The sequence below is a fragment of the Eschrichtius robustus genome, chromosome 5, assembly GCF_028021215.1.
Source record: "Eschrichtius robustus isolate mEscRob2 chromosome 5, mEscRob2.pri, whole genome shotgun sequence".
Lineage (NCBI taxonomy): Eukaryota > Metazoa > Chordata > Mammalia > Artiodactyla > Eschrichtiidae > Eschrichtius > Eschrichtius robustus.
This window is the reverse complement of record NC_090828.1, coordinates 91123221-91195309: the sequence shown is the minus strand read 5'-3', so window position 1 is coordinate 91195309 and position 72089 is coordinate 91123221.

The following is a 72089-nucleotide window of genomic DNA, read 5'->3' as shown; positions in this document are numbered from 1 at the left end:
GCAGCTGATTTGCTTACCATTGTCCCAGCTATAAACCTAGAAACAGCTCTGTACCCCTGGGCGACCCAGCTACAGCCTCATTTGGCTTTGGTTCTGTCATCAGCACCATACACCTCACCTCTGTGGTGGGTAATAGGCATGCACATCTAATTTTCCAGGAGCTGTGAGGTGGAGAAAATGGGGGAGATGTTGGTCAAAAAGTACAAACTTCCAGTTAAAAGAGGAATATATTCTGAGGATCTAATGTACACCATGGTGTCTATAGTTAACAACACTGTATTATATACTTGAAAGTTGTTAACAGAGTATATCTTAAATGTTCTCATTACAAAAAAAGAGGTAATTATGTAAGGTGATGGAGGTGTTAACTAACCCTGTTGCAGTAATCCTTTTGCAAAATATACGTATATCACATCATTATTATACAACTTAGACTTACACAAAAATAATAAAGTGAGTCTCTTGTAGAGAGTAAAAAAAATTACATTGATATTTTAGATTTATAATTTCCTTTTTAAATGGCTATTAATAGTACCATATGGGCTAAACCTTAGTAGTTACTTTGATAGCTTTCTTGCAAAAAAGCACTTTTTAAAAAATTTAATCTAGGCATTGAAATTCAATAGGGTTTCCATAGGTCAAAATGAAAATTGTGGTAGTGGGCAAGGCAGAGTCTAAAGTTTAGCTGACATGGTGAAAGTCATGGAATAGAAGAAAAATGTAAAAACCCTTTTAGGTGAGAATTAGGCCAACCTGATATATCACTAAATAAAAAAAGTATTGTATTAAAGGTTTATCCTACTTTCCTAGCAATGAAATACTTTGAAGATTTAAGTAAATGAGTCAAATTCAATATAATTACAATATAAATGTTTAGAGTATATTAACATTCTATAGATGCTATAGTTCCTGGAAATACAATAGTAAACACTATTGAATTTTTAATCACAGAACTTACCGCGTGGAAGAATACTTGGCTCATGTTAGTATTAACAGGCTAGCCAATCAGTTTTCAGCTATTATTGGTTAATTTGAAGATGTTCCCAGTCAGCATTTTAAAAAAATATGTATGGTTGGTATATCTATTTAGCTAATTTTTGTATTATATTTTAGAGAGAAAATGCTCTGTATCATGTTTTAAATGTATCATTTTCAGGTTGGTGAGAAGAGGGATTTCTGTATAGGTTGTCCAATTAGAGGAAGCTGTAAACGTTCTAGGGTTTACAGACACTATAAAATCTTTAAATCATACAGATTCTTTTGCCCCTGGCAATTGGCTTTGGCAATTGTAATATTGATTTTGGGTGGGGCTCCTGAATCTGATCCAGCATCCCAGCTAATTGGAAAACCATACTTGTGATATAGCATGTCTTTAAAATGGTTAAGATTGCCGATGGTCTCTAAAGCGAATTAAAAGCTAACAAGCCCAGTTCAGGCATGTTTGACAGCAGCACTTAAAATGCAAAGGGAAAAGGAACAAAGTTGTATTACTCTGACGATGGCGGTGTATTACATATACCTATTTCCATTTTGAAGGAAACCTGAGGCATATGCGTCTCAGCTAGTAGGCTTTCATTAAAGCGAAGCCTCCTTCTTCTAGTACCTTGATTAAATCTCCTGTACATGCCTTTGTGTAGGGTTTATATATGCAGTCTTTCAATTTGAAAGTGTTTTTATGATCCTGTAGGGCACTTAGGTCATAATAATTTTCTTTGTCCTCCCCAGTCAAAACCATAATTTCCTGGCATCTCTTGTCCTCTGGTTATCTCTACAGCACACCCTGGTGTCTAACGAAGTAGGGTATTATTAAACTGAGGAGAGGAAGCTCTCGCACCTGTGACTCAGTCTCACTGCTCTAGATGGATAAATCTAATCACACAGACATGGCAGCAGGAGTCTGAGCTTTGTTACTTGTGTCAGAGACACCAAGGGCAGTTTCCCTTCATTTGCTTACTCAGCATCTAGATGAGACATGATAGGCAGCTGGCAGATCAGAATTATCTTCCCCTCAAGCAGATATCATGAGGTTTTCATTGGGAAGGATGCTTCCATTAATTTAACAAAGAAATTGTGACAAGGTCATAGGAACTTTTTGTGCCTATTTTGTGGGAAAATAATACTAATAATAAAGTTGAGGGTCAGGTTTAGTTGGCCACCAAATTTCCTGCCTTGGCTTGAATAAGGGAGCTAGCTCTGTTTGCTTGCATTTGTCACATAATCAAAATTACTGGTTCTTTAGGTTTTTCTTTAGTATCACAGGAAACATGCTATACACTTCTTTGTCCTCTAGAGCTTATATATTTTGTTAGCAAGAATTAATATTATATTCATTTGATATTTCATCTCATGTACTAGGCATGTAGTAGACGCTTGGAAAATATTGATTGACCAACTGGTTATTTGACAGACCCAAGACACTGTTGGTTTTATTAAATGGTCAGGAGTGTTGCATTGTTACCACTTATCCAGCGTGTGAAATATTTTGGGATGTTTTTGGCAGTTCATTCGATTTTTTTTTTTTAAATGCATGAAACCATGGGACATTTTAAATCTTTTTGTAACATTTTAAATTTATTTATTTATTTATTTATTTTTGCTGTGTTGGGTCTTCGTTTCTGTGCGAGGGCTTTCTCCAGTTGCGGCAAGCGGGGGCCACTCTTCATCGCGGTGCGCGGGCCTCTCACTATCGCGGCCTCTCTTGTTGCGGAGCACAGGCTCCAGACGCACAGGCTCAGTAGTTGTGGCTCACGGGCCTAGTAGCTCCGCAGCATGTGGGATCTTCCCAGACCAGGGCTCGAACCCGTGTCCTCTGCATTGGCAGGCAGATTCTCAACCACTGCACCACCAGGGAAGCCCAGTTCATTTGATTTTTATATATTCTTCAGTGTACTTCCACCCTCCAAATAGCTGCAAAATTTGAATATTTTCAATAGTTTTATTCAGAGATCAAATGTCATTTAAGGAAAGTCTAAATGATGAAGTTTTCATTACTCGTCTGGATACATTATATTATTATGAAGATACAACTTCTTTGGGGGAGTTTATCAGTTCGAGGAGATAGCATTTTAGTTCAGTAGAGTTTTCCATTGTTTTACTCAAAGCCTAGGAGAGAAACGCCTATCACCAGCCATGTGGATAGAAATATTGATTTGCCAAGAAAAGCTTAAGAACAACAAAAAATGCCCAATTTCATCTGTTGTAGAACGCATGCACTTCTTTGCAACTAAGCAGCTTGATTTGGTGTAACTTGTATGTGTATTAAAATGAAGAAATACAGAGGTTTTCTGCTTAGTACACTTTCTTGCTTTCTTGTCCTTTATATTTCATGAGGAAGTACCAATCATAATATCCTTTATAATTTGTAGTTTGTATTAACAGGTAGGAACATGGTGTCTCTGCGTTTTACAGCTGAGGAAACTGACACTTCAATTTTTAATTTGTTTGGCTAAGGTCATTTAGCTGGTGAAGCTGGGAAGTGGACCACTTTTCTACTAGACTCTGATTTTTATAATGTTCTCTAAGTTTACCCAGAAACATTATTTCTTGGGTAATTAGTTCTTGGGTGTTGGATTTTTTAATGTTTTTGGAATTTCTTTGAGACATGAATGAAGTAGTCATCTGAGCCTTGCTGAAAGAGAAAGACATGTAACTCTCCTACTCTACGCAGGCATCATGGCCACACAATCGGGTTTTCTATGGGTCACTCTGCAGTGCTGGTTAGTGCTGAAGAGGGCTAGGGCCTCTTATTGAGAGGTGGTGATGGAATTATTTTAATAACCTTTTACTCAACTATGGACAGCTTGTTTCAGAGGCAGCCTCCATGGAAAGAACTCCAAGAGGTGGTTGCTTTTACTCTCCTGCTTTGTGTTTTGTACAAACAGTTTGGCAACTGGAAAATACACACAAGATGAAAACTCAGTAACTCCAGAGAGAGAAGGAGAATCTTAAGGAGAAACATGTTTCCCTTCCTCCCTCCCAGGTGCTATTGATCTCTCTTAAATCAAGACATTGATACTTGAGTTTGATCTCAAAACTAAGGGTGAGAGCATTGTCTCTGACAAGGCAGACTTCTGCCCCTGGGCTGGTTATCAATCAGAATTGTGTTGCCAGGCGTTTAACCTCTCCGTCTTTGCTGCAGCAAAACATGGAATGCAGCAAAGATGTAACAGTGAGGAAAAATGTGAAAGACTCCTCATTTTCCGGCACTGGAATATTGTGGAATCTTGGGTTGTAAAGGAAAATTGTAAAGTTTTCTAAGCAATTCTCCACCGTTTAATTTCTAATACAGACCCTCCTAATTAACTGAGAATATACCCTGTTTTCCTTTCAATCCCACATGGCTTATAGGAGGCCAAAGAGCCTGAGCTCTTCTTCGGAACTAGTTAATCCTTGATTTTTCTGGGATGTACAACTTTAGGGAATTACATGGTTGTAAATGCCATTTACTAAAAACCTACTGAACTAATTATTTTATTTTATTTTAATTTTTATTTATTTATTTGTATTGAAGTATACTTGACTGACAATACTATGTTAGTTCCAGGTACACAAGGCAGTGATTCAATATTTCTATACGTTACAAAATGTTCACCATAAAAAATCTAGTTATCTGTCACCATTCAAATCTCTTACAATATCATTGACTATATTCCCTATGATGTACATTTCATCCCCATGACTCATTTATTTTGTAACTGGAAGTTCGTACCTTTTAATCTTCTTCATCTATTTCACTCATTCCCTCACCACCCCCTTCCCTCTGACAACCCCCTGTCTGTTCTCTGTATCTAGGAGTCTATTTCTGTTTTGTTATGTTTATTCATTTGTTTTGTTTTTTAGGTTCCACATATAAGTGAATCATATGATATTTTTCTTTCTCTGTTTGACTGTTTCACTTAGGATGATACCCTCTAGGTCCATCCATGTTGTCGCAAATGGCAATACTTCATTCTTTTTTATGGCTGAGTAATATACCATATATATATATACATTTTTTTCCTTTTCTGTTCATTTATTGATGGTCGTTTTGGTTGCTCCCATATCTTGGCTATTGTAAGTAATGGTGCAATGAACATAAGGGTGCATATATCTTTTCAAATTAGTATTTTTGTTTTCTTTGGAAAAATACTCAGAAGTGGAATTGCTGAATTGTATGGTACTTCTACTTTAATTTTTTGAGGAAACTTCATACTGTTTTCCATAGTGGCTCTCCTTCACCACATTTAATGTTTTAGACTTTATATTTTGCATCTTTCTGTTTTTTAAATCTCTTAACTATTGTAGATGTATAGATAATTTTACTACTTTTGTCTTTTAACCTTCTTACCGGCTTCATATGTGGTTGATCTACTACTTTACTATATACATGCCTTTACCAATGAGATTTTTCTAATGTTCGTATTTCTTGTTATGGTCTTAACTTTTCCACTTAGACAAGTTCTTGTAACACTTCATATAAAGCCAGTTTAGTGGTGTCAAACTCTTTTAGGTTTTGCTTCTCTGAAAAAGTTTATCTCTCCTTTGAATTTGAATGATAGCCTTTCTGGGTTCTTGGTTGGTAGGTTTTTACTTCATCACAGTGGCATATGTCATGCCACTCCTTTCTGGCCTGAAGTGTTTTCACTCAAAAGTCAGCTGATTGTTTTTTGGGAGTTCCCTTTTATGTAACTACTTACTTTTCTCTTGCTGCTTCTAAGATTCTCTCTTCAATTTTTGCCATTTTAATTACAATGTGTCTTGTTGTGGATCTCTTTGGGTTGATCTTGTTTGGGGCTTTCTGTGTTTCCTAGCCTGGATGTCTATTTCCTTTCCCAGGTTAGGGAAGTTTTCAGCTATTATGTTTTCAAATAATTTCTCTGCACCTTTCTCTCTTTCACCTTTTGGAAAAGGTGCAGAAGTTAGTATGCTTGATGTTGTCCCAGAGGTATCTTAAGCTGTCCTCATTTTAAAAATTATTTTTTCTTTTTTCTGTTCCACTTGGGTGATTTTCACTACTCTGTCTTCCAGTTCACTGATCTGTTTCTCTGTACCATCTAATCTATTGTTGATGCCTTCTGTTGTTGATGTAAACTTTTTTCTCCAGTATGGTATTCTCCAGCTCTGTTTGGTTCTTCTTGTTAACTCTTTGTTAAACTTATCACTCTGTTCATTCATTCTTTTCCTGAATTTCTTGAGCATCTTTATTATCATTACTTGGCCTTTTTATAGGGTAGATTTGCTTATCTCCACTTCGCTTAGTTTTTCTTCTGGGGTTATCTTGTTCCTTCATTTGGAACATATTCTTCTGTTGTTTCATTTTGCCTAATTCTGTTTTTATTTTTATGTATTTGGTGTGTTGGTTATGTTTCCTGATCTTGAAGAAGTGGCCTTATGTAAGAGATGTCCTGTGGGTCCCCACAGCATACTCCTCTCTGGTCACTAGAACTATATGCTCTAGGGGTGCCCCCATGCAGGTTGCATGGGCTCTTCTATTGTATTGGGGCTGATACTGTGGGTGGGCTGGTTGTCAAGACTGGCCCCCACCCTAGTTGGCTGCCAGGCCCTGCCTTGTGGGAAGGCTGCCAGCTATTGGTGGGTGGGGCTCCCTGCATAACTGGCAGCAGGTCCCAGGAAGTCCCAGCACTGGTCATTGGTCCAGGGGCTGGTGTTGGCCTGCTGGTGGATCGGGCTGGTTCCTGAGTGTCTGGGGGCTGGTGCCAGCCTACTGGCATGTGGGGCTGCATTCCAGCATGGCTGACTGTGGGGTCTGGGGATCCTGGAGTTGGTGGCAGCCCACTGAGATGCAGGTTCTGGGGCAGCTGGCTGAGCAGCTCATGGCTGGGCCTATAGCTGCTGCTGACCCACTGGTGGGCAGGACTGGGTCCCTGCATGGCTGGCTTCTTGGATTGGCATGTCCCAGGAGTGCTGCCAACCAGCTGGTGTGTGGGTAATCCCTTTGTGCTCATTCACTAGAGGGAGTACTCCAAAATGGTGGTTACCATTACCAATGTTTTTATGGTAGAACAAGCTCCCCCAAATGGCTGCTGCCAGAGTCTATATCCTTAGGTGGAGTTCCAGTTGCCTCCTGCCTCTCTGGAGGGCTCTCCAAGATCAGCAAGTAGGTCTGACCCAGGTTCCTCTCAAATTATTGCCCTTGCACTGGGTCTTGAAGCATGTGAGATTTTCATGTGCCCTTTAAGGGTGGAATCTCTGTTTCCTATAGCCCTTCGGCTCTGCCATATGCAAGCCCTGTTGGCCTTCAAAGTCAGACATTCTGGGGGTTCATCTTCCTTGTTCAGGACCCCAGGTCCGGGGAGCCTGATGTGGAGCTTGGACCCCTGACTCTTTGGGGAAAACCTCTGTAATTGTGATGATCCTCCTGTTTGTTGGTCGCCTACTCAAGTGTGAGGGTCTTTGTTGTATCTTGTCTCTGCCCCTCCAACCCATCTCATTATGGTTCCTTCTTATATCTTCAGTTCTAGCAAATCTCTTCTGCTTGTCTTAAGATTGTTCTCATCAATAGGTGCTCTGTAACTAGTTGTAATCTTGGTGTGCCTGTGGGAGGAGGTGAGCTCAGGGTCTTCCTTCTCCGCCATCTTGGCCACATTGCCTGTGCTAATTATTTTATAAACACAATTCCGTTTAATTTGCACAACATGTTTATGAGATAGGTGTTTCTGCAGGTAAGGAAGGTGCAGAGAAACTAAGTATCATGCTTGTTGCTTATCACATTTATTAGTTGTAGATCTGGATTCCAGCCCAGGTTTACTCACTGTTAAGACCATACTATGCTATTTGAATATATTTACCTTCTAGAAAACTGTTTTGTTTCCTCCTAGAATTTTCTTTTTTTTCCAGCTGAAGCAATATGTAACTGTTTTCTACTGACAGTTTACTAACAAAGACCATATTTTATATCTTTGTTGACATTTTTGAAGTCTAAGTGGATATTTGTATTTAGTGCCTCAGTCTTGCATTCTCCTCCTGAGCTTAAGCTAATTTAATACCTCCAAATCAAATCCAGAAGCCCAGTGAAACCAAGAACCTGTGTACACTATTATTTTAAATTTTATATACTAATTGAGTCTTTTTACCAGTGCTGAGATTTCTTGAAGTACTATAATGCAGGATGACTTTCACTTAGAGAGTCAGTCTACTTGACTTTACTTATATCTACCCTGAGCTACCAGTGCTACTATGTGTGTTCTTAAGAGAAAGGAGAAATTTATCCTGAATATTTCTGAAAATATTTTTAAACCTTGTTTACTAAAATTTTGAATGGACTTGGATTTTGCAATTTGAAGATGTTAAACCAGCACACTTATGTCTATCCTCTGTATTCCCTGAGGACATCAGGTGCCCAGTTCCAGGGCTTGGTTCATCAGTTTTCTATGCCTGAAGGGATCTTCCTCTAGTTCATTCTGAAGAATATTTATTCGTTCTTCACAGCACAGTTCTGCATGGGCATTACTTTCATGATCCCTCTTCCACTTTCCTTATCTTATCTCCGTTTTCTATTATATCTTCATCTGACTGTGAGTCTTTGTATTTCTGATTATATGTATTCATAACTATAACAAATAATTAGGTTGGCACTTTTTGGTAAAAGCAGAAACCACTTCCTCTTCCTCTTTGAATTCAAGAACCTAGCACAGTGTCTAACACATAGTAATCACTAGATAGGTTTACCAATTAAAACTAAACACTCTAAATTTCAGAATTACATTACATTATGGAATAATTGGTTTAACAGATTCTGCTTGGTTTCACTAAAGAGAAAGGTGTACTTGTCAAGGAAGCAGATTACTAAACATCTGTGTTTTATTGAGATCGCTGGAACAGCCATTCTTTATTAAGGCAAAATCTAATTTTGTTGCCTGTTTCTTATCAAAAAATTATGTAGCTAATTATTTTCAGAACTTAAAAGGAAAGAATCACTAAAATAATGTAAAAATGATAAAATCATTATGACTGAATTGCAGTGTCCCTTGATATACACAATATTCTTATCCAGTCAGTTAACAAAATGTTTTAACTAATAAGAGACATGTTTTTGTTTTTTTCATGTACACGTGTCTTTGTATTTTAATGAGATGAAAAAATATTGGCTAGAGTACTAACAGAAGATACATTGTTTTTTTTGCAATACAGTGTTAAAGATTCTCAGGGAGACTCAGTGTCTTATGGCTCTAGACCAAGGGTTGGCAAGCTAGGGCCCATAGATCAAATTCAGCCCACCATCTATTTTTGTACAGCTTAGGAGTTGAGTGATTTTGAAATTTTTAAATGGTTGAAAAATCAAAAGAATAATAATGTTCATGGCATGTGGAAATTATATAAAATCTAAATTTCAGTGCCTATAAATGAAGTTATATTGACACACAACCATAGCCATTCATTTATATATTGTCTGTGGTTTCTATTGTGCTGCAGTGGCAGAGCTAAGTAGTTTTCACAGAAACAGTAGGTCCCATGACTCTAAAATATTCACTTTCTGAATTCTTACAGAAAATTTGCCAATCTTTCATCTAGAAAACATGCTTCTAGTGCTTCTTCCATTGTCAATTTATCTTGGGAGAAATACACAATCAGTCAACCTACATACTACACTGGTCAGTCTGTGCTCACAATCTTGCATGGTTATATGAGAAATCAATGTGATTCAGTTCTGGAGTTTCTGATAAGGCTAGCTCGTGTCATAAAAATAAAGTCTAAATGCAATCTCCATTCTTGTTTGTCTTGCACATTTCAGTTAATAAGGATGAATGGAAAATGTTCCTGCAAGACCCGTTAGTGTGTCACAGAGATAATAGGAATTTATTAAACCAAAGTATTTTCATTTTCAGTAATCCACTAATTACTCTGAGTTGTCATCCTGCTCTGTACCCATTAAACTAAAAATTTTTATGACTTCTGGAAAAGGATGACTACAGATAGGAATAAAAAATTCAATATTTAGCTCTGCCTTTCAAAATAGTCTTCCCAAATTTAAGCATATTTGTAGTCTGAAGCTTTCTGTTTGAAAAAATGAGGTTTTCCGAGAGAAAAAATTTTACAATCTCATATCTGAGCCTTAACAAGGTAAAAATAAAGAATCCAGCCTCATTTTGGGACCTTTTTGCTATCAGCCGTTCAAAAAGAAGGTTATGCTATAATCACAATTCCTATTAGAAAAGGAAGGAGAACTAGGAAGCCTCTACCAAAAGCTCCTGAAACTGGTAAGTGAGTTCAGCAAGGTCACAGATTACACAATTAATACATATACATTTCTGTATCCTAACAATAAACATGAAGAAACCAAAATTAAAAACACAATACAGATTTATAGTTTCTCCACAGAATGCAATACTTAGGTAATACACTTAACAAAACATATACAGAATCTGTTTTTTGAAAATTACAAGGTACTAATAAAAGATCATAAACGGAGAGATGTGTTTAATGGATTGAACACTGAACATAGTAAAGATGTCAATTCTCACCAAAGTCATCTATGGGTTTAAAACAATTCCTATCAAACTCCCTGCAAATATTTTTTAAAGACATAGACAAACTTATTCTAAAATGTGCATGGAAAGGCACAGGCCATAAGATAGTCAGAACAACAATCTTGGCAAAGAATAAAGTGAGAGCAATCACTTGCATTGCTAATTAAGGCTTCATATGTACTTGAAGTGATCAAAATGGTATAGCATTGGCAGGAGGCTAGACACACAGATCAGTGGAACAGAAGAGAGAAACTAGAAATTGACCACTGAAATATGCCCAACTGATTTTGATAAATTGCAAAAGCAATTAAGTGCCAGAAGGATCAACTTTTCAACCAATGGTTCTGGAGCAATTGGACATCTATGGTTCAAAAAGCCAAAATCTCACACCTTACACAAAAATTATGTCAAAATGGAATCTAGATTTAAAATGTAAAATGTAAACCTATAAAAATTTAGAAAAAACATTGGACATAACACCAAAACCATGAGCCATAAATAAAAAGTCAGTAAATTGGATCCTAACAAAATTAAAAACCTTGCTATGTGAAAGCCCATGTGAAGAGAATGAATGGCAACCACAGAGTAGGAGAACCACATCTCTGACAAAGGACTAGTATCTCGAATATAAAAAAAAATTTTCAAAACTCAACAGTAAAAATCAAACCATCCAACTATAAATGGAAAAAATACATGAACATATTTCACTGCAGAAGATACATAGATGGAAAATAAGCATGTGGAAAGATGTTCATTATCATTAATCATTAGGCAAATGTAAGTTAAAACCACAGTAAGCCATGTCTACATACCTTCCAAACGTCTAAAATGTAAAACAGCTACAACTCCAAGTGCTGGTGAGGATATGGGAAAATTGAATTACACACTGCTGTTGGGAATGTAAAATAGTACAGTTACTTTTGAAAATACTTAAGACAATTTCTTAAAAAAAACCTAAATATGAAAATACAATAACAGCCAGAAATTGTACTCCTTGTCATTAATCCCAGAAAAAATGAAAACTTATGTTGACACAAATACTTTGTATAAGTGTTAGTAATAATCAAAAACTGCGATTAGGCCAGATGTCCTGGTGTGGCTGGTTAAACAAACGATGGTATATATATATATGATGGTATACTACTCAGCAATGAAAAAGAATGAAATGCTGGTACACGTAACAATTTGAATTGCTCTCCAAGGAATGATGCTGGGCAAAAAAAAAGCAAAGAAACCAAAACAAAAAAATATATAAAAATAAAACAAAAAAGCACCCAAAATGTCACATAGTGTTTGATTTCATCTTTATAACATTTCTGAAATAATAAATTTTAGAAATGGAGGACAGATTTGAGGTCTCACAGTGCTAAAGATAGGGAGGTGTGGGTGAGAGGGAAATGGGTGTGGTACCTAAAGGGACAGCATAAGGGACCCTTATGATTTTGGAACTGTTCAGCATCTTGACTCTGGAGGTGGATACATGAACCTACACAGATGATAAAATTGTATAGAACTTAATGTTTACACACATGTGAATACAAGTAAAACTGGGGAACTCAATGAGATTGGTGGATTATATTCATAGCAATATACTGTTTATCATATTATACTATAGTTTTGCAAAAGTGTAGTATATTACTGAGGAAACTATGAAAAAATGTACAAATGATCCCTCTGAATGATTTCTTACAAGTGTATGTGAATCCTTGGATATTTCTCCAAATTTTCCATTAACAATAGTCTAAGATATTAACAGTCATTGGTGAGAAACTGTTTCCACAAAGAGGGAAATACAAAAAGCCTACAGAGTCTAGGGACCTCCCAAGACTGTAGACTTTGGCAGTCTCCTCTACCATCAGTAGTAAGTGTTAGTTAGCAGAATAACCCAAAGTGCAGGCAGGATTAGTTTTTGACTCAGCAGGTGCCAGGGCAGAGTGTTCAGTAAACTGGCTCAGCTCAGTCAGGAAGAGACACCTCAATGAGACCAGGAAGCACCTGATGTGTGCTCCTTCCCTGGAACGTGGGCAAACCCATTCTCTGCACACGTTCCTAAACTCAGATCTTTGCCAGAATGAAGGGCCAGGCTAGCAAGAAAGAGAAGAAACTCTGAGACACTATTCTCCAAGAAGTGATTAAACAGCCATATGGACACTCTCTAAAACAATACTACCTGAGTATGGCTACAACATAACTGGGTTGGACTGGGTAGACAAGAATGAAATAGTAGAAGTTAACCATTTTAGATGGATGGAAATTTGAGAGCAAAGTTTAATTCCGTTTTAAAAAGTAAAGCTGCATATTGCAGATATTGCATATCTGACTCACAATTTACATTTTAACCTTATTAAAATAATTTCATTGTATTGGATGTATGTGCATATGGAGCTCCCTGGTAAATCTTAGCAGATCAAGTTTCCTCAGGCATCCGGTTCAGAGCGTCCTTGGCAATCTGCTCCATCCCTTTAGAATGACCATGTCCTTAAAGGCAAGGAGACAAATGGTTAAAGTCCAGAAAATCTCCTGCCCACAAATTACTTTAGTTCAATTGAGGTAAATGCCTCCCTTTAGTCATAAATTCGAGTGACAATCTGTGTATTGCAAGTAACTGGTGTGGAACTACCAGCCGCTGACCGGTGCCTGGATAAGCAAAGTTGAATTTTGAGCTGTCTTGGGACATCTAACCTAAATACAAAGGGCATTTTCTGGATCTGTGTGACATAATTTTTGACTAAGTTTTCTTCTTCACTGTCTCAAGGGAACCAGAAGTCTTTATCAGCTTCTGTTAAATAATGTAATAAGAGCTTTACTCTTTTCCACATTTTTAATGGAAGACTGAATTTTTAGCTATTAGGAATAGTGTCTGGTCCAACGGTTCCTAATCTTTTATATTTTGACATTTCCCCCTTTGATCTCATATATTAAGCTATTTAATTCTCCATATATACATTTCAGGGCCACATATTACTGAACATGTGATAAAAGTGTTGACTAGCAATTGTCCAATTTTCATTAGGCTTTTAAAAGTCGCTGGGCCTGGTTTTTGGAGCTCTATTACCACATTTTATGGAGTCCTTGTATCCTAGAAATTACAGTATTAGAACCACTGTGGCACAGGATGCTTTTTTTTTCCCTAACAATTCCTGAGTCACCCTCATTTGCATGCCTAAAGTAACATGAAAGCTACATTCTACAGTTGTAGGATTTCTTCAGAGAAGACACACTTTATGAACAGGTATTCACTTATGCATGGCTTAAGCTTTTCAGGAAGTTTTCCTCCTAGTCAACTCTGATTTATCCAGAGTGAGACATGGGCCCAGATAGGATCCCTGTGTGCTAATGTGACATGGTGCTTTAGCCAGCTGGCCTGCAGAGGAGTCAACAGACGTCTTCTCGGAGCTGTAGAGTGGCCTGTGACTCAGATTTCTTTGTTCATTATTGCTCCTCTAGGCCTTTAGACAAATGCATACCAGTAAGCACCAGCTTTTGCAACACATGACCCATAGCTTTAAGGGGGCGTCTGGAACAATTGAAGTTAACAGTTACTTTTAAAATTCCAACTATGGGGGAGGAGGAGAGAAGATGGCGGAAGAGTAAGACGCGGAGATCACCTTCCTTCCCACAGATACAGTAGAAATACATCTACACGTGGAACTGCTCCTACAGAACACCCACTGAACGCTGGCAGAAAACGTCCGACCTCCAAAAAGGCAAGAAACTCCCCCCGTACTTGCGTAGGGCAAAAGAAAAAAGAAATAACAGAGACAAAAGAATAGGGACGGCACCTGCACCAGTGGGAGGGAGCTGTGAAGGAGGAAAGATTTCCACGCACTAGGAAGCCCCTTCGCGGGCAGAAACTGCGGGTGGCAGAGGGGGGAAGCTTCGGAGCCACGGAGGAGAGCGCAGCCACAGGGGTGCGGAGGGCAAAGCGGAGAGGCTCCCGCACGGAGGAGCGGTGCCGACCAGCACTCACCAGCCCGAGAGGCTTGTCTGCTCCCCCGCCGGGGCGGGCGAGGGCTGGGAGCTGAGGCTCGGGCTTCGGTCGGATCGCAGGGAGAGGACTGGGATTGGCGGCGTGAACACAGCCTGAAGGGGTTAGCGCACCACAGCTAGCCGGGAGGGAGTCCGAGAAAAAGTCTGCAGCTGCCGAAGAGGCAAGAGACTTTTTCTTCCCTTTGTTTCCTGGTGCGCGAAGAGAGGGGATTCAGAGCGCCGCCTAAACGAACTTCAGAGACGGGCGCGAGCCGCAGCTAACAGCGCGGATCCCACAGCAACAGGGGCGCAGAGGAAAAAGCGGAGAGACTCCCGCACAGAGGCTCGGCGCCGAGCAGCGCTCACCAGCCCGAGAGGCTTGTCTGCTCACCCGCCGGGGCGGGCAGGGCTGGGAGCTGAGGCTCGGCTTCGGTCGGATCGCAGGGAGAGGACTGGGGCTGGCGGCGTGAACACAGCCTGAAGGGGTTAGCGCACCACAGCTGGCTGGGAGGGAGACCGGGAAAAGGTCTGCAGCTGCCGAAGAGGCAAGAGGCTTTTTCTTGCCTCTTTGTTTCGCTGCGCGCAAGGAGAGGGGATTCAGAGCGCCGCCTAAAGGAACTCCAGAGAAAGGCGCGAGCCGCGGCGATCAGCGTGGACCCCAGAGACGGGCGTGAGACGCTGGGGCTGCTGCTGCCGCCTCCAAAAAGCCTGTGTGTGAGCACAGGTCACTCTCCACACCGCCCCTCCCGGGAGCCGGTGCAGCCCGCCACTGCCAGGGTCCCGTGATCCCCGGACAAATTCCCCGGGAGAACGCACTGCGCGCCTCAGGCTGGTGCAACGAACGTCACGCCGGCCTCTGCTGCCGCAGGCTCGCCCCGCCTCCTCCGTACCCCTCCCTCCCCGCGGCCTGAGTGAGCCAGCGCCCCCGAAGCAGCTGCTCCTTTAACCCCGTTCTGTCTGGGCGGGGAATAGACGCCCTCAGGTGACCTACACGCAGAGGCGGGTCCAAATCCAAAGCTGAACCCCAGGAGCTGTGTGAACAGGGAAGAGAAGGGGAAATCTCTCCCAGCAGCCTCAGAAGTAGCGGATTAAAACTCCACAAACAACTTGATGTGCCTGCATCTGTTGAATACCTGAATAGACAACGAATCATCCCAAATTCAGGAGGTGGACTTTGGGAGCAGGATATATTAATTTTTCCCCTGTTCCTTTTTTTTTGTGTGAGTGTATATGTATATGCTTCTGGGTGAGATTTTGTCTGTATAGTTTTGCTTTACAATAGCTTTATTTTGCTTCACTATATTATAGCCTCTTTCTTTCTTTCTTTCTTTCTTTCTATTTTTTCTCCCTTTTACTCTGAGCCGTGTGGACGAAAGGCTCTTGGTGCTCCAGCCAGGCATCAGGGCCGTGCCTCTGAGGTGGGAGAGCCAACTTCAGGACACTGGTCCACAAGAGACCTCCCAGCTCCATGTAATACCAAACGGTAAAAATCTCTCAGAGATCTCCATCTCAACATCAAGACCCAGCATCACTCAATGACCAGCAAGCTACAGTGCTGAACACCCTATGCCAAACAACTAGCAAGACAGGAACACAGCCCCATCCATTAGCAGAGAGGCTGCCTAAAATCATAATAAGGCCACAGACACCCCAAAATACACCACCAGACGTGGATGTGCCCACCAGAAAGACAAGATCCAGCCTCATCCACCAGAGCTCAGGCACTAGTTCCCTACACCAGGAAGCCTACACAACCCACTGAACCAACCTTAGCCACTGGGGACAGATACCAAAAACAACGGGAACTACAAACCTGCAGTCTGTGAAAAGGAGACCCCAAACACAGTAAGATAAGCAAAATGAGACGACAGAAAAACACACAGCAGATGAAGGAGCAGGGTCAACGCACACTAGACTTAACAAATGAAGAGGAAATAGGTAGTCTACCTGAAAAAGAATTCAGAATAATGATGTAAGGATGATCCAAAATCTTGGAAATAGAATAGACAAAATGCAAGAAACATTTAACAAGGACGTAGAAGAACTAAAGAGGAACCAAGCAATGATGAAAAACACAATAAATGAAATAAAAAATACTCTAGATGGGATCAATAGCAGAATAACTGAGGCAGAAGAAAGGATAAGTGACCTGGAAGATAAAATGGTGGAAATAACTACTACAGAGCAGGATAAAGAAAAAAGAATGAAAAGAACTGAGGACAGTCTCAGAGACCTCTGGGACAACATTAAACGCACCAACATTCGAATTATAGGGGTCCCAGAAGAAGAAGAGAAAAAGAAAGGGACTGAGAAAATATTTGAAGAGATTATAGTTGAAAACTTCCCTAATATGGGAAAGGAAATAGTTAATCAAGTCCTGGAAGCACAGAGAGTCCCATACAGGATAAACCCAAGGAGAAACACGCCAAGACACATATTAATCAAACTGTCAAAAATTAAATATAAGGAAAACATATTAAAGGCAGCAAGGGAAATAAAACAAATAACACACAAGGGAATCCCCATAAGGTTAACATCTGATCTTTCCGCAGAAACTCTGCAAGCCAGAAGGGAGTGGCAGGATATACTTAAAGTGATGAAGGAGAAAAACCTACAACCAAGATTACTCTACCCAGCAAGGATCTCATTCAGATTCGATGGAGAAATTAAAACCTTTACAGACAAGCAAAAGCTGAGAGAGTTCAGCACCACCAAACCAGCTTTCCAACAAATGCTAAAGGAACTTCTCTAGGCAAGAAACACAAGAGAAGGAAAACACCTACAATAACAAACCCAAAACATTTAAGAAAATGGGAATAGGAACATACATATCGATAATTACCTTGAATGTAAATGGATTAAATGTTCCCACCAAAAGACACAGGCTGGCTGAATGGATACAAAAACAAGACCCATATATATGCTGTCTACAAGAGACCCACTTCAGACCTAGAGACACATACAGACTGAAAGTGAGGGGATGGAAAAAGATATTCCATGCAAATGGAAATCAAAAGAAAGCTGGAGTAGCAATTCTCATATCAGACAAAATAGACTTTAAAATAAAGACTATTACAAGAGACAAAGAAGGACACTATATAATGATCAAGGGATCGATCCAAGAGGAAGCGATAACAATTGTAAATATTTATGCACCCAACATAGGAGCACCTCAATACATAAGGCAAATACTAACAGCCATAAAAGGGGAAATCGACAGCAACACAATCATAGTAGGGGACTTTAACACCCCACTTTCACCAATGGACAGATCATCCAAAATGAAAATAAATAAGGAAACACAAGCTTTAAATGATACATTAAACAAGATGGACTTAATTGATATTTATAGGACATTCTACCCAAAAACAACAGAATACACATTTTTCTCAAGTGCTCATGGAACATTCTCCAGGATAGATCATATCTTGGGTCATAAATCAAGCCTTGGTAAATTTAAGAAAATTGAAATCGTATCAAGTATCTTTTCCGACCACAACGCTATGAGACTAGATATCAATTACAGGAAAAGATCTGTAAAAAATACAAACACATGGAGGCTACACAATACACTACTTAATAACGAAGTGATTACTGAAGAAATCAAAGGGGAAATCAAAAAATACCTAGAAACAAATGACAATGGAGATACGACGACCCAAAACCTATGGGACGCAGCAAAAGCAGTGCTAAGAGGGAAGTTTATAGCAATACAAGCCTACCTCAAGAAACAGGAAACATCTCGAATAAACAACCTAACCTTGCACCTGAAGCAATTAGAGAAAGAAGAACAAAAAAACCCCAAAGCCAGCAGAAGGAAAGAAATTATAAAGATCAGGTCAGAAATAAATGAAAAAGAAATGAAGGAAACAATAGCAAAAATCAATGAAACTAAAAGCTGGTTCTTTGAGAAGATAAACAAAATTGATAAACCATTAGCCAGACTCATCAAGAGAAAAAGGGAGAAGACTCAGATCAATAGAATTAGAAATGAAAAAGGAGAAGTAACCACTGACACTGCAGAAATACAAAAGATCATGAGAGATTACTACAAGCAACTCTATGCCAATAAAATGGACAACCTGGAAGAAATGGACAGATTCTTAGAAATGCACAAACTGCCGAGACTGAACCAGGAAGAAATAGAAAATATGAACAGACCAATCACAAGCACTGAAATTGAAACTGTGATTAAAAACCTTCCAACAAACAAAAGCCCAGGACCAGATGGCTTCACAGGTGAATTCTATCAAACATTTAGAGACGAGCTAACACCTATCCTTCTCAAACTCTTCCAAAATATTGCAGAGGGAGGAACACTCCCAAACTCATTCTCCGAGGCCACCATCACCCTGATACCAAAACCAGACAAAGATGTCACAAAGAAAGAAAACTACAGGCCAATATCACTGATGAACATAGATGCAAAAATCCTCAACAAAATACTAGCAAACAGAATCCAACAGCACATTAAAAGGATCATACACCACGATCAAGTGGGGTTTATCCCAGGAATGCAAGGATTCTTCAATATACGCAAATCAATCAATGTGATACACCGTATTAACAAATTGAAGGAGAAAAACCATATGATCATCTCAATAGATGCAGAGAAAGCTTTCGACAAAATTCAACACCCATTTATGATAAAAGCCCTGCAGAAAGTAGGCATAGAGGGAACTTTCCTCAACATAATAAAGGCCATATATGACAAACCCACAGCCAACATTGTCCTCAATGGTGAAAAACTGAAACCATTTCCACTAAGATCAGGAACAAGACAAGGTTGCCCACTCTCACCACTATTATTCAACATAGTTTTGGAAGTGTTAGCCACAGCAATCAGAGAAGACAAAGAAATAAAAGGAATCCAAATCGGAAAAGAAGAAGTAAAGCTGTCACTATTTGCAGATGACATGATACTATACATAGAGAATCCTAAAGATGCTACCAGAAAACTCCTAGAGCTAATCAATGAATTTGGTAAAGTAGCAGGATACAAAATAAATGCACAGAAATCTCTTGCATTTCTATACACTAATGACGAAAAATCTGAAAGTGAAATTAAGAAAACACTCCCATTTACCATTGCAACAAAAAGAATAAAATATCTAGGAATAAACCTACCTAAGGAGACAAAAGACCTGTATGCAGAAAATTATAAGACACTGATGAAAGAAATTAAAGATGATACAAATAGATGGAGAGATATACCATGTTCCTGGATTGGAAGAATCAACATTGTGAAAATGACTCTACTACCCAAAGCAATCTACAGATTCAATGCAATCCCTATCAAACTACCACTGGCATTTTTCACAGAACTAGAACAAAAAATTTCACAATTTGTATGGAAACACAAAAGACCCCGAATAGCCAAAGCAATCTTGAGAACGAAAAATGGAGCTGGGGGAATCAGGCTCCCTGACTTCAGACTATATTACAAAGCTTCAGTAATCAAGACAGTTTGGTACTGGCACAAAAACAGAAATATAGATCAATGGAACAGGATAGAAAGCCCGGAGATAAACCCACACACATATGGTCACCTTATCTTTGATAAAGGAGGCAAGAATATACAGTGGAGAAAAGACAGCCTCTTCAATAAGTGGTGCTGGGAAAATTGGACAGGTACATGTAAAAGTATGAAATTAGAACACTCCCTCACACCATGCACAAAAATAAACTCAAAATGGATTAAAGACCTAAGTGTAAGGGCAGACACTATCAAACTTAGAGGAAAACATAGGCAGAACACTCTATGACATGCATCACAGCAAGATTCTTTTTGACCCAGCTCCCAGAGAAATGGAAATAAGAACACAAATAAACAAATGGGACCTAATGAAACTTAAAAGCTTTTGCACAGCAAAGGAAACCATAAACAAGACCAAAAGACAACCCTCAGAATGGGAGAAAATATTTGCAAATGAAGCAACTGACAAAGGATTAATCTCCAAGATTTACAAGCAGCTCATGCAGCTCAATAACAAAAAAACCAACAACCCAATCCAAAAATGGGCAGAAGACATAAATAGACATTTCTCCAAAGAAGATATACAGATGGCCTACAGACACATGAAAGAATGCTCAACATCATTAATCATTAGAGAAATGCAAATCAAAACTACAATGAGATATCATCTCACACCGGTCAGAATGGCCATCATCAAAAAATCTAGAAACAATAAATGCTGGAGAGGGTGTGGAGGAAAGGGAACACTCTTGCACTGTTGGTGGGAATGTAAATTGATACAGCCACTATGGAGAACAGTATGGAGGTTCCTGAAAAAACTACAAATAGAACTACCATACGACCCAGCAATCCCAATACTGGGCATATACCCTGAGAAAACCATAGGTCAAAAAGAGTCATGTACCAAAATGTTCATTGCAGCTCTATTTACAATAGCCAGGACATGGAAGCAACCTAAATGTCCATCGACAGATGAATGGATAAAGAAGATGTGGCACATATATACAATGGAATATTACTCAGCCATAAAAAGAAATGAAATGGAGGTATTTGTAATGAGGTGGATGGAGTTAGAGTCTGTCATACAGAGGGAAGTAAGTCAGAAAGAGAAAAACAAATACAGTATGCTAACACATATATACGGAATCTAAGGAAAAAAAAAAAAAAAAGGCCATGAAGAACCTAGTGGCAAGACGGGAATAAAGACACAGACCTACTAGAGAATGGACTTGAGGATATGGGGAGGGGGTGGGGTGAGATGTGACAGGGTAAGAGAGTGTCATGGACATATATACACTACCAAATGTAAAATAGATAACTAGTGGGAAGCAGCCGCATAGCACAGGGAGATCAGCTCGGTGCTTTGTGACCACCTAGAGGGGTGGGATGGGGAGGGTGGGAGGGAGGGAGATGCAAGAGGGAAGAGAAATGGGAACATATTGTATATGTATAACTGATTCACTTTGTTATAAAGCAGAAGCTAACACACCATTGTAAGGCAATTATACTTCAATGAAGATGTTTAAAAAAAATAAAAAAAATAAAAAATTCCAACTATGTGTAAGGCATTATAATAAGCATTGCAGAGGATTTAACAATGAGACAGGTAGATTCTCTTCTCTCTGATTGCCTACAGTCCAGTATATCCTTTTTAAGCCATATATTTGAGTTTACTTATTTTCATATTTATTTTGTCTTTTGATCACAAAATGATCATATGAGATTGTCAGTGAGTGCTAATGCTCCTATTTATAGATGAGAAAATTGAGGCTGGAGAGCTGTGACTTGCCTGAAACTATAGAACTAGCAAGTTGAGCAATGCTCATTCTCCAAATCCATCTCTCTGTTAACGTTGTTCAACAATTTGTCTGAATTTTTTAATTAAAGGTATTATAGTCTTTTTTGTCTTCTTTTGTTTTAGTATATTGTCTTTTATCAAAAGTGATGCATGCCTGATGTGAACAATATCTGAAAAATTCTGATGCCAAGATTATATATTCATATCAAAGCCTTCCAGTTGTTAGAACATTCTGTGCCTAAAGTGTTATGCCTGTTTTAGCTTTAAAGGAGTTAGTAGGTTTGAGTCCAGGTGCTATCGATGTTTCTCATAATTAATTGAATACTGGTAGCCTGCTGGAGAAACAAGCATTCGATTGAATCATCAAAAAGGATGAAATATTTATTATTTTAGTATGGAAGGATGTTCTTGATCTTTTTCCCATCATAGTCTCTCTCATTTTCTTCCCCAAATGTTTATCAGTTACCATACAGAAATGTGTTCTCACTGCCAAATGTTTCCATGAAAAAAATTAAGATATTTTGCACGTAGGTTAAACATCTGTAGCATTTAAATTTTCCCTTTGGAAAAATAGACTTTGGTGTATTACCTTTCTCTCCTGTTTTTATTTATGTAGGAAGGAAGGGTTTCCTTAACTAATGAAAATTCTATAGCACTTATCTGCCACCTAACTACATTTCATTGATGAAATGAAACTTTCATAGTTTTCCAGAGATAATGCTATGTTTTCTTTTGTTATTTTAAAGGTGTTTTTTATACTTGTTAATTGCAGTGGATACTGGTTTTTTTCCCTCAAAAGCAAGATGAATTTGCTATTCAACATAACTGTTTTCTTTCACTGAAAATAAAAAGAAAATAATTTTAGTTGATGATGAATATATTTGAACTATTATCTTGAGATTACTCACATCAAGATTTACATCTCAAAATCACTAACTAAGGCTAACAAACAAAAGATCTTCCTCTCCCCAACAAAGGAAGAAAACAACCTGTCATTTTTTCTTGGGTGACCCTGGGCACCTTAGCCTGAGTAACTTTTACATATGAATCAAGTTCTTTTACAATGAACTTGACACCACCAAGTTCATTGGTATTTGAACTTTGATCTTATTCTTTAATTTACTTCTAAATTGAACCTCAGTGGTTGCTATCTGCTTTGTAGAAGATTTAGAATTCAGGATAGGACATGTTGGCTCATAATACCATTCATTGATTTTCAAATACCTTTCAGATTCCATTATACAATGTCCTACTTTCACTAGCTAATAGAATACTCTGCTTTCACAGTTGTTTTAACTTTAATACTTATTTTGGTCTTCTTTTTCTCTCTCATTTATCTACGTTTCTTACTTTTCTTTTTAAAAATCTCCCAGCTGTTTTAAAGTCATCCCAGACATTATGTGCTGCATCTTTTTTAAGATGGCTTGGACTTATGGTATTTTTTGTTGGACTTTGCATTTTATCCCCATTCCATAAGAAGTTTTTCTTCTTAAAGTTAACACCATATTTTAAAAAAATTCTAATTTGTGTTAAATTTTAACAAGTGAATATTTTTAATATGTTCTTATCTATATAGAATTGTGACAACTAACCTTTGTTGGCTTGCAAATTGGTCCCTGTACATACAGGGCAAGGAGAGACTGAAGAAAGAGGGAGACCTTTTCACATTGATAGGTGGCAAGTTTAATAAGGAAGGAAACTTACACAGAGACATCTGCAAGACAAGTAGGTTTCTGGATCTACCTGCCAGAATCTTAAAAGTTGATATAGAGGCCTTACTTGGGTTCAGTCACTTATACCGTCCAGATGGTCTCAATGACACATTGCTTTCTCAAGGCTATGTCCTTGGAACAGCTCCCGTCATGGGAACGGTAGACAGAACTTACATTCCAAGAACAGGGGAGGGGGTGAGGAACTCCAATTGCCCTGGTCCAGACCAAAGGTCAACCAGTGGTCACATCCTCTAGATTACCTTCTCTAACAAATTTAGACACCCTTTTAAATAATTTGCTCATTAAGAATGCCATGTATAAAGTCTCAGCTTCTTTCGCTTTTGTGTTTTACTTGGTAGGAGGAAATTTTAAATAATTTCTGCAATGCATTGCACATTTAAATACATTGAATGATGTTGCAATTTTATCTTTTATGTCTAGTTTATCTTTAAGTAGAAGACAGTCCTTCAAAAATAGTACTTTAACCATTAAAGAGACAAAATTTAAAATGAATTTTTGATTGGCCCACTCATTTTCCTAGAAATAAATGATTATATGCTCTTACTATTTTTAAATTGCCTCCTTATTGCCACTCTAACCTAGCACTTTCTGTGATGAATCTGCCAATTTTATACCTTAATAATTTTTAACCTTTTCATGTATTATTTTACTCCTTTCCCATTTTTTTAAAAAAAATGCAAATACATTTTCTAGATTTTTATGGCAATAGGGAATACAGTCCTATTTTCCTAAATATTTAATAAGAATAATAATGAATAAAAGAGGAGTCAAAGGGCAAGTTCTTTCTAGATCTTTTTTTTCTCAGCATTTCAACAGTTTTATTTTTCCCTTTGATATGCAACAGTGTAAATCACCTGTTGTTTGTGGATAGTGTTCCCTCTAAAACTGTTTTGATCTTTTAGTATGTTTGTCGTTGCACACAATGGCTGTTTCTTCTCTAGTATTTGTGACAGTTCAGAGAAAGTCTTTGCCATAGATCTTGGACTCTCTACCTCTCAAGCCATTTCTAATACAAAATGCTTTTTAACAACTCATAGGCACTATTTCAAAGCCTCAAATCATTTTCCCTGACATGGACAACAGCTTCTTCCTCTAGGCCTTTGACTGGTAAATTTGCCACCTCTTCTTTCATCTTTGTAAATTACAAATAAATTCCTCTCCTTTCCTGACAAAAATCTTCCTATATAACTAAAATGTTGCTGTCTTAATACTCAAAATATTCCTGTTAAAGAGGCATGCAGTTCAATGCATCAGATTATCTTATTAATTTTTCTCATGGGATGAAGGGCAGCACAAAAAGCCTTCAGTCACTCAGGGAATAATAAGCCTGTGCTAATCTTTTTATTTTTATGTAGACATAATTAGAAGGGCAAATCATATTCCTATGAATACCATCCTTTGTTAATTTGGTTAATTTGACTTCTTCACTTTGTATCACACCCAAAATTTAAATGGGAACAACATTGCTGTCCAAATTCTGACAAATATGTAGATTGTAAATACACTTGTGTCCACCTGAGCCTGGATACTTTATTATAATGCTGTTCCTCTCTCCATGAAATAGTGAACCAGAAAATGCTAGTTGCTTACCAGTATCAATTTTCCTCTCCTTACTTATCCTGATTTTATTCAGGACAGCAGTATGCTCACCTAAAACACATTTCTCATCTCCTTTTAGCAATGTGAGTCTGTGTTCCTAGCTTATCAAATGAAATGAAAGTGAATATAATGGGTAGGGCTTTGGGAAGCATTTAAAAAGAAGCTGACTGAGGTCCTTGTGCTTCCTGGAATTCATACATGATGGCTGGAGTTCTAGCAGCTGTCTTGGACCATGAGGACCTTGAGGATTGATAGATCTGCAATAGATATGGAACCACAATACCATTCTGGGAGTAGATTTCTACTCCCAGACTTCCTTTATGTGAGGGATAAATATTTGAATAATGTTTAAGATGGATTCTAACTGATAAAAAGTCAAAAGAAAAGGAAAGTGTGATTAGGTTCTTTGACTTTCCATTTTTATTTGAGTTAAGATTTATACCATGATTTTATTATATAATTGTTGTTGTTAGGTTTTCATTTTACATATACAACTACTCATATTTGCATATAAATATAAAAATACGAATGCTCTTAGAATTATCATTTCAATTATTTTTATCTTCAGTAAGAATATGTATTTTGATTCCTGTGAAAATTTTTTTCACAGACATAATGACAATAATAGCTAACATTTGTATTGCACCCCACAGTTTATAAGGCACATAAGGACATGATAACTAATAGCTAATGATAATAGCCTAGAGCTAACCTTTCTAAATGGAACATTATACCAGTCATTATTTAGCAAAGGTGTTTCAGTTGGAGTCAAACAGACCTGGGTTCAATTCCTGTCTATGTTATTTATTAACTGTGTGGCCCTGAACAAGTTACTTAGCTTCTTTCAGCATCAAATGAGGCTGATAACACTTATCTTTCTCCTGTAATACTGTAATATTAAATAAGGTCATGCTTCTAAAGTATTTAGAACAATACCTATATATAAATATTATTAACATATAATATTCTTTCAATAAATAATGATTATTATAATTATCACTATGACCTGCCAATCATTTTACACACATTTCTGCTCCTTTGATTATGCTTCCTCTCTCAATCTCACCCTGAAATGTCTAACAGTAATCTTGAAAGATTGAATCTTGAATATGTCTTGAAAGACATATTGCATGTCAGTTGAATTTATATTTTTGATTAATGTAATATGAATGTTTAGCTCATATTATTATTCAGATGTTCATATATATATATTCTATGGTTCATTTCTATTTGAAGTTCCTTGAGGACCACCACTAAGTATTGTGCTTCTTTATAGCTCTCCTAGCAGTTAGACAATGCTATGCACAGAATGGACCCCCAAAATATGTTTGTATATAAATAAATGGGTGACCTGTGTCTATCAGTGTGCTTACTTATGGCACAATTTCCTTAGCTTAAATCTTGAACATCAGCCTTTTTTTTGTTGTTTTCATAAACTTGAGGTTCCCTATTACCCAAAGACTGGAGTTTTTATCTTTTACCCACAGGATTTTCTATCTTAGTTTGTTTTTCACTGTTTCATTCATGGTAATTTAGCTGTAAACATTTCTGACTTTCTCTGTTTCATCTTCTATCGTACAGTTCTCCTGTCAGGGTTATGGCTTGGAGGTTCTTGAGTACAGTGTCACTGAAAGTATGCTCCCCAACGAATGCTTATACACAAATTCTTTGTTACTTACTGAGATGAGATGACAGAAACTGAGATAAAGAATTTAGAAATTTTTCTAACAATTTGGCATTGCCTGGATATCCAAATGTATGATCCTCACACTTGTCTCATGGATCTGGGTGCAGATTACTTTGGGTATTGCATAGTGAGTTGCATCGATGCAAGCTATGAACAAGTCACGGACAGTTGAATAACATATAGGTCCATGTTGGATTAAGGATGAAATACACACACATATACATACACACAGAAAAAAAAAGATCCTTCACAATAGATAGTTTGGGATATACTACATTAATGGATCCCGAAATATGTAGGATCTCACATGCTGTTAGGTTCAGCACCTGCTGAAATTAAACATGTGTAGGTATCTATGGCTTTAGAAAAACAGCTTTTTTTTTTTTTTTTTTTTGCTCAAGACTCTTATAACATAGACTAAGTATTCCTCACCACCTCTCCTTCCAAATGAACTGCATGAACTGTGAGTTACCTGTTGTTTTTAGGTTGCAAAGTCTGGATGTTCAAGCGCTTTTGGTTCATTAGTATTGACTCTCATTAACATCATGGCATAGAGTAATGGGAATCCTGTGTTACTGACTCTAAGTTGAAGGAAGACACAGTTGCCACTGTACATTTCATCTTTCAGAGCTTGTCTTGTGCCCATTGCTCTCCTCAGTTCTGATGTTTTTTCTTCTCCCTCTGACTACCAAAGTGACCACGGATGCTAATTTCTAGTTAGCAGTAACCAGCTGATGGCTGCTCACTTTCTTTCCCTTCATACTTCCATCATTATGGCCACTGACGTTTAGTAGAGCTTCATTAGAACCAGATTCTTTTGATTACTTAATATAAACATGTTTTTAGATCTCTTTCATTTTCTAATATAGCTAAGTTAATTCTTATTAAGTCCAAATAGGGGTAGTTGTTTCAGAAGGTAAGTGAACCAGAATATATGGAAAACCTACCATGTGCCTAATATGGTGCTAGCTGCTGTTTAGGATAGTCAAAATGTTGTCTCTCTGATCACTTAACTTTAGATGCATGTTCTGGTTAAGGGGCTAAATAGGAAGTAAGTACTGAATATCTACTTATAAGGCACCATGCTACATGTGCAGAAAATATAGCAAAAATATATATCTCCTTGAGGAGAAAATACTCTAGGACATATGTGGGACAAAGAATAAGGCAAAATAATATCCGTGGTGTCAAATCCATACCTGGATCCCAATGTTTTCAGATAAATGAATCTTTGCTTTTTAACTTTTTCATGTTAAAAGTTCAGTTTAACTGATATATTCCTTTGTTTTCCGTGCGTACTGATGATCATAATATTATAATTAACATGGTTTGAGTGCTTACTATCTGCCAGTCAGTGATCTAAACGCTTCTACCTGTTTTAGCTTATTTAATAGTCAGAATCACAGAATCACTGTACGAAGTGGTGCTATCATTATCTTCTTTTTATAATATGTTTATTCATATTTAATCTAAATAAAAATATTTAGTATCTTATAAAGTGGGAAACTGAGACACAGAGAACTTAAATGCCTTAACCAAAATTTCATAACAGTAAAGTAATGAAAACAGACATTTAGGGAGTTGTTCCACGTGGTTTTGGTTTATCAGTGAATACATAATCCATTAGTTAGAGCAAACCCTAGTCTCCCAATTCAACAACAGGAATGCACTGGTATTTGGAAATCTTCACTAACCACAGGACAATCAGTGAAGGCGTGCACAGTTTTCAGACTAATTAATTAACAATTATTTAATAATTGTTTGGGTGTGTACTATGTGATAAGAACCATTCAAGGTATCGGCATTACAGAGATGAATGAGGTGGACAAAAGTCTTGTCCTCATATCTTGTGGGCTGTAGAGGAGGGCCTGGGTAACATTCACCTGTATTAATGTTTTTCTAAACAGGAGCCATCTCCACTGGTTATTCTAATAAAAATGTAAGGTTAAATAACGCTTCTTCCACCTTCCGAAAGATGGAGGGTTTTTCTCTCTTTAAAAAATTATCTCAGACCATTTTCTCTTAGTCTCTCCAAAGTTCATCCTTTATTTTGTGTGATTGGCCAGTCATAAAACTCAACCATTCAGTGTAAAAATCAATTAGACTACTATAATGCAATAAATTCCAGGGGACATTTGAAAGACAGAACAAATGATAGGTTCTGTGTTTAGTCACACATCTGCCTTGTCTTGCATGTCAGTCTGTCTCTTCTGATCTATTTCCCACTCAGGCTGATTCCCTTTGAAGAAGCCAAGAGTTTTTCCTGTTAGGAAGCAGGTGAAGCCTCAGCAGACGTTTGAACATGAGGCTGTGAGGCCAGGGATGTCATTTTGTAGGGTCAGAAGACTTCGATTCTGCCACTTTTGAACTAGGTTAGCAGGGAAAGTATTTAATTTAACTGAGTCTCAATTTATCTATAAGATGTGGGAAAATATAATAATTAATAAAACGTCTTAAAAATTAAGTGAGACACATAATGGAATACTTGGGCAAGTGAAAGCAGTATACCAATACAAGGCAATGGAATAGGGTGAAAAGAATAGGGCTTTTGACCTCAGGCAGATGGAACTCAGTGGTTAGTGTAGAGGATTCTGACTTAGACTGTAGGGGTTTAAATCCTGGCTAACCACTTGCCAGTGGTACAATCTTGGGCTGTTTACATGATCTCTCTAACTCTTTTTTTTCATCTCTAAAATGTTAATAATGATTGTACCTGCCTTGAAGTGTTTTTGTAATTTTTAAATGAGAAAAATAAATGCCCTTAGTATAATATCCTAGAATAAGCTTGTATTTTATTACTTATTTAGTAAATACTAGTGTTCTGTATTCATTAGTACTGTCTTGTTTTACCTTTAGTATAATCAGTACAAAAGGTCCTGTTATTATCTGCATTTCGTAGGTGAGGACACCAAACCATAGAGAGTTAAGTATGTTGCCCAGATTTATAAAGATAACAAATACTGGAAAAAAAATTGAGACCCCTGCATTGTGAGTCCAGAGTTCATGCTCTTAATATTTTGCTTTACTGCCTACAATGATGAGGGAGAGGGAGAAAGAAGGAGAGAATTCTATTACCCCAAATTCCAATTTACTACCTGTGACCATAGGGAACTTTAAACACTCTGGGTCTCAGTTTCCTTACACAGGGATGAAAAAGTGTCTTGTAGGCATTGAATGTAAGAACATATGGAAAAGTATAGCACATTGCTCATATATGCATATAGAGAAGGCTAATTATGTAACAATTAATTATTAATTACTTGATGATTATTAATTTTTCCATGCTGAAAGCTAATTCCTTAACTAGCATAACTAAGAAAATAGATGTCATCTGGGCAGAATTGTTTTTTTTGATTCTTACAATGTGCTGGTCCCAGCTGTCTACACTGATCCAGCAGCTTCTTATACTAAACTTTTGTCCAGATATATGTTCTCAAAATGTAATGTGTGATGCTCAATGATGCTGTATGTCTAAACTGAGGCTTCCAGGTATGTGTTATTTTTTTGGAGTGCTGTTGAGTGCTGTAGTCACAAGAAATGCTATTAAGCACTATTGGGAAAAAATCAAGACCAAAGAACCCTAAAAGTTTTTCTTAGATGTAGAGGTGAAATCAGTTCTCCCATTTGTTCTATGCCAGGGCACTTCCGGTGATATCTACCAAACCTATTCCCCCAGTTCCACCCCTAGCAAAGATGTTTCAGCTGCTACTGCTGAACACTTCTCAACATCACTGTAGTATGATTTTTTAAAATCTCTTAGTATTTTGTAAAAAGTATTTTGTTAACATATTGATATTCCCAATGTCGAGGAGGTTATGGAATAATAAGCCCTCTCACCCACAGGTGGTATGGTGCTCTTAAACCATCTGAAAACAATGAAAGATGGAACAGTCTATAAAATAAAACAGCAGAACTACTAAAGATAAATTAGCGCCTCCCAGAGTCTGAGACACAAAGTAAAAATTTTTTGAACTCTAAATATTATTTTCAAGGTTTTATGTATTTTTTCTGAAAGTATAAGTAGACATAAGACATACACATTATGTAGCATTTGGAAAGTACAAGTACATGAAAAGAAGAAAATCACCAGTATTCCATGCAGAAGTGATCACTGGATTGCCAGAACAGATACAATTAAGGAATTTAAAGATATTTTCCTCCTTTTTTTAAGATTTCTTTCCTTTTTCTTTCTTTCAACACTTAAGTAAAAAGGAGAACAAAATTTTATGGTCACCTTTAAATTATATTAACATAGCCAGGAGCTAAGGACTTTAGTTGTATTAAGCACAACCTAAAGCAAATTCAAAACACGCACCCCTCACCTTCTTTAGATACACCTGCCAGTTCAGAGAGCTTGCTGCCTGCCCTGTTTGTTCTGGGTTATTGTGATTTCGTGGCTGCCTAGCTTCTTTAAGCGCTCCCAAAGTCTTCTGCCTTCTATTATGTCTCCGTGTAATACCCTCAGCTTGTGTGCATTTGGACCCACTGACTCACTTCTGATTAATAAAATCCAACAAAAGTGAAGGGCTGTCCCTTCTGACATCTTGGCAGCATGAGGCAAAGCCTTTGTCAGAATGGGGCCAGCACCAAAAAAAGCAACAAAAGAAAGGAAAAGAAAAAAAAAAAGAGAGAAAGAAAGAAAAATAGAAAAAGAAAAAAGAAGCCCAGAACACACAGAAGGAGAAACATTATCAAAAATATTGTTTGAAAAAAAACTTGTTTGAAACCAAATCAAGCCTCTTAAAGCTAGCCCTGTTCTTTGGCTTAAGGCTTCTCCTTTGCCAAAGTTTTCTATCATCTAAAATCAAGAGTGATAAATGATATATTAGTGCCAGTTTTTAAACTCATAACCAAACATCACACCCCAAAATGTCTTCATCCATTAATAAGCAAGTATTCATTCAGTGACTCTAATGTACGTGCACAGCATATGTTCAAACCTCCAGCTAGCTATTTGCTTTAGCAAAACAGGATGCAAGCAAATGAAATATTACCCATTCAATGTTCACATGCCATTTAAGGTGAGGAAAATTCCTTAAAACATGATTTTATATGGTACACTTTTCAAAATAGTCTCTCCCAAAGTAAGTTAAATAGTTGCAGTTTAGTGATTTGTTATATATTTTGGTCACTTAAAACTATTACTGGGTTAGGATTTTATCCCTTTTTTGGGTGTTCAGAGGAAAATTATAAAAGGACATTGGCAACCCTTTATCCATTTTGAAGTCAGGCAGTCATAGTAACCCGTCTGCATTCTAGGATATCGTAAGAGATTTAGAAAAGGCTTTTACTGAGAAAATGAGACATTTATCAAACATCGATTTGAATTTGCTTTAGGTTGTGTTTAATACAACTAAAGTCCTTAGCTCCTGGCCATGTTACTATAAAGGTGACCATAAAAGTTTGTTTTCTGGAGCTAACCCTTTGAAAGCTAGTTGCTTTTTAAATTAATATGAATAATACATGAAATGTAGATGGAGATTTTTCTGGGCTCATGCTATTGCATCGTTATGAAGATATGGCAAATAACTGCCAAAGAAAGAAGTTCAAAAATAAAACAGAATAACATCTATTATGCATTCATATTATTGTTGCACATCAATATTCTCTACTAATTTTTGCAGTACATGACTACTGAAAAATCATTGAAAATATTTATTGCAAAGTACATATCATGCTTTAAAAAACTGATGAAAACACTTAGCTATACAGCCCAGTTTAAAAATAGGATACTCATTCGTTCTGTGTGGAGTTCTCACATATAACTTGCCATGTCCAACAATTAAAACAGTTAATATAAAAATGTTTTCAAACATAAGCTCTTTTAAGCACAATCAAATCTTTCTTTGATAACTTAGCAGACATTTTGGATAGCCCATTGCCTTCATCCTATCAATATTCATTGTAATATACAAAATTCAGATGAAATTAATTCAAGGTTTTTAAATGTTTTAATAGCAGTGACTTACAATGGTTGAGTTACATTAACAATAGCTGGACTAGACTCATGGAGTTTAAAAGTTTTTTTTGCTTTTTTTTTTTCTTAATAAATTTATGTATTTATTTATTTATTTCTGGCTGTGTTGGGTCTTCGTTTCTGTGCGAGGGCTTTCTCTAGTTGTGGCAAGTGGGGGCCAGTCTTCATCGCGGTGCGCGGGCCTCTCATTATCTCGGCCTCTCTTGTTGCGGAGCGCAGGCTCCAGACGCGCAGGCTCAGTAATTGTGGCTCACGGGCCTAGTTGCTCCGCGGCATGTGGGATCTTCCCAGACCAGGGCTCGAACCCGTGTCCCCTGCATAGGCAGGCAGATTCTCAACCACTGCGCCACCAGGGAAGCCCTAAAATTTTTTACCTTTAAAAATATGTGTCATCTTTAGAAAAACAGTTTGATATAGATAGACATCTAGAGGATTCTCAGAAACGCTTGGTGAAAAGATCAGACTTCCTGTAGTCAAACTGGATAATGAATCTGGCTACGTTTGGTGATTGTAAAGGGGTAGTCCACTGATGGGAAAATACTAGAGACACTTGAGTTTCCTGGATTACATTTTAGGCATAAATGAACAGGTTAGTTGTGCATTATCCTAAACGAATCACAGAAGGCACATATCTATCTACCAGTGCATACACTGGTTACACTAGTTCTGTAAAGAGTTAAATGACATACGTATATTTGCATATATACATGTATAAACACATACACACACGTATTCTTGAATTAATGGGCCTAGAAAAACTCCAGGTCACATTTTTTTAAACTAAAATTATGTTTTTAAATGTTGAAAATCGTTAAGTTGCTCCCGGTTGTTCCCCTACAGTTCTCCTTCCCAGAGATAGCATGTCTAAGGGAAAACAGCATTTAGTTCACATGGACCCAGAGAATTTCACTGGGCAATTCTACTAAACTTTCTATTTTCAGATAATCCCAATGGCACTTATCTTGTTCCAGAGAAAAGGAAAAAAAAAAAAACTTTCAAAAATAGCAGGAACAGCAATGAGATCAGAATTTCTACTTAATGGAGAAGCACAAGAGGCATTCCCATGGAGTCAGGAACAAGATAAGGACATTCAGTATTTTCACTACTGTTTAATACTGTGTTAGAATAGGGTTTCTCAACCGAAAATGTCTCCAGATAATTCCAGATATTCCTTGGGATACAAAATTACACTCAGTTGAGAACCACCGTATTAGTAGTATCCAACAAAGAAATCAGGTAAGATAAAATTGTTAAAAATATAAGAACTGGAAGAAAAGAAGATAAACCATCTTTATTTGAGATGATATGACTGTATATGTCAAGATTCTAAGAGAATTTATAATTAAAAAAAAGAAATCAGTAAGTTAGCAAGATGCTATAATGAATACACAAATTCTATAGTTTTCTTATATACAGACAATAACTCCTTAGAAGATATAATAGGAAAAACAATTTATAATAGCAAAAAATAAAATGCTTAAGAATAAATATGCAAAAATCTATATGAGGAACGTGTTAAAATACTTCTAAAAAGCACATAAATGAATTTGAATATAAAGATACATCTTTTTCTTATCATAAAGATGTCAGTCTTTCCAGGTTAATGTGTAAATATAAGGTATCAATAAAATGCCAATAACTTTTTATTGAACTGGAGAAGTTGATTCTACAGTTTATATGGGGATATAAACATCAAGAAGAGCTAGGAAAATATTGAAAAAGAAGAGCAATGGTGGTTTGGGAGACAAATAGCTCTGCCCGAGCTTAAAGCCGTCTGTAAGGTGATTGCAAGTATAGTCTGTTATGGGCACAGGAACCAATGGAATAGATTGGAGAATTTAGAAATGAACCTTAGTACATATGGAAATGTAGCATATGATATAGTTTGTTTCTCATTAATTTAGCCGTAGATTAGTGTTGCCTGTTCTAGATCTTCATATGAATGGAATCCTGGATATATGTTCTTTTATGTTTGGCTTCTTATCAAAGTTCATTCATTTTTACTCAGTAGAGTTTCATTATATTGTATGAAGATTTATGCATTCTCTTTGGCAGGCACTACACTTTGCTTCCTCTGGCCAGAAAAATTCTGCTGTCTGGATTAGGAAAGTGCCCTTGGGCAGAAAGCTCACTTCAGGCTTTTCCCTTGTCTCATGGAATCACAAATGGACACTGTTTGCTGTCCAAAGCTTAAAAGCAGTTATATCATATATTTTGTCCAGTTTTACAGTTGTTTAAGGTAAAGGGTTAAGTCCGATACTAGCTACTTCAGGATGGCTGGGAATGGAACTCAATCAGGACTGAAAAAAATATTTTTATAGCTCTGTCCACAGAAAGGACCCCAAAGTAATGGCATTCCAGCAGCAATAGGCCAATTTAGTGCCCCATCTTCGTTTCTAACTACTTTTCCTAGGAAAAGAAGCCAGAACTTCATGGAGCAATAACTGATTCCAGATATAGCATATGGAAGGTAGAAGGTGAGCTTGAAACACCTTTTTGTGTCAGAGACAAAGAAGTACTGAAAGGCTATTGTGGCATTCAAAAGTCTTCAAACTCTTCCCCTCTGGAAAAAAAAAAGGCTCAAAGGACATCCTTTCACAATTGGGTACATTTTAATGTGAATTGTACACTATATGATATGAAATCGGTATTGAATTTTTTGGGTTAGATAAAAATATATTTTGTGTTTTTGTTCTAATAATCATTACAATCATCATGACCTTCAGGCAATTTTCTGAGTATTTTACTTACATTAACTGATTTAATCTTCAAACAATCCTTTGAGATAGATACAATTATCCCAATTACACAAACATCTATATTACTTTTCAACTTTTTCTCTTGTGGTGTAGAATAAAATTTCCTATAACATCATTAGTTTTTTTTAATTTTAATTTATTTATTTATGGCTGACATCACTAGTTTTTTAAAATCAGTTATGAATAACTTGTTACTCATAATAAGGTTCTAAAGTACATTGGATAAAAAAAAGTCATCAAATATATCAGAGATTTAAAATTATATATTAAAATTATGTATTTAATTACATATTTACATATGATATATTTAAAATTGCATGTATTATTTATTATAAGGTAGATAATGTTACTATGTTTATATTAGATATGAGATATATAATATATATTATATGTGATATATGTTTATTATGTATACATATATTAAACATATACCTATTTATATAATACAAGATATGTAATTATGTATTATATATAGTAATTATATATATTATGCTGTAACAAAGTACTACAAACTGGTTGGCTGAAACAACAGAAATTTATTGTCTCACAGTTCTGTAGCCTAGGAGTCTAAGATCAAGGTGCCAGCAGAGTTGATTCCTTCCAAGGGCTGTGAGGAAGAATATGTTCCATGGTTCTCCCCAGCTTCTGGGGGGTTTGCTGGAATCTTTGGCATTCTCGGGCTTGTAGATGCATCACCCTATCTCTCCTTTCATGTTCACACAACTTTCTCTTTCTAGGTGTGACTGCTTCCAAATTTTCTCTTTTTATAAAGATACCAGCCATGTGGGATTAGGGACCCACTCTACTCTAGTATGACCTTGTCTTAACTAATTACATCTGCAGTGACTCTATTTCCAGTTAGGTCACAATCTGAAGTACTGGGGGTTATGACTTTAACATAGAAACTTTGGGGGGACACATTTCAACCCATAACAATACAAATGTATGTTGTGCTAAAATCATACTTTAGTTTTGATTTTGGTTTTCGTAATCATATGGCACACATTTTTGGTGACTTGATTCTTTTTTTTTTTAAGATTGATTTATTGATTGATTGATTGATTGATTGCTATGTTGGGTCTTCGTTTCTGTGCTAGGGCTTTCTCTAGTTGCGGCAAGCGGGGGCCACTCTTAATCACGGTGCGCAGGCCTCTCACCATCGTGGCCTCCCTTGTTGCGGAGCACAGGCTCCAGACGCGCAGGCTCAGTAGTTGTGGCTCACGGGCCTAGTTGCTCCGCGGCATGTGGGGTCTTCCCAGACCAGGGCTCGAACCCGTGTCCCCTGCATTAGCAGGCAGATTCTTAACCACTGCGCCACCAGGGAAGCCCCGGTGACTTGATTCTTTACTCAATATTATGCTCTTGAGATTCATCTTTGTTGACACTTGTATCATATTTATTCTGTTGTATAAATATACTATAACTTATTTGTTCATTCTACTACCAATTGATATGTACATTAGTTTAATTTTTATATTTCTACTAAAACAAATGCTGCCATGACCATTCTAAACATACAAGTCTCTAGATGCAAATTGCAAGGTCCTCTTTAGGGCAGTATTCCCAACTAGTAATTGGGTTACAGATGTGCAGGGTTATTGGTCCCTTCAGTCCTGGGGCTGCAGACAGCCTTGTTCACTACCCTAGTATGCTATGGAAATATTTTCTTCTTCTATGGGCTTGAAAAATGCTAGAAGCACTGCTTTACTATGATGTTGCTAGAATATAGGGCACATCCAAGTGCACATTTACTACATACCACCAAATTGCTTTCAAAAGTGGTAGCAGTTTACACTTCTGTCATCAGTATGTAGGAGTTCGCAATTCTCTACACCCTTGACAATACTTGGAATTGTCAGAATTTTTGTGAATCTGGTGGTGCTGAAATAATACTGAATTTTCTGATTACTGAAGAGCAGATAATCATTCTATTTATTGTAAATTTATGTTTTCTTTTCTGCAAATTATCTGTTCATGTATTTTGGGTATGTTTCAGTTGGATTGTTGGACTTACGTCTTATTGATTAAAGGAGTTTTTAGATATTTGAAATGCTAATTGTTTGTTGCTTATATGAATACAAATATAGTCTCCCAGCTTGCAGTTTGCCTTTTAACTTACTGACGGTACTTTTTGATGAGCAGATTTTCATTTCAGTTAATTGGATTTACTAATCTTTCCTTAGATCTTTTTTGAGTCTTGTTTTAAAAATTCTCTGTTGCCCAGAGGTATGAATATATTCTCTTATATTTCCTTGTAAAGTTTAAGATCTTGCCTTTAAAATAACTAAATCTTGTTGGTTCTGAAGCTCTGTAATATGCTTTTTTTTAAGTAAATTATTTTAATTTTTTTAACATCTTTATTGGAGTATAATTGCTTTACCATGTTGTGCTAGTTTCTGCTGTATAACAAAGTGAATCAGCTATATGTATACATATATCCCCATATCCCCTCCCTCTTCGCCTCCCTCCCACCCTCCCTATCCCACCCCTCTAGGTGGTCACACAGCACCGAGCTCATCTCCCTGTGCAATGCAGCTGCTTCCCACTAGCTATCTACTTAACATTTGGTAGTGTAGATATGTCAACACTACTCTCTCACTTCGTCCAGCTTACTCTTCCCACTCGCCATGTCCAAGTCCATTCTCTACATCTGTGTCTTTATTCCTGTCCTGCCCCTAGGTTCTTCACCTTTTTTTTTAGATTCCATATATATGTGTTGGCATATGGTATTTGTTTTCCTCTTTCTGACTTACTTCACTCTGTATGATAGACTCTAGGTCCATCCACCTCACTACAAATAACTCAATTTCATTTCTTTTTATGGCTGAGTAATATTCCATTGTATATATTTGCCACATCTTCTTTATCCATTCATCTGTCGATGGACACTTAGGTTGCTTCCATGTCCTGGCTATTGTAAATAGAGCTGCAATGAACATTGTGGTACATGACTCTTTTTGAATTATGGTTTTCTCAGTATATATGCCCAGTAGTGGGATTGCTGGGTCATATGGTAGTTCTATTTTTAGTTTTAAGGAACCTCCGTACTCTTCTCCATAATATGCTTTTATGTGATGGAAAGTTGTGATCTGGTATTATTTTTTTCTCATATGAATAATAAATTGGCTTAGCACCATTTTTCTTTTTCAATAATCCACCCTTTCTCTAATGTTTGGCGATGACAATATTTTCGTGTTCCCTAATATATATAGATCAGTTGCTGGGCTCTTTATTCTCTTCTGTTGTTTTGTTTGTCCAACATTATACCAATACAACAGTGTGTTAATCACTACAGCTTTGTAATAAATCATGTTTCCTGACTGAGCAAGGCTCTTAGTTCTTCTTCAGAAATATTTTTGAATCTTTGCTCTCTCCTATTCATTTCATTTATTTTAATTTTTTTCCTATACATTTTAGAACCAGCTTATCAAGTTCCACAAAATACCCTGGTGGTATAAAAAATAAGCTTGCTGTGTTTCTATACATTAAAGGAAATGGACATTTTTAATTATATTCAGTCTTCTTATCTATTGAAATGTTACTTCTTTCTAGTTTATTTAGATCTTTTTAAGTGTCTTTTAAATAACTTTTATAATTTTCTCCAGAAAGGTTTATTCCTATATATCTTACTTTTTGCTGTTATAAGTTATATTCTTTTTAAAATTTTATGTTCTGATTTCTTTCAAACTGGCATATTGAAATGCAATCCAACTTGATGTACTGATTTTGCATCTGACACCCTTGATAAATACTCATTATTGTTATTGATAAATACTCATTATTTTAATAATATGGTTGTGTTAGTTATTTATGGATATTGGTTTATAAATTAATTGCTTGTGGTTAGAAAATATATTTATGCATAATAATATATATGTATTATATATATGTACATATCAATCATTAGAAATTTGTTAGACATGCATTAATACCACATACTTAGATACTTTTTGAAATGTTTCATGTGCGGTTAAAAAATGAGGTTTTAATTTATTGGGTTCAGTGTCTTATATATCCATAAAAGCAAGTTTATTAATTCTGCTTTATTTTTAGTATATTTGATCTCTCAGTTACTGAGAGAGGTATTTTAATGTCTGATATTGATTGAGGATTTTCCTGCTACTTCCATGTTGATTTTTCTTTATATAGTTGTTTGAAAGCTATTAGGTAATGCAACTTTAGAATTTATGTATCTTCATGGTACATTGAACCCTTTGTCAGTGTGTGGTGATCCTTTCTAATTCAATCATGCTATTTTACCTTCACGCCTGTGTGTCTGCAACAATAGCAGTCTTTTGGGTAGATTTTCCTGGTATAATTTTTCCCCAGTCTTTTCCAGTCTCATTTCTGTGGCTTTTCATTTTAGAGACATCTCTTGTCAACAGTATAGCGTTATCTTTTATTTCTTTAACTATTCTAAAAACTGAGGAATTTAGCACAATTATTATTATTATTCATGTATTTGGATTCAATTCTGCTACTAATTTTGTGCTTTCTATTTGTCTTGTTTTATCTGTATTTCTTTTGGATGATTTTTTTTCTCTATTTTTCTTCATCCCATTTGATCCTTTTAGTAGTTTGGAGGTTATACATTCTATTTCTATTACTTTGCTATGTAACCTAAAAATTGCACTGTTGTCCTTTTAATGACTCAAATTAGTCATTGTTATTTTTATACAATAAGTTTTGTTTATTCACTCATTTATTCATTCATTTATTTTTAGATCCAGGAACATATTTATGATTTTCTTTGCTCATTATTTCTTCTGACATCTCAGAATTCCCTTCTGGGATCATTCTATCAGGAATTTTGTCTAAACTGTCTTTATTTCATACTTAGTCGTGAATATAAGTTTATGCGGCATACAATTCTGGGTTGACCACTATTTACCCTTAGTCTCTGGCACTGATTTATTAGTACTACATAGGTTTTTTTCTTTTTTTCTCCTTTTTATATGCTTCTTATTTCACAACCAGGATCTCTTTGAATATTGTCTCTTTTCGTATTTTGGGGCCTCTTTTTTGGGAAATCAGGTTAGGTATACATTAAGCCTAGCTGTCTGTATTAGTCAGTTTGGGCTGCCGTAATAGAATACCATAGACCTGGTGGCTTAAACAACAAATATTTCTCACAGTTCTGAAATCTGGGAAATCCAAGATCAGAGTGCCAGACAATTTTGTGTTTGGTGAGAGCCCTCTTTGTGGCTTGTAGACAGCTGCCTTCTTTTCCTTACATGATGGAGAAAGGAGAGCGAGAGAGCTAGCTCTCTGGTCTCCTTTTCTAAGGGCACTAATCCCATCATGAGGACGCCAGGCTCATGACTTCATCCAAACCTAATCACCTCCCAAAGGTCCCACCTCCAAATACCATCACAAGGGGGTTAGGGTTTCAACATGAATTTTGGAGGGACACAAACATGCAGTCTATTACACTGTTTCTGTCCTCTATACCTTAACCTCTCTTTTTTGTTTTCAAACTTATTGTTTATTTGTCTGGAATTTTATTATTTTTTTTGAGAAATATGTCAAATATGTGAAAGCCAATGACGATGGCTCTAATGGATCACTAACACGTTAGCTCAATTCTTTCTGCATAGGCATTGTATAGTCTCTTCTGTGACTCAGGTGATGTTTAACTTTTGAAAGTAAATGTTACACTAATGAAGTCTCCTAGAAGACTTTAGAAATAAAAAGACTAGGAAGGATTCTTTGCTTACTCTGTGAGCTTGGGAAATTCTTTGATATTTACATATTTAAAATATGTAACAGTAATATAAATCTCTAAAAGTTAGCTAATAATTGCAGCAAAAATTTAGATGACATTTAAGATAATTCTTTGAGTTTCCAAAAAGGCCATCAAAACTATATGGTAGCATTATCAAAATAATAGTATTGTTATTAGTTATAGTATAATTGTTATAGTATTGTCCATCTTAATGTTTTCATTTGTCTGGATATGCTTGGACTCGTCTCAGAGACACAGACAGCCATTTGGGGCTTTTCCACTTAGAAATATATTTGAAATTTCAGGAAGTATGTGTTCAACTATCTCAGTCATGGTGAGTTATAGTTGTATCTATATCTACATTTATATCTACATTTATAGCTTTAAAGTATATATTTACCAGTATATACTAATTGACTAATAGTTATTTAAGCAGAAAATGTCACGATTTCTTCCTTGAGCTACCAACTGAAGTTGAAAGTTGAAAGATATTCCTATACCCTGGATAGTATGCTAGGAAAGATAGAGCTAGAGATAGAAATAGAGATGAGAGAGAGAGTGAACAGCGTTGTATCAAGTTTCCTGAATTCTCACTAAAAGCAGAGGAAATAAATGTTTTTGTAAGAGTGTTTTTCTCTTAAAGCATATTTTAATCACAGAAACTCATGAAAATCATTAAGGTTGTGATTTACTGATATCATAAGAAAATCAAGTGAGTTCTTGTGAAGAATTACAACCAAAATATTTGTGAGCTCAGGAATCATCTTTTACATGATTGGAGGAAAGCAAAATTAGTCAACTCTCCTAGCCACATCCTGCTTAAACCTGAATAGAAAGAGACATATTCTTCTCTTAGAAAACTAACCCTGTGTCATTCCATAGGCAGTAGTTATAGAAAAAAATTAATGTTTAATTCCTTTTGAAAATATAAAATGAATGCTTTCAAAATATTCTTTATGCAAATTCATTGTAGTTATTTCTTATAATAATAACAAAACCCAGTATTGTTTTAATTTTCAAACTATTTCCGATATAAAAATGTCAGTGTTTCTTCAAAATTTTATAAGTGCACTGAATTATAATGCTGATAGTATTTATTATTATATTTATCACAGTAAAATAAGATATGAACGTTTATACTATGTCCAGCACTGTCCTAGCACTTCACATAAATGATCACATTCAGTTCTATCCTCAGGACACAAGAGATGTACCATTCCTATGCTTGCTTTGCACATGGTAAGAACAAGGCATGGTTCAATATCTCACAAGAGTCCACATCTAGTAAGTATTAAAGCAGTTATTTAAAGTTAAGAAAATTGCTGTTAAGTCACATAGCTAGTCAATATAAGAGTCAATATCCAAGTCTGGTAACTTCCATTGTTTTTTTATTGGCTGAATGATTTCTTTGTTTTGATCACATCATTTTCCTAAGATTCCTTTAGGTAGTGATGATAAAGACACTGTCCATTTTTAATTAATGAGCTTGCCTTAATGTTATGTAGTGCTAGGTCACCGTACACCACATTGGATAGCAGGTGCATGTTCAAAATCACTTGGCAACTTCTATAAGGTACGAAATGTTTTGGATCATCAGTTTTCATCATTTTGGGGAACTTTTTCCATTTTTATTGTATAGAACCTGTTACTGAGATAAGTTCCCTTTGAAGAGCAACTACTAATCAACTTCACCTTCATATAATAAAATGACATTGAAGAACAAGTTTTACTCTGTTAATACAGCCAGTTGCAAAATAACAAAAGGGACATTTGTGAAGAAGTTTGTATTTCAAAACAAGTACTTAAAGATTTATTACAGGAAGTTTTATTTTCACAATTCTAAGAGTGACGTTGACTTGTAGAAAATTAGATAAAAAATGAAAACGAGGACAAATGTTTGAAAACAAATTACCTCACCCCCAGACAAACTACAGTTAAATTTTTATTTATGTATGTCTGTAGAATTTTATGGGCTGTGTATTGCTTATTTAATTGTTTCTTTAATGTTGTGTATAAACACAACTGCTTCCTGGGAAACAAAGGAAGAGCTTTCTGTCTTTATCTGAATAAGATATCTCCTCTAGATAATTTTGTATTGATTGTAGAGCACTTTCATGATCCTCTATTTATTCATCTATTACTTTTTTATTGAGCACCTAAAATGGAACAAGCTCTATCCTAGGTCTTGTGGTACGTGTGTAAAAATAAGATATTATAATTCCTATTGTCAAGAGTCTTATATACCAGTGGGGATAGACAATAACAATAAATATAATAAATATATGTATGTTATACCATGTGAGGAATATTTTGGAGGAAAAGGGGGAAAATTAAACAAGATAAGAGAGTGTGGTAGACAGAATTCTAAAATGACCCCCTAATGACCTTGTACCTGTATAATCTTCTCTCCTTGAGTTTGGAGAAGGCCTTTGAATATAATGCTATCTCACTCCCATTACAGGGCAGAAGGGATTTTACAGGGTATTAAGGTCCGTATCAGTTGACTGGGAGTTAATCAAGGGGGAGATTGTCCTGGGTGAGCCTGGCCTAATCCCATGAGGCCTTTAAAAGATGGTGAAGCATCAGAGAGACATTTTCCTTCTGGCCTAGGAGATGATGCCATCTACCATGTTGTGAGAGAAGGAATCTGTGGGGCAAGGAATTGAGGGAGGTCTCTAGAAGTTAATAGCCAGTTGTTTACAGCCAATAAGAAAATGGGGGCAGGGGAGTTAGCCCTCCAATCACAAAGAAATTACTTCTACTAATAACCGTGAGCTTGGATGAGGACCCTGAGCCCCAGGTAAGAACCTTGGCCCCGGGCTTCCCTGGTGGCGCAGTGGTTGAGAGTCTGCCTGCCGGTGCAGGGGACACGGGTTCGAGCCCTGGACTGGGAGGATCCCGCGTGCCGCGGAGCGGCTAGGCCCGTGAGCCACAATTGCTGAGCCTGCGCGTCTGGAGCCTGTGCTCGGCAACAAGCGAGGCCACGATAATGAGAGGCCCGCGCACCGCGATGAAGAGTGGCCCCCACTTGCCACAGCTAGGGAGAGCCCTCGCACAGAAACGAGGACCCAACACAGCCATAAATAGATATGAATAGATAAATAAATAAATAACCCCCCCCAAAAAAAGTCTCCCATTTAAAAAAAAAAGAAAAAAAGAACCTTGGCCCCAGCCAGCACCTTGATTGCAGCCTTGTGAGAACCTGAGCAGAGGACCCAGTTAGGTGGGGCCTGGCCTTCAGCCCATGGAAACTGTGAGATAATACATGTGTGTTGCTTTGAGCTGCTAAGTTTGTGGTAATTTGTTATACAACAAGAGAACACTAATATAGGGGTTTGGATCAGGGGGGCTGCTTCACAAAGGTGAGATGGGAGGCAAAAGGTGGAGAGGAGTGAACAAGGCACCGTTTTAGGGTTATGATCATTTGAGTCTAGTGACGTATCAAAATTATTGGTTTCATTTATAGAAATCGAGAAACAATAAAAAAAACTCTTTCATGATAAGAAAAATGAGGGAGTATTTGAGCAGATAAAGCAAATTATTCCCTGCTCAGAAACCCAAAGTAATCATTATTCTCAGAGACGGTATTTTAAGTTACAGAAATCTTAGGAGAAGTGTCTCCTGGAAGATTCAAAATCAAGGACCTAGAGATATGCAGCAATAGATGCCAGGAGGGATGAAGGTGGAGGAGGTGGCAGTAGCAGTAGATGTTGTTTGTTTCTTTATGTGATGAATATTTAAAGGAAGCAGGACCCCAAGAGCAACTACTTAGCAATTAATCAATCAATCCATTCACTAACCTATAAGTAATTAGAGTTTTTACTGTATGTGCAGTAAGCGTTCACTTGCACAACCAAGAGACACCATAGATGTAATGACATTGGCTCTTCCTAAAAGCTTAAACTCAATTGGATAAAGAAAATATGTGAAGTAGTTATTTACAAGTCCATATACAAATAATACCTAACCTCTTATGTCATATGACCACAAGTTGAGGAACAACAAAAGTGGAAAACAACACAGACTGAAAGAACCAAGGAAACCTTTGTGGATAAAGTTAAGTTGGAGCTGGGCTGTGATGGGTATGGCAGAATTAAACTAAGCAAAGGGGATTTGAAAGCATTATGGGAAATGGTAACACTGTTACTAAGGAAACCCAGTATTCCGATTGCAGCTTCAGATTTAGAGTTGAAAGCAGCAGCAGATTTAGAGATGAAAGTATGACCATCAGAAGATGTTACTAACTCTCTTAGTTTCCTTTCGCGGCAGACATGATGTGAAATGAGAATGCACTGTTCTCTAATCCTCCTCTCTTGATTCCCTCACCAATCTTCCATCCTGAAAAGCAAACAGCAAGCATCTTATTTAATTCACAAGCACTAAGTTCTACCAGAAAGACATCGTCCTAAATATAAGTACAATGGATTCATGCTAGTGAATGAATGAATGACTGCGTTCCAGATTATAAAATACAGAGACTTTTAGTTTTTAAAGTAGTATTCAAGTTTAATTTGGCTCTGTACTAGAGCTCAAGTTCCTTGAAGAGTAGCTATGTTTTAAGTTAGTATTTTCAGCACCAGGACAGGGACTGGCATTTTGCTAAATGATTACTAAATGAATGATGAATGAATGAATGGTAATCTGGTTACTTTAATCATGTGTGCATTTAGACAGATGATAGAACTTATGCGGGCATTCCCCACATTCATCATTCTTTCAAATCCTGCAAGCCTCACCCTAATTTTCTCACCCTAATTTTATTTTCTTTTGAAATACAGTACAAATATAAATAAATATATCCAGGTTCCAGCCATGTTCCAAAAGAAATTCCACCACATAGAGTCACAGCAAATGAAATCAACTGATGCATCATACTCTGATTGAGTGTTGGCAAACATCAAGATTGGCAGACAGATGAAATTCCACAGAGAAGGTACAGATGGACTAATCAGCTCAGAAAAGAAGTCTTTAAGTGTTTGGAAAAGCAAATGTTTCATTCCAACACAACTTTCGTTGTTGTTATTGTTGCAGTTGCTATTTTCAAACCATGGAAATATCTTTAAAAGTTTGAGACTTATTACAAATACCTCCTTACCTTGTATCACTTGTTCTTGATCAGACTTAGAAAAGAGGATTTTTTAAAACAAAGTAGCGCCTTGAAAAGTTATCTGTATCCTATTAGTGTTATTATGCCTTAATTTAGAATTAAATAAATATTCCTAACATAATAATCACTAAACAATTTTGTTATACCATAAGAGAGTGTTTTTCTGAACAGATTTCTTAGGGTTAGACAACAACAGATATTGAAGTTCCAGAGAGAGAGAATAATTAAACATTATCCCAGAATTAGGAGCACAATATTCGACGATTTAATTATTTTCAGAAGTATACAGTGTGCAATCAAGGGTGCTGATTATAGAAAGAAAGACTCTTCATTGTATGAACATAAACTGCCTGAGAGACGAAATCAATTGCTTAAGGATGCCCTGGTCCAAAGGACACATTTTCAATTTGTGGGTCTTGTGAGCTGGAGCTGAGTTTGCTATCCTAGGTGTTACTGTTTTGCATCGTCTTCAGTACTGTCCTTCCCAGCAGAATCTAAATGTGTTTTGTAGAGTTAGCCCTTGTTAGTGCTCAATAAATATTTAACAATACGATGTGCTATGCATACTAATGTGTTGAATATTTTAATTTTCTGCATTCCTGTGTGACTTAGTCACATTGCATATTAAAGAAAAATTTTGGAGCTTAAATTTGGGTGAACATAGAAGAGTTCAAAAACTAAGTTGAGACTGCTAACCACGTGGCCCTCTCTTTCTTGGAATAGATACGTTGTTTGAATGAGCTGATTATAGCTCAATGGAATAAGTTTACTCATGTGATGACATTCACATTGAAACTGCCTGTTTTTAGAGAAAAGACCATTAAGGGAAGACCTTCATTTAGAACTCACTTAGCAGGAATATAAGGTGATTCAGCTGCCGTAGTAAGAGTTCTTAGTGTAGATTCGTTTTCAGAACTGTCTGCTTGTTTTAAGTCAAAGCTACTTACTTCATCAGGTCTAGGAGGTGTAGCTGCTTCTACCTGAGTGTTTTTTCAGACTTTAATATACATACAAATCACTGGAGATCTTGTGAAAAGGCACATTCTGATTCAGTAGGTCTGGGCTAGAGTCTGAGATTCTGAAATTCTAACAAACTTTCAGGTAATGCTGCTGCTATTGGTGCAGGACCACACTTTCAGTGGCAAGAGTCTAGAACACTGGTTTTCAATCCTGGATATACATCAGAATTGTATGTGTGGCTTTTTAAAAATTACAGATTTGATTCACTAAGTCTTGGGGGACTTATTTACGTTTGTAAAACTCTCCAGGTGATTCTAAGTATTAGACAGATATGAGAAATCCCATTGTGAGAGATGTTTTTACCATTTCAATCTAAAAGTATATTATTTTCTATTCATCGTTTTAGAATTAGAGTCTCCTGGCTACACATTTGAAATCTGGGCCAGGTAAAAGGTGATCTCTCACCACCTAATAATAATAACAAATATTTATTGATTTGTCCCCTTGGCAACTCAGCAATTTATACCTTCATTCAAACTAGCATATTACTTTATCTAAATGATTAGGAGCAGGGCAGCAGAGGGGGTCCTGGGAAATGTATTCTGTTCAGTTCAGTTGCAATAAACACAACGAGGTACGTGGGGGTGGTGCCACCCTGGGTAGATGGGAAAAAGGATGTAAAAACTGTAAGCAAGGGCTTCCCCACTGGTGCAGTGGTTAAGAATCCGCCTGCCAAGGCAGGGGACATGGGTTCAATCCCTGGTCCGGGAAGATCCCACATGCCGTGGAGCAACTAAGCCTGAGCGCCACAACTACTGAGTCTGCGAGCCACAACTACTGAAGCCCACGTGCCTAGAGCCTGTGCTCCTCAACAAGAGAAGCCACCGCAATGAGAAGCCCGCGCACTGCCATGAAGAGTAGCCCCCACTTGCCGCAACTAGAGAAAGCCCGTGCGCAGCAACGAAGACCCAACACAGCCAAAAATAAATTAATTAAATAAATTAATTTAAAAAAAGAAAACTGTAAGCAAGGGAGCACAGTTACCTTTCTAAATTTGTCCTGAAGCATAACGAGAGGTAGAATAAATTATTCAAAACTTGCAAAGGCAAAAAAGGCAAATGTCTGTGCTTAGGATCCCATGTTCAGGGGCACAGGTGTGTGTGTGTGTGTGTGTGTGTGTGTACATATATATATATATATATATATGTGTGTGTGTGTGTGTGTGTGATGAGAGAGAGAGCGCTTCTTTGAACTTAGCACCAGTGGCTGGCCACCCTAGATTTTCAAGTGCAGGCAAGAACAGATGAATCTGACAAGAGCAGAAAGGAAACACACATCTATGGAATCACCTGCATAGATCTGTCTCCTCCCCACCTCCACATCTTAATTCCAGTACAGAATCTTTTCAGTTATTGTGTTAGTTTAAGTTATAAAATATGTGATGAGTGCCAGTGGGAAATAATGTTGAGCATTTGTTACAAGTGACTTGTAACTGATTAGGTCTTATCTATCTCTTGGGACCCTACTCCTGAACTTCCAAGCTTACTCTCCCTGGTATGGACCTAATCTGTATCTTTTTCTAATGTGGTCAGAGGCAGGAGGGATGAACAGCTGCAGGGAGTTTTTAAAAAACATAAATCTAACCTGAATGCAGACATAGCCCATCTAGACTTGGAAATCTGTCCCTCTGGAAAATTGCTGAACACTACTGAACTATATAGACATCTATTTCTGCAATTACACCAATTGGTTTATTACTTCGAGGTGACATTTTTGGACCCTTCAAATGCATAATAAATGTATAATAAGAATTTATCCTTAATGGAATCAGGACAATATTCAGCTGCAAATAATTATATGATATTCTTTCAAAGAGACCATCATCAAGTTCAACTGTGGATATATTTTCTTTGCCTAAAATTACATGGATTCTGCACATTTTCCCACAACCATAAAGAATACTAGTTATTAATTTATAGCATGCTTCACTTTCCTCTTTGTTCAAGCTGGTTTATTTCTGAAGTTCTGGCGAGAAGAGCTACTTAGAATGCACCATTGGATGTGATTTTTAGGGAATATTTCTTTTTTTTTTTTTTTTTTTTTAAACCTCTTTATTGAAGTATAATTGCCTTACAATGGTGTGTTAGCTTCTGCTTTATAACAAAGTGAATCAGTTATACATATACAATATGTTCCCATTTCTCTTCCCTCTTGCATCTCCCTCCCTCCCACCCTCCCCATCCCACCCCTCTAGGTGGTCACAAAGCACCGAGCTGATCTCCCTGTGCTATGCGGCTGCTTCCCACTAGTTATCTATTTTACATTTGGTAGTGTATATATGTCCATGACACTCTCTTACCCTGTCACATCTCACCCCACCCCCTCCCCATATCCTCAAGTCCATTCTCTAGTAGGTCTGTGTCTTTATTCCCGTCTTGCCACTAGGTTCTTCATGGCCTTTTTTTTTTTTTTTTTCCTTAGATTCCGTATATATGTCTTAGCATACTGTATTTGTTTTTCTCTTTCTGACTTACTTCCCTCTGTATGACAGACTCTAACTCCATCCACCTCATTACAAATACCTCCATTTCATTTCTTTTTATGGCTGAGTAATATTCCATTGTATATATGTGCCACATCTTCTTTATCCATTCATCTGTCGATGGACATTTAGGTTGCTTCCATGTCCTGGCTATTGTAAATAGAGCTGCAATGAACATTTTGGTACATGACTCTTTTTGACCTATGGTTTTCTCAGGGTATATGCCCAGTATTGGGATTGCTGGGTCGTATGGTAGTTCTATTTGTAGTTTTTTCAGGAACCTCCATACTGTTCTCCATAGTGGCTGTATCAATTTACATTCCCACCAACAGTGCAAGAGTGTTCCCTTTCCTCCACACCCTCTCCAGCATTTATTGTTTCTAGATTTTTTGATGATGGCCATTCTGACCGGTGTGAGATGATATCTCATTGTAGTTTTGATTTGCATTTCTCTAATGATTAATGATGTTGAGCATTCTTTCATGTGTCTGTAGGCCATCTGTATATCTTCTTTGGAGAAATGTCTATTTAGGTCTTCTGCCCATTTTTGGATTGGGTTGTTGGGTTTTTTGTTATTGAGCTGCATGAGCTGCTTGTAAATCTTGGAGATTAATCCTTTGTCAGTTGCTTCATTTGCAAATATTTTCTCCCATTCTGAGGGTTGTCTTTTGGTCTTGTTTATGGTTTCCTTTGCTGTGCAAAAGCTTTTAAGTTTCATTAGGTCCCATTTGTTTATTTGTGTTCTTATTTCCATTTCTCTGGGAGCTGGGTCAAAAAGAATCTTGCTGTGATGCATGTCATAGAGTGTTCTGCCTATGTTTTCCTCTAAGTTTGATAGTGTCTGCCCTTACACTTAGGTCTTTAATCCATTTTGAGTTTATTTTTGTGCATGGTGTGAGGGAGTGTTCTAATTTCATACTTTTACATGTACCTGTCCAATTTTCCCAGCACCACTTATTGAAGAGGCTGTCTTTTCTCCACTGTATATTCTTGCCTCCTTTATCAAAGATAAGGTGACCATATGTGTGTGGGTTTATCTCCGGGCTTTCTATCCTGTTCCATTGATCTATATTTCTGTTTTTGTGCCAGTACCAAACTGTCTTGATTACTGAAGCTTTGTAATATAGTCTGAAGTCAGGGAGCCTGATTCCCCCAGCTCCATTTTTCGTTCTCAAGATTGCTTTGGCTATTCGGGGTCTTTTGTGTTTCCATACAAATTGTGAAATTTTTTGTTCTAGTTCTGTGAAAAATGCCAGTGGTAGTTTGATAGGGATTGCATTGAATCTGTAGATTGCTTTGGGTAGTAGAGTCATTTTCACAATGTTGATTCTTCCAATCCAGGAACATGGTATATCTCTCCATCTATTTGTATCATCTTTAATTTCTTTCATCAGTGTCTTATAATTTTCTGCATACAGGTCTTTTGTCTCCTTAGGTAGGTTTATTCCTAGATATTTTATTCTTTTTGTTGCAATGGTAAATGGGAGTGTTTTCTTAATTTCACTTTCAGATTTTTCGTCATTAGTGTATAGAAATGCAAGAGATTTCTGTGCATTTATTTTGTATCCTGCTACTTTACCAAATTCATTGATTAGCTCTAGGAGTTTTCTGGTAGCATCTTTAGGATTCTCTATGTATAGTATCATGTCATCTGCAAATAGTGACAGCTTTACTTCTTCTTTTCCGATTTGGATTCCTTTTATTTCTTTGTCTTCTCTGATTGCTGTGGCTAACACTTCCAAAACTATGTTGAATAATAGTGGTGAGAGTGGGCAACCTTGTCTTGTTCCTGATCTTAGTGGAAATGGTTTCAGTTTTTCACCATTGAGGACAATGTTGGCTGTGGGTTTGTCATATATGGCCTTTATTATGTTGAGGAAAGTTCCCTCTATGCCTACTTTCTGCAGGGCTTTTATCATAAATGGGTGTTGAATTTTGTCGAAAGCTTTCTCTGCATCTATTGAGATGATCATATGGTTTTTCTCCTTCAATTTGTTAATACGGTGTATCACATTGATTGATTTGCGTATATTGAAGAATCCTTGCATTCCTGGGATAAACCCCACTTGATCGTGGTGTATGATCCTTTTAATGTGCTGTTGGATTCTGTTTGCTAGTATTTTGTTGAGGATTTTTGCATCTATGTTCATCAGTGATATTGGCCTGTAGTTTTCTTTCTTTGTGACATCTTTGTCTGGTTTTGGTATCAGGGTGATGGTGGCCTCGGAGAATGAGTTTGGGAGTGTTCCTCCCTCTGCAATATTTTGGAAGAGTTTGAGAAGGATAGGTGTTAGCTCGTCTCTAAATGTTTGATAGAATTCACCTGTGAAGCCATCTGGTCCTGGGCTTTTGTTTGTTGGAAGGTTTTTAATCACAGTTTCAATTTCAGTGCTTGTGATTGGTCTGTTCATATTTTCTATTTCTTCCTGGTTCAGTCTCGGCAGTTTGTGCATTTCTAAGAATCTGTCCATTTCTTCCAGGTTGTCCATTTTATTGGCATAGAGTTGCTTGTAGTAATCTCTCATGATCTTTTGTATTTCTGCAGTGTCAGTGGTTACTTCTCCTTTTTCATTTCTAATTCTATTGATCTGAGTCTTCTCCCTTTTTCTCTTGATGAGTCTGGCTAATGGTTTATCAATTTTGTTTATCTTCTCAAAGAACCAGCTTTTAGTTTCATTGATTTTTGCTATTGTTTCCTTCATTTCTTTTTCATTTATTTCTGACCTGATCTTTATAATTTCTTTCCTTCTGCTGGCTTTGGGGTTTTTTTGTTCTTCTTTCTCTAATTGCTTCAGGTGCAAGGTTAGGTTGTTTATTCGAGATGTTTCCTGTTTCTTGAGGTAGGCTTGTATTGCTATAAACTTCCCTCTTAGCACTGCTTTTGCTGCGTCCCATAGGTTTTGGGTCGTCGTATCTCCATTGTCATTTGTTTCTAGGTATTTTTTGATTTCCCCTTTGATTTCTTCAGTAATCACTTCGTTATTAAGTAGTGTATTGTGTAGCCTCCATGTGTTTGTATTTTTTACAGATCTTTTCCTGTAATTGATATCTAGTCTCATAGCGTTGTGGTCGGAAAAGATACTTGATACGATTTCAATTTTCTTAAATTTACCAAGGCTTGATTTATGACCCAAGATATGATCTATCCTGGAGAATGTTCCATGAGCACTTGAGAAAAATGTGTATTCTGTTGTTTTTGGGTAGAATGTCCTATAAATATCAATTAAGTCCATCTTGTTTAATGTATCATTTAAAGCTTGTGTTTCCTTATTTATTTTCATTTTGGATGATCTGTCCATTGGTGAAAGTGGGGTGTTAAAGTCCCCTACTATGATTGTGTTGCTGTCGATTTCCCCTTTTATGGCTGTTAGTATTTGCCTTATGTATTGAGGTGCTCCTATGTTGGGTGCATAAATATTTACAATTGTTATCGCTTCCTCTTGGATCGATCCCTTGATCATTATATAGTGTCCTTCTTTGTCTCTTGTAATAGTCTTTATTTTAAAGTCTATTTTGTCTGATATGAGAATTGCTACTCCAGCTTTCTTTTGATTTCCATTTGCATGGAATATCTTTTTCCATCCCCTCACTTTCAGTCTGTATGTGTCTCTAGGTCTGAAGTGGGTCTCTTGTAGACAGCATATATATGGGTCTTGTTTTTGTATCCATTCAGCCAGCCTGTGTCTTTTGGTGGGAACATTTAATCCATTTACATTCAAGGTAATTATCGATATGTATGTTCCTATTCCCATTTTCTTAAATGTTTTGGGTTTGTTATTGTAGGTGTTTTCCTTCTCTTGTGTTTCTTGCCTAGAGAAGTTCCTTTAGCATTTGTTGGAAAGCTGGTTTGGTGGTGCTGAACTCTCTCAGCTTTTGCTTGTCTGTAAAGGTTTTAATTTCTCCATCGAATCTGAATGAGATCCTTGCTGGGTAGAGTAATCTTGGTTGTAGGTTTTTCTCCTTCATCACTTTAAGTATATCCTGCCACTCCCTTCTGGCTTGCAGAGTTTCTGCGGAAAGATCAGATGTTAACCTTATGGGGATTCCCTTGTGTGTTATTTGTTTTATTTCCCTTGCTGCCTTTAATATGTTTTCCTTATATTTAATTTTTGACAGTTTGATTAATATGTGTCTTGGCGTGTTTCTCCTTGGGTTTATCCTGTATGGGACTCTCTGTGCTTCCAGGACTTGATTAACTATTTCCTTTCCCATATTAGGGAAGTTTTCAACTATAATCTCTTCAAATATTTTCTCAGTCCCTTTCTTTTTCTCTTCTTCTTCTGGGACCCCTATAATTCGAATGTTGGTGCGTTTAATGTTGTCCCAGAGGTCTCTGAGACTGTCCTCAGTTCTTTTCATTCTTTTTTCTTTATCCTGCTCTGTAGTAGTTATTTCCACCATTTTATCTTCCAGGTCACTTATCCTTTCTTCTGCCTCAGTTATTCTGCTATTGATCCCATCTAGAGTATTTTTTATTTCATTTATTGTGTTTTTCATCATTGCTTGGTTCCTCTTTAGTTCTTCTACGTCCTTGTTAAATGTTTCTTGCATTTTGTCTATTCTATTTCCAAGATTTTGGATCATCCTTACTATCATTATTCTGAATTCTTTTTCAGGTAGACTACCTATTTCCTCTTCATTTGTTAAGTCTAGTGTGCGTTGACCCTGCTCCTTCATCTGCTGTGTGTTTTTCTGTCGTCTCATTTTGCTTATCTTACTGTGTTTGGGGTCTCCTTTTCACAGACTGCAGGTTTGTAGTTCCCGTTGTTTTTGGTATCTGTCCCCAGTGGCTAAGGTTGGTTCAGTGGGTTGTGTAGGCTTCCTGGTGTAGGGAACTAGTGCCTGAGCTCTGGTGGATGAGGCTGGATCTTGTCTTTCTGGTGGGCACATCCACGTCTGGTGGTGTATTTTGGGGTGTCTGTGGCCTTATTATGATTTTAGGCAGCCTCTCTGCTAATGGATGGGGCTGCGTTCCTGTCTTGCTAGTTGTTTGGCATAGGGTGTTCAGCACTGTAGCTTGCTGGTCATTGAGTGATGCTGGGTCTTGATGTTGAGATGGAGATCTCTGAGAGATTTTTACCATTTGGTATTACGTGGAGCTGGGAGGTCTCTTGTGGACCAGTGTCCTGAAGTTGGCTCTCCCACCTCAGAGGCACGGCCCTGATGCCTGGCTGGAGCACCAAGAGCCTTTCGTCCACACGGCTCAGAGTAAAAGGGAGAAAAAATAGAAAGAAAGAAAGAAAGAAAGAAAGAAAGAAAGAAAGAAAGAAAGAAAGAAAGAAAGAAAGAAAGAAAGAAAGAAAGAAAGAAAGAAAGAAAGAAAGAAAGAAAGAAAGAAAGAAAGAAAGAAAGAAAGAAAGAAAGAAAGAAAGAAAGAAAGAAAGAGGCTATAATATAGTGAAGCAAAATAAAGCTATTGTAAAGCAAAGCTATACAGACAAAATCTCACCCAGAAGCATATACATATACACTCACAGAAAAAAAAAGGAACAGGGGAAAAATTAATATATCCTGCTCCGAAAGTCCACCTCCTGAAGTTGGGATGATTCGTTGTCTATTCAGGTATTCAACAGATGCAGGCACATCAAGTTGTTTGTGGAGTTTTAATCCGCTACTTCTGAGGCTGCTGGGAGAGATTTCCCCTTCTCTTCCCTGTTCACACAGCTCCTGGGGTTCAGCTTTGGATTTGGACCCGCCTCTGCGTGTAGGTCACCTGAGGGCGTCTATTCCCCGCCCAGACAGAACGGGGTTAAAGGAGCAGCTGCTTCGGGGGCGCTGGCTCACTCAGGCCGCGGGGAGGGAGGGGTACGGAGGAGGCGGGGCGAGCCTGCGGCAGCAGAGGCCGGCGTGACGTTCGTTGCACCAGCCTGAGGCGCGCAGTGCGTTCTCCCGGGGAATTTGTCCGGGGATCACGGGACCCTGGCAGTGGCGGGCTGCACCGGCTCCCGGGAGGGGCGGTGTGGAGAGTGACCTGTGCTCACACACAGGCTTTTTGGAGGCGGCAGCAGCAGCCCCAGCGTCTCACGCCCGTCTCTGGGGTCCGCGCTGATCGCCGCGGCTCGCGCCCTTCTCTGGAGTTCGTTTAGGCGGCGCTCTGAATCCCCTCTCCTTGCGCACAGCGAAACAAAGAGGCAAGAAAAAGTCTCTTTCCTCTTCGGCAGCTGCAGACTTTTTCCCGGTCTCCCTCCCAGCCAGCTGTGGTGCGCTAACCCCTTCAGGCTGTGTTCACGCCGCCAGCCCCAGTCCTCTCCCTGCGATCCCACCGAAGCCCGAGCCTCAGCTCCCAGCCCCCGCCTGCCCCGGCGGGTGAGCAGACAAGCCTCTCGGGCTGGTGAGCGCTGCTCGGCGCCGAGCCTCTGTGCGGGAGTCTCTCCGCTTTTTCCTCTGCGCCCCTGTTGCTGTGGGATCCGCGCTGTTAGCTGCGGCTCGCGCCCGTCTCTTTAGTTCGTTTAGGTGGCGCTCTGAATCCCCTCTCCTCGCCCACCAGGAAACAAAGAGGGAAGAAAAAGTCTCTTGCCTCTTCGGCAGCTGCAGACTTTTTCTCGGACTCCCTCCCGGCTAGCTGTGGTGCGCTAACCCCTTCAGGCTGTGTTCACGCCGCCAATCCCAGTCCTCTCCCTGCGATCCGACCGAAGCCCGAGCCTCAGCTCCCAGCCCCCGCCTGCCCCGGCGGGGGAGCAGACAAGCCTCTCGGGCTGGTGAGTGCTGGTTGGCACCGCTCCTCCGTGCAGGAGCCTCTCCGCTTTGCCCTCCGCACCCCTGTGGCTGCGCTCTCCTCCGTGGCTCCGAAGCTTCCCCCCTCTGCCACCCACAGTTTCTGCCCGCAAAGGGGCTTCCTAGTGCGTGGAAATCTTTCCTCCTTCACAGCTCCCTCCCACTGGTGCAGGTGCCGTCCCTATTCTTTTGTCTCTGTTATTTCTTTTTTCTTTTGCCCTACCCAAGTACGGGGGGAGTTTCTTGCCTTTTTGGAGGTCGGACGTTTTCTGCCAGCGTTCAGTGGGTGTTCTGTAGGAGCAGTTCCACGTGTAGATGTATTTCTACTGTATCTGTGGGAACGAAGGTGATCTCCGCGTCTTACTCTTCCGCCATCTTCTCTCCTGCCTCTTAGGGAATATTTCTAATGGAGAGAGAAGGGCAATGAGATTGGCAATTAGTTTTAAATAAAAACAGTCATTTAACCTGTTATTCTGGGAAGGAAGTGACCCAGACTTAGAATTCTAAGTTCAGAACAGAGAAAAAAGGCAAAACCATGAAATTCTATTAAGTGAGGAAAAGGCTGATAGCATATATTATTATAGCATGTGGAAATCAGTGTTTCAAACTTGCTCTTAATTTGTCCGTGGTGAAGGAAATGTTATGAAATCTTTGTTTCTCTCCCAAACTATGTGATAGTTTATACTTACATGAAAGACAAGTTTCCCAGGAATATCATACAAATCCTGGAAATTTGCGATAACCAAAGAATTTCGTAAAACTTATTTTTTATAATGAATTGTTACTTATTTGACTAAGTTATGGCATACTTAAATGAAATTGAATTTAGTTACTTTACCTGTAAATGAATGAAGAAGACTTTTGTTATGTAACTCACTACACTATATCCTGTCTATACTATGAGGTTTATCTTGTTAGTCAGAAATCATCAGAAGGATATGATATAATCTTTTCCATTGTCTGCTTTGAATTAAGAGTATCTCTGATCCAAACATAATGATCTACCTCAGCATACTGTAATTCTGAAATTTAGTTATTTGGTAGGGAGGACCCAGTCGCGTAGCTAATGTATATGCTTGTGTGAACATTGTTGAGTCTTTAGTAAGGGGGGAGACTTAGAAAAATTATTTAACTCATTGCCAGAGAATGGAAGGTTGGAATATACTTTTTGTGTTGGGAGAGTTCACCATACTTCCAGGAAAAGAGAGAAATAAAATGATTAATAAAAATATTTTAGCAAGTACTGTAAAAAATTTCTCAATAAGAGAAAAATGATTAGGGAAATTAAAAAAGTAGTAAACTTGAGGATGAGATATGCTCAAAATAAACCCATGTGTTGCTATGGAGATGTGATTCAGGATAAAACCAGAAGTCTAGACATTCAGTCCTGCAACTGTTAATTGAGATTTCAAGCAGTCATATCGTTCCTCAAAATAGCCTTGGTTTTCCATTTTGTAGAATTCTAATGGATATTGCTATTCTCTCCTCTATTACCAATTTTTTAAACCTTTATTTCCCATCACTAAATTAAGTGACATCCATAACTAATCAACTTCATTTGGTTGCTTGTCTGTCGTTTTTGAGCTGAGTTGGATCTGGGTGTATATATATATATATTTTTTGGTCTGGGTATATTTGATATGTTCAACCTCTCTACGCTAGAAACTATGTTCTTAAAATTTCCTTTACCTTATATAGCCAAAGCTGCTCTCATATGTGTACTGATTATATTTTTGATGATGATTGAAGAAAAAAAACTAAATGGTGAACTTTTTCCTTTGAAGGGATATTCTATTTTCTCCGAGTGGTTCTCTGAAAATTATCTCAATAGAATTGCAACAATTCTTTCCTGTCATGAAGTCAAACTAAGCTCTGATATACTTTAAAAAATGCTATAGTTATTTTCTTTATTCAGTTCACTTGTTAAAATAGATCTTTATGCAAGCAGAAAATTACCATGACCCTTAGGCTGCTTCTATATCTCCACTATTTTTTTTACCACCAACAAAGTGGTAGAAGGATACTTAATTGCAAAGACAAAGTGAAGATAGATGGAAATTGAAATTCAAAGGCTGAGTATCTCTTAGAAGTAGGCTGTATTGCAGATTTAGTGATCACAAGGGATAAACTAAGAGATACTACAATAATCCTCTTAATTGTACTAAACTCTTTGATATGGATCATAAAATATTTTCAAAGCCCTTCAGGAAGAAAATGTTTATTCTCAGGAAATGAACAGGTCATTCAGTTGATAAATTTCAATATATTCTCTTATATAAAAATGAAACTTTAAAAACACAAATTAATTTTTATCTTTTCTAAAGAATTAGACACTATATTATTTCCATTTCACTTTTTTCCATGGCCTGATACCTACACACACACACACACACACACAATACATTTCTCTTTACAGATATTTTAAATATAATTTTTATAGGCACCATAAATGTGACACAACTCACAACCATGCCCTTTCAAACGAATAATTTTTCTTACTGGTCATCTCAAACTTACATTGCTTTTCCTAGCATGTACTGTGCTATGTGATCCTTTCCCCAATTTTCTTTCTTTTTTTTTTTTTTAATATAACAACTTTATTGAGATATAAATTACATGCCATAAAATTTACCCATTTAAAATATAAAATCCAGTGGTTTTTAGTATATTCCCAGAGTTGTGCAAACATCACCACAGTCCATTTTATTTTATTATTATTTTTTGTGGCCGTGCTGTGCGGCATGTGGGATCTTAGTTCCCCAACCAGGGATGAACCCGTGTCCCTTGCAGTGGAAGCGTAGAGTCTTAATCACTGGACCGCCAGGGAAGTCCCCACAGTCCATTTTAAAATATTTTCATTACCCCAAAAGAAACCCTAGACCCATTAGCAGGCATTCTCCATTTCCCCTCAAGCCTCCAGCCCTAGGCAACCACTAATCTACTTTTTGTCTCTATAGATTTGCTTATTCTGGACCTCTCACTTAAATGAACTGATATATCATCTATTGTGAATGGCTTCTTTCACTTAGCATGATATTTTCATGATTCATCTGTGTTGTATCATGTATCAGTACTTCAGTCCTTTTATGGCCAAATAATGTTCCAGTGTATGGACATGCCACATTTTGTTTACCCAGTCATCAGTTGATGGACAATTGAGCTTTCATTTTCTGGCTATTATGAATAATGCTCCCGTGAACATTTATGTACAAGTTTTTGTATGGACATATGTTTTATTTTCTTTTGGGTATAAAGCTAGAAGTGGAATTGTTTGGTCATATAATACCTCTATGTATAACCTTTTGAGGAACTAGCAGACTGTTTTCCAAAGCAGCTGCATTACCACCAGCAGTGTACAAGAGTTCCAATTTCTCCACATCCTCACCAACACTGTTAGTATCTGTATTTTATAAACAGCCATTCCAGCGGGTATGAAATTATCTCATTCTGGTTTTGATTTGCATTTCCTGATAGCTGATGATGTTGAACATCCTTTAATGGGCTTGTTGTCCATTTGTATATCTTCTTTGGGGAAATGTCTATTCAAATCCTTGCCCAGTTTTAATTGGGTTATTTTTCTCTTTTCTTTTCTTTCCTGTTGTTGTTGAATTGTTAGAGTTCTTTATATATTCTATACAATTCTCTTATCAGATAAGTGATTTGCAAATATTTCCTTCCATTCTGTGGGTTATCTTTTCACCTTCTTGATGGTGTCCTTTGAAGCACAAAGAGGTTTAATCCTGATGTAGTCCAATTTACCTGTTTTTGTTTTGTTGCTTGTACTTTTGGTGTCATAGCTAAGAAGGCTTTACCAAACTCAAGCCCACCTCCATGCTTTCACTGCCCAGGGTGTGGGTTCCATCCCTGGTCAGGCAACCAAGATCCCCCAAGCCATGTGACGTGGCCAAAAAACCCCAAAAAACAAACAAACAAAAAACTCAAGTCCACATAGATTTTCTTCTAATATTTTTACAGTTTAAGCTCTTACATTTTGGTCTTTGATACATTTTGAGTTAATTTTTTGTGTATGGTATGAGGAAAGGGTCCAACTTTATTCTTTTGCATGTGGATATTGAGTTGTCCCAGCACCATTTGTTGATTTGTACCATTTGTTGAAAAGTATACTTTCCGCATTGAATTGTCATGGCACCCTTGTTGAAAATAAATTGACTATAAATGTGAAGGTGGATTTCTGAATTCTATATTCTATTCCATTCATCTATATGTCAATCCTATGCCAGTATCACTTTGTCCTGGTTACTGTAGTGTAGGTTTATAGTATGTTTTGAAATCAAGAAGTGTGAATCCTCCAACTTCGGTCTTTTTCAAGATTGTTTTGTCTATCCTGAGTCTTTTGAAGTTTCATAGTAATTTTAGACCAGTTTGTTAATTTCTGCCAAAATGCCAGCTAGGATTTTGATAGAGATGATGTTGACCTGTAGATCAATTTGGCTATCTTTTTTTTTTTTTTTAACATCTTTATTGGAGTAAAATTGCTTTACAATGGTGTGTTAGTTTCTACTTTATAACAAAGTGAATCAGCTATACATATACATATATCCCCGTATCTCTTCCCTCTTGCGTCTCCCTCCCTCCCACCCTCCCTATCCCACCCTTCTAGGTGGTCACAAAGCACCGAGCTGATCTCCGGGTGCTATGGGGCTGCTTCCCACTAGCTATCTATTTTACATTTGGTAGTGTATATATGTCCATGCCACTCTCTCACTTTGTCCCAGATTAACCTTCCCCCTCCCCGTGTTCTCACGTCCATTCTCTAGTAGGTCTGTGTCTTTATTCCCATCTTGCCCCTAGGTTCTTCATGACCACTTTTTTTTCTATTTTTTTAGATTCCATATATATGTGTGAGCATACGGTATTTGTTTTTCTCCTTCTGACTTACTTCACTGTGTATGACAGACACTAAGTCCATCCACCTCACTACAAATAACTCAATTTCGTTTCTTTTTATGGCTGAGTAATATTCCATTGTATATATGTGCAACATCTTCTTTATCCTTTCATCCGATGATGGACACTTAGGTGGCTTCCATGTCCTGGCTATTGTAAATAGAGCCACAATGAACATTGTGGTACATGACTCTTTTTGAATTATGGTTTTCTCAGGGTACATGCCCAGTAGTGGGATTGCTGGGTCGTATGGTAGTTCTATTTTTAGTTTTCTAAGGAACCTCCATATTGTTCCCCATAGTGGCTGTATCAATTTACATTCCCACCAACAGTGCAAGAGGGTTCCCTTTTCTCCACACCCTCTCCAGCATTTATTGTTTCTAGATTTTTTGATAATGGCCATTCTGACCAGTGTTTTGATTTGCATTTCTCTAATGATTAATGATGTTGAACATTCTTTCATGTGTTTGTTGGAAATCTGTACATCTTCTTTGGAGAAATGTCTATTTAGGTCTTCTGCCCATTTTTAGATTGGGTTGTTTGTTTTTTTGATATTGAGTTGCATGAGCTGCTTGTAAATTTTAGAGATTAATCCTCTGTCAGTTGCTTCGTTTGCAAATATTTTCTCCCATTCTGAGGGTTGTCTTTTTGCCTTGTTTATGGTTTCCTTTGCTGTGCAAAAGCTTTTAAGTTTCATTAGGGCCCATTTGTTTATTTTTGTTTTTATTTCCATTTCTCTAGGAGGTGGGCCAAAACGGATCTTGCTGTGATTTATGTCATAGAGTGTTCTGCCTATGTTTTCCTCTAACAGTTTTATAGTGTCTGGCCTTACATTTAGGTCTTTAATCCATTTTGAGTTTATTTTTGTGTATGGTGTGAGGGAGTGTTCTAATTTCATACTTTTACATGTAGCTGTCCAGTTTTCCCAGCACCACTTATTGAAGAGGCTGTCTTTTCTCCACTGTATATTCTTGCCTCCTTTATTAAAGATAAGGTGACCATATGTGTGTGGGTTTATCTCTGGGGTTTCTATCCTGTTCCATTGATCTATGTTTCTGTCTTTGTGCCAGTACGATACTGTCTTGATTACTGTAGCTTTGTAGTATAGTCTGAAGTCAGGGAGCCTGATTCCTCCAGCTCCGTTTTTCTTTCTCAAGACTGCATTGGCTATTCAGGGTCTTTTGTGTTTCCATACAAATTGTGAAATTTTTGTTTTAGTTCTGTGAAAAATGCCACTGGTAGTTTGATAGGGATTGCACTGAATCTGTAGATTGCTTTGGGTAGTAGAGTCATTTTCACAATGTTGATTCTTCCAATCCAAGAACATGGTATATCTCTCCATCTATTTGTATCATCTTTAATTTCTTTCATCAGTGTCTTATAATTTTCTGCATGCAGGTCTTTTGTCTCCTTAGGTAGGTTTATTCCTAGATATTTTATTCTTTTTGTTGCAATGGTAAATGGGAGTGTTTCCTTAATTTCACTTTCAGATTTTTCATCATTAGTGTATACGAATGCAAGAGATATCTGTGCATTACTTTTGTATCCTGCTACTTTACCAAATTCATTGATTAACTCTAGTAGTTTTCTGGTGGCATCTTTAGGATTCTCTATGTACAGTACCATGTCATCTGCAAACAGTGACAGTTTTACTTCTTCTTTTCCCATTTGGATTCATTTTATTTCTTTTTCTTCTCTGATTTCTGTGGCTAAAACTTCCAAAACTATGTTGAATAATAGTGGTGAGAGTGGGCAACCTTGTCTTGTTCCTGATCTTAGTGGAAATGGTTTCAGTTTTTCACCATTGAGCACGATGTTGGCTGTGGGTTTGTCATATATGGCCTTTATTATTTTGAGTTAAGTTCCCTCTATGCCTACTTTCTGGAGGGTTTTTATCATAAATGGGTGTTGAATTTTGTCGAAAGCTTTCTCTGCATCTATTGAAATGATCATACGGTTTTTCTCCTTCAGTTTGTTAATATGGTGTATCACATTGATTGATTTGTGTATATTGAAGAATCCTTGCATTCCTGGGATAAACCCCACTTGATCATGGTGTATGATCCTTTTAATGTGCTGTTGGATTCTGTTTGCTAGTATTTTCTTGAGGATTTTTGCATCAATGTTCATCAGTGATATTGGCCTATAGTTTTCTTTCTTTGTGACATCTTTGTCTGGTTTTGGTATCAGGGTGATGGTGGCCTCATAGAATGAGTTTGGGAGTGTTTCTCCCTCTGGTATATTTTGGAAGAGTTTGAGAAGGAAAGGTGTTAACTCTTCTCTAAATGTTTGATAGAATTCGCCTGTGAAGCCATCTGGTCCTGGACTTTTTTTTTTTTTTTAATTTATTTTTGGGTGTGTTGGGTCTTCGTTTCTGTGTGAGGGCTTTCTCTAGTTGCGGCGAGCGGGGGCCACTCTTCATCGCGGTGCACGGGCCTCTCGCTGTCGCAGCCTCTCTTGTTGCGGAGCACAGGCTCCAGATGCGCAGGCTCAGTAGTTGTGGCTCACGGGCCCAGTTGCTCCGCGGCATGTGGGATCTTCCCAGACCAGGGCCCGAACCCATGTCCCCTGCATTGGCAGGCAGACTCTCAACCACTGCACCACCAGGGAAGCCCTGGTCCTGGACTTTTGTTTGTTGGAAGATTTTTAATCACAGTTTCAATTTCAGTGCTTGTGATTGGTCTGTTCATATTTTCTATTTCTTTCTGGTTCAGTCTCGGCAGGTTGTGCGTTTCTAAGAATTTGTCCATTTCTTCCAGGTGGTCCATTTTATTGGCATATAGTTGCTTGTAGTGATCTCTCATGATTGTTTGTATTTCTTCAGTGTCAGTTGTTACTTCTCCTTTTTCATTTCTAATTCTATTGATTTGAGTCTTCTCCCTTTTTTCTTGATGAGTCTGCCTAATGGTTTTTCAATTTTGTTTATCTTCTCAAAGAACCAGCTTTTAGTTTTATTGACCTTTGCTATTGTTTCCTTCATTTCTTTTTCACTTATTTCTGATCTGATCTTTATGATTTCTTTCCTTCTGCTAACTTTGGGGTTGTTTTGTTCTTCTTTCTCTAATTGTTTTAGGTGTAAGGTTAGGTTGTTTATTTGAGATTTTTCTTGTTTCTTGAGCTAGGATTGTATTGCTATAAACTTCCCTCTTAGAACTGCTTTTGCTGCATCCCATAGGTTTTGGGTGGTCGTGTTTCCATTGTCATTTGTTTCTAGGTATTTTTTGATTTCCTCTTTGATTTCTTCAGTGATGTCTTGGTTATTAAGTAGTGTATTGTTTAGCCTCCATGTGTTTGTATTTTTTACAGATTTTTTCCTGTAATTGGTATCTAGTCTCATAGCATTGTGGTCAGAAAAGATACTTTATACGATTTCAATATTCTTAAATTTACCAAGGCTTGATTTGTGACCCAAGATATGATCTATCCTGGAGAATGTTCCATGAACAGTTGAGAAAAATGTGTATTCTGTTGTTTTTGGATGGAATGTCCTATAAATATCAATTAAGTCCATCTTGTTTAATGTATCATTTAAAGCTTGTGTTTCCTTATTTATTTTCGGTTTGGATGAACTGTCCATTGGTGAAAGTGGGGTGTTAAAATCCCCTACTATGATTGTGTTACTGTCGATTTCCCCTTTTATGGCTGTTAGCATTTGCCTTCTGTATTGAGGTGCTCCTATGTTGGTTGCATAAATATTTACAATTGTTATATCTTCTTCTTGGATTGATCCCTTAATCATTATGTGGTGTCCTTCTTTGTTTCTTGTAATAGTCTTTATTTTAAAGTCTATTTTGTCTGATATGAGAATTGCTACTCCAGCTTCCTTTTGATTTCCATTTGCTTGGAATATCTTTTTCCATCCCCTCACTTTCAGTCGGTATGTGTCCCTAGGTCTGAAGTGGGTCTCTTGTAGACAGCATATATACGGGTCTTGTTTCTGTATCCATTCAGCCAGTCTATGTCTTTTGGTTGGAGCATTTAATCAATTTACATTTAAGGTAATAATTGATATGTATGTTCCTATTACCATGTTCTTAATTGTTTTGGTTTGTTATTGTAGGTCTTTTCCTTGTCTTGTGTTTCCTGCTTAGAGAAGTTCCTTTAACATTTGTTTTAAAGCTGGTTTGGTGGTGCTGAATTCTCTTAGCTTTTGTTTGTCTGTAAATATTTTAATTTCTCGGTCAAATCTGAATGAGATCCTTGCCAGGTAGAGTAATCTTGGTTGTAGGTATTTCCCCTTCATCACTTTAAATATGTCCTGCCACTGCCTTCTGGCTTGTAGAGTTTTTGCTGAAAGATCATCTGTTAACCTTATGGGGACTCCCTTGTATGTTATTTCTTGTTTTTCCCTTGCTGCTTTTAATATTTTTTCTTTGTATTTAATTTTTGATAGTTTGATTAATATATGTCTTGGTGTGTTTCTCCTTGGATTTATCGTATATGGGACTCTCTGTGCTTCCTGGACTTGATTAACTATTTCCTTTCCCATATTAAGGAAGTTTGTAACTATAGTCTCTTCAAGTATTTTCTCAGTCCCTTTCTTTTTCTCTTCTTCTTCTGGGACCCCTATAATTCGAATGTTGGTGCATTTAATATTGTCCCAGAGGTCTCTGACACTGTCCTCAATTCTTTTCATTCTTTTTTCTTTATTCTGCTCTGCAGTAGTTATTTCCACTATTTTATCTTCCAGGTCACTTATCTGTTTTTCTGCCTCAGATATTCTGTATTGATCCCTTCTAGAGAATTTTAAATTTCATTTATTGTGTTGTTCATCACTGTTTGTTTGCTCTTTAGTTCTTCTAAGTCCTTGTTAAACGTTTCTTGTATTTTCTCCATCTATATCCAAGATTTTGGATCATTTTTACTGTCATTATTCTGCATTCTTTTTCAGGTATACTGCCTATTTCCTCTTCATTTCTTAGGTCTGGTGGGTTTTTACCTTGCTCATTCATCTGCTGTGTGTTTCTCTGTCTTCTCATTTTGCTTAACTTACTGTGTTTAGGGTCTCCTTTTCTCAGGCTGCAGGTGCATAGTTCCCATTGTTTTTCATGTCTGCCCCAAGTCGCTAAGGTTGGTTCAGTGGGTTGTGTAGGCTTCCTGGTGGAGGGAACTAGTGCCTGTGTTCTGGTGGATGAGGCTGAATCTTGTCTTTCTGATGGGCAGGTCCACGTCTGGTGATGTGTTTTGGGGTGTCTGTGACCTTATTATGATTTTAGGTAGCCTCTCTGCTAATGGGTGGTGTTGTGTTCCTGTCTTGCTACTTGTTTGGCATAGAGTGTCCATTACTGTAGCTTGCTGGTCATTGAGTGGAGCTGGGTCTTGGCGTTGAGATGGAGATCTCTGGGAGATTTTCACCGTTTGATATTACGTGGCGCTGGGAGGTCTCTGGTGGACTAATGTCCTGAACTTGGCTCTCCCACCTCAGAGGCACAGCCCTGACACCTGGCTGGAGCAACAAGAGCCTGTTATCCACATGGCTCAGAATAAAAGGGAGAAAAAAAGAAAGAAAGAAAAAGATAAAATAAAATATTATAAAATAAAATAAAGTTATTAAATAAAAATTAAAAAATAATTATTAAAAAAATTAAAAAGTAATAAAAAGAAAAAGAAAGAAAGAAGAGAGCAATGAAACCAAAAAACTAATCCACCAATGATAACAAGTGCTAAGAACTATACTAAAAAAAGAAAGAAAAAACAAAAACGGACAGACAGAACCCTAGGACTAATGGTAAAGACAAAGCTATACAGACAAAATCACACACAGAAGCATACACATACACACTCACAAAAAGAGAAAAAGGGAAAAAAATGTATATATCGTTGCTCCCAAAATCCACCTCCTCAATTTGGGATGATTCATTGTCCATTCAGGTGTTCCACAGATGCAGGGTACATCAAGTTGATTGTGGAGATTTTATCTGCTGCTCCTGAGGCTGCTGGGAGAGATTTCCTTTTCTCTTCTTTGTTCCCACAGCTCCTGGGGTTCAGCTTTGGATTTGGGCACACCTCTGCGTGTAGGTGGCCTGAGGGCGTCTGTTCTTCGCTCAGACAGGACAGGGTTAAAGGAGCAGCTGATTCGGGGGCTCTGGCTCACTCAGGCCGAGGGGAGGGAGGGGTACAGAGTGCGGGGCAAGCCCGGGGCAGCAGAGGCCAGCGTGACGTTGCACCAGTCTGAGATGCGCCGTGTGTTGTCCCGGGGAAGTTGTCCGTGGATCATGGGACCCTGGCAGTGGCGGGCTGCCCAGGCTCCCGGGAGGGGAGGTGTGGAGAGTGACCTGTGCTTGCACACAGGCTTCTTGGTGGCAGCAGCAGCAGCCTGAGCGTCTCATGCCCGTCTCTGGGGTCTGCACTGATAGCCGCGACTGGCGCCCATCTCTGGAGCTCCTTTAAGCAGCACTCTTAATCCCCTCTCTTTGTGCACCAGGAAACAGAGAGGCAAGAAAAAGTCTCTTGCCTCTTCGGCAGCTCCAGACCTTTTCCCGGACCCCCTCCTGGCTAGCTGTGGCGCACTAGCCCCCTTCAGGCTGTGTTCACTCAGCCAACCCCAGTCCTCTCCCTGGGATCCGACCTCCGAAGCCCGAGCCTCAGCTCCCAGCCCCCGCCCGCCCCAGCAGGCGAGCAGACAAGCCTCTCGGGCTGGTGAGTGCTGCTCAGCGCTGAGCCTCTGTGCGGGAATCTCTCCGCTTTGCCCTCCGCATCCCTGTGTCTGCGCTCTCCTCTGTGGCTCCGAAGCTTCCCCCCTCCGCCACCTGCAGTCTCCGCCCGTGAAGGGCCTTCCTTGTGTGTGGAAACCTTTCCTCCTTCACAGCTCCCTCCCAGAGGTGCAGGTCCCGTCCCTATTCTTTTGTCTCTGTTTTTCTTTTTACTTTTGCCCTACCCAGGTACGTGGGGAGTTTCTTGCCTTTTGGGAGGTCTGAGGTCTTCTGCCAGTGTTCAGTAGGTGTTCTGTAGGGGTTATTCCACATGTAGATGTATTTCTGATGTATTTGTGGGGAGGAAGGTGATCTCCACGTCTTACTCTTTCGCCATCTTGAATTCCCCTCTCCCCAAGTTTCTTGAAGCCAAAATATTTATGTTTTTCTTTTTAAATTTTTGCTATTTTTTCCTTAAATTTTTTTTAATTTGAAAATTATAGATCCACAGGGATTTGCAAAGATATGACAGAGAGGTCCCCATGAACTGTTGGTCCGGATTCCCCCATTGGTTACATTTTATATAATGTGCAGTATTAAAACCAGGAACTTGACATTGGTACAATAACTGTGTATAGCACTATGTCATTTTATTACATGTGTGTATTTATGTAACCACCACTTCAATCAAGATATACTACTAATCTATTACCATAAAGCTGTCTCTATGCTCTCCCTTTATAGTCACACCCACTTTCCCTTCTCCCAAACATCCTTAACCACTGGCAACCACTACCTTGTTCTCCCTCTCCAAACTTCAGTATTTCAAGAATGATATATAAATGAAATCATAGAGTTTGTGACCTTTTCAGATTGGCTTTTTTAAAAGCTAACACCACTACATAAAGTTGTTGTTGTTTTAATCCACTCTGCCAATTTCTGCTTTTTAATTTATGTATTTAGACCATTTACATTTAATGTAATTACTGATATATTGCAGCTTGAGTCTGCCATTTTTTTGCTTTCTGTCTGTTCCCTCTGTTTTTCAATCCTCTGCCTTTTCTGTGGGTTACTTGAACTTTTTAAAAAAAATCCCATTTTGGTTTGTCTAAAGTGATTTTGTGTACACCACTTAGTATAAATTGTTAGTAGCTGCTCTAGGTGTTACAAAGTTTATGTATATTTAGATATAGTTTCTCACAATCTACTGTTGTTAATACTTTGCCCGGTCCAGTAAAGTATAGAAATCCCTTTAAATACCTTTGCCTTCCCTCATGTATAATATACTTCTCTTAAATATTCTGTGTTCATTGAGGAACCACATCTGACAATGCTATAATTTTTGCTTCAACCCTCTGACATGTTTTAGGAAACCAAAAAGAGGAAAGCTTGTTTATTTAACTATGTTTTTGTTCTTTCTTTCATCCTCATGTTCCATGATTTTTTTTTTTTTTAATCATTTCCTTTTGGTTTCAAAACTTAATCATTCTTGTAGATTAGTCTGTTGGTTACAAGTTCTCTTAGTTTGCCTTCAAATCAATATTGTTAATGGACTGACTGTTGAAATGAAAGCCAGCTGCAAGGACTCAGCCCAGAAAATTTATTACACAGTGATATAACCAAATGCTAAAAGTGGAAGCCTGGACAACTGTAGTAATAAAGTGAAGACAAGAAAGTAGCAAAGCTAATGCAGAATATCTCCAATAAGTACAATTCAGAAATAGTTTTTGAGTAGTCATGAAACATATATCATTTAACACTTGAAAAAAATCTCTGGAAGTTGGTGTTTTCTTTTTTTAAAAGCTGAAGAAACTGAGATTTAAAGAAGTTAGAGACTTCTCTGATTAGTAAGCAGAAGTGCTAATATTTAGATCTAGGATCATGGTCTAATTCTGAAACACACATTTTTTTACCCCAAAGTCTCTGTGCTGCATTCCATAGTAGAAATTATTATATAGACATTCATTGTCCAGGAAATAAAGTAAAATTCTATTTTAATATTCTCCCCGATAGCAACCTTTTAGTTATCTAGATGTATGACTCCTTTTATGTATAACGAAACCAATGTTGAAATATAAAATAATGATGTCAGTAAATGTGCGGTTTATTCCTGATTCTGTCACTCTCTCATTCTCTGTGTGTTATCCAGCAAGTTCTTCAGCCTTTCTAAGACTCACCTCTCATATAGTTTGGTGAGAGTTTCCACATAGGAGCATTGAAATATATTGATTGCGAATATCATTTACATGCACTTATAATATGTCTGCTTTCTTCTCCTCTTCTTTCTCCTCTTTCTCCTCCTCCTTTCTCTTCTTCTTCTTTTCCTTTCTCTTCTCATCTTCCTCCACCTCATTCTTCTCCTTCTTCTTTTTTTTCTTCATATTATTCTTAGACTTCTCTTATGATTGCAAAATATTTTTTCCAATATTGTAGGAGTTAACGTTACTCTATCTTTTAGTGAATCATTACACTTGACACTTGACATTTATGTTTTTAAGTCAACAGTTTTCTGATTGTGAATTAGCCAGTTTCTCATTCTAATTAGCAGTTGTCCTCTGACAATATTGATTTGGCACTGGAAAGCAGTGAATAACCAATTCATAAGACGCTAATCCAAGAGGAACATGCATGTCAGGTTATTATTTTAATTAGATCTCATGAGCTGAACCTCCTGATTAGCTTATTGCCAAAACATTTCACCTCTTCCCACAAGTGATTAAGAGACAGGCGGATGACTTCTATACCAGATTTGATGGAGAAGAAACAATTTTTAAAACATATTTTCAAAGTGCTGTTAGGCTTGGACACAGCCTAACTGTAGAATCTGCCCTCAGGTCAAATGTTTAAGGCAAGTAGAAAATAACCATGAACTTGCATAGGAGTTGTAAACATACATAATGATACAAATATATATTGTTATCAAAATGAGAAAAATTAGAGCAATTGTCTAATTATGAAATAAGTATCTAAAAGGAACACAGTTTTATAAACAAGAGCAAGCATAAATTCCTCTTAGGTTACCTAAAGAATTCAAGTTAAGAAAAAAATGGAATTTTGATTCATTAGGAAATGAAAAAATTATGGAATTTGGAAGTGGTTAATCTGTACATATTAGCATTGTCTAAGAGGATTTTTAAAATGGGGACATGCATAGTAAATGTGCTAATTTTTTTCATAATGTGAATATTAATTGTATGTCAAAATGCAGTTTATATTTCAGCACCAGCTTTCTTCATTCACATGTTCAGACAGCATCAGAGAGAATTCTTTCTAATTAGTTGTTTGCTTGTGACTAAAGGGATCTTCCTCACTGATCTCAGGCGGTACAGAGATTTGGACAATTTTACAACCATATTCTCTCACATGTTATAGGTTCTTCCATATTAGCATGTGATTTTTTTCACTTCTATTTTCCATTTCTTTTGCAACCTTGTTATTCAAAAAGCAATGTGTGTTATAGTGGGAGTTTAAAAACAGATAAACAAATCAGATAAGCTTTACTTGCTACACAGTTTAAGATGGAAATTGGCCTGCTTTGACCAGAATTCTGCTTTCATATGAATTCAAAAATATCACTTTATCATTCTATCATTTTGATTCTCTTTTATCACTCAGCATTTTACAGTCTCCTTTATGACTGGAATGTAGATAAGAAGTTTGAGCTGAAATTCTTGAAATTTATTATGCTTTTTGTTTTGTAAGTATTTAATTGATTCAACTGGCGCCAATATGTGAACAGAACTCAGATTTATCTCAGCCCAAAGCCTATGAAAGGGAAGGCAAGATTGCCTTATGATACCACTTAAGGACAGACATTCCCAATTTGGGGGTGAAAGATGGGTGTAGTTGCCCTGCCTCTCTTTGAAGTAGTTTGCTGCTTATTATGCTGATGGAACAGAGCTGCTGACAGGGAAGGAAGAGGGTCGAGGGGAAAGGACTATACTCAGGTTGCAACACAGAGGTGATACTTCTCTGAATATGTTATTAATGCATGTACAACACTCTACCCATGGAGGTGAGAGTTAATATTTTTGTTT